The sequence below is a fragment of the Sceloporus undulatus genome, chromosome 2 (genome assembly GCF_019175285.1).
Source record: "Sceloporus undulatus isolate JIND9_A2432 ecotype Alabama chromosome 2, SceUnd_v1.1, whole genome shotgun sequence".
NCBI classification, from domain to species: Eukaryota; Metazoa; Chordata; class Lepidosauria; order Squamata; family Phrynosomatidae; genus Sceloporus; species Sceloporus undulatus.
The window spans coordinates 230,193,503-230,265,591 of record NC_056523.1 but is presented as its reverse complement, the minus strand read 5'-3'; the positions used below and the strand labels follow the sequence as shown (position 1 = coordinate 230,265,591).

The 72,089-nt window shown below is 40.9% G+C and overlaps 3 protein-coding genes across 3 annotated transcripts in view; 1 reads left to right on the top strand and 2 right to left on the bottom strand.

Moving 5' to 3' along the window:
• Positions 1 to 30,496: 30,496 nt before the first annotated feature.
• TMEM52B (transmembrane protein 52B) lies at positions 30,497 to 39,823 on the bottom strand. Its single transcript, XM_042455235.1, has 5 exons — positions 39,644 to 39,823; positions 39,289 to 39,332; positions 34,742 to 34,780; positions 33,088 to 33,260; positions 30,497 to 31,084 (listed from the first exon to the last, which is right to left on the bottom strand). The coding sequence occupies exons 1-5, from the start codon at positions 39,695 to 39,697 to the stop codon at positions 30,837 to 30,839; spliced, it is 558 nt and encodes a 185-aa protein (XP_042311169.1). The 5' UTR covers positions 39,698 to 39,823; the 3' UTR covers positions 30,497 to 30,836.
• Positions 39,824 to 52,276: 12,453 nt separating this feature from the next.
• On the top strand, positions 52,277 to 63,282 carry OLR1 (oxidized low density lipoprotein receptor 1). The gene is made up of 6 exons (XM_042448349.1): positions 52,277 to 52,629; positions 53,704 to 53,802; positions 58,548 to 58,697; positions 58,982 to 59,133; positions 59,898 to 60,010; positions 62,111 to 63,282. The coding sequence occupies exons 1-6, from the start codon at positions 52,533 to 52,535 to the stop codon at positions 62,253 to 62,255; spliced, it is 756 nt and encodes a 251-aa protein (XP_042304283.1). The 5' UTR covers positions 52,277 to 52,532; the 3' UTR covers positions 62,256 to 63,282.
• Positions 63,283 to 65,694: 2,412 nt separating this feature from the next.
• The window catches only part of LOC121920609 (C-type lectin domain family 10 member A-like), an 8,073-nt gene continuing 1,678 nt past the window's right edge, over positions 65,695 to 72,089 (bottom strand). The window contains exons 2-4 of the mRNA XM_042447740.1: positions 70,912 to 71,063; positions 66,923 to 67,035; positions 65,695 to 66,136 (exon numbers count right to left, since the gene is read on the bottom strand). Of these exons, the coding sequence (XP_042303674.1) occupies positions 66,007 to 66,136; positions 66,923 to 67,035; positions 70,912 to 71,063 (395 nt within the window). The 3' untranslated portion in view covers positions 65,695 to 66,006. The remainder of the gene's footprint in view (positions 66,137 to 66,922; positions 67,036 to 70,911; positions 71,064 to 72,089) is intronic.

Below are 72,089 nucleotides of genomic sequence, written 5' to 3'. Positions count from 1 at the left end.
TATCTCTTTACGTATTCTGTATGAAATTCCCTTATTCTGTCTTTTTGCTCCACTATCCTTAAGTTGAGCACTGTTTGCCTTTTTCTGATAAGACTGAGGCAAAGAAGGTTGTTGAGTAATTCTGCCTTTTGTCTGTCCCGTATAGCATTTTGCCATCTTCCCATGCAGTGGCCCTACCCATTTCCTCTCTTCTTCCTTTTGATGCGGACATATCCATAAAAGCCCCTTTTTATTGTTTTTAGCCTCTCTAGCAAGCCTGAGTTCATCCTGTGCTTTAGCTTTAATGACTTTACCCCTACATGGCTTGTTATTTGTTTGAAAATTCCTCTTTGGTGATTTCCCCATTTCTTCTTATACATGTTCTGTTTAAAGTTAGCTCAGTTGAGTTCTTATAGTCACTCCATCCTGGTTTCCTTGAGGCATCCCCCATTTTTCTTCCTCACTGACACTGACTGAAACTGTGTCTTCAGTATCTCCCTTTTAAGATAACTCTATCCGTCTTGAACTCCTTCTTTTTTAGTATTCTGACCATGAATCACCCCCAGTATTTCTCTAAGTTTACTACAATCAGCTTTCCTAAAGTCTAGGATGCGTGTTTGACTATGCCTGGCTTCTCCTTTCCATTGTATAAACAAACTCCAGGAGAACATGATCACTCCCACCTAAAGATCCCACCACTTGCACTCCATTAACCAAGTCATCCCGTTCGTTAGGATCAGATCCAAATAGCTGATTCCCCTTGTTGCTCTTTCACCTTTTGGACAATGAAATTATCTTTGCAGGCAAGTGAGGAATTTGCTAGACCTTGAGGATTTGGTGGAGTTTGACTTCCCAGCACATATCAGGATTAATTGTAGTCACCCATCACTACTACATCTCTCCTTTCTGAGTGTGGGTCATCTGTTCTAGAAAAGGCATCATCCAATTACTCAGTCTAATTGGGGGCTGCCAGTAGACTCCCACCAGAACCATCCTGTTGTTTCCTCCTTTAATTTTTATCCAGTGCTCTCCATCTGGCTTCCAGGATTGATGTCCTGGATCTCTTCACTGGTGTAAATGCCTCTAGTGCTATTCCTCTCCTTCCTGTTTGGGCCTATTTCTCTTAATAAGGTTATAACCTCTATTCCACATTCCCATCATGAGACTCATGCCCACCAGGTTTCAGTGATGCCTATAATCATATTTGCTTTTTGTGTACTCGGACTTCGAGTTCAGATAAATCGGTGTGTGATCCGAATCAATGGATAAATTCGACATCAGATTATGGTTTACACTACACTTGTCCTGATCGCATTTTCTGTCTTTTTATGGCATCAAAGTAACCCACTTGGGATTCGCTTTCACAAATTAATCGATTCAAAATGATTCGGCTCCAGCCGGCTGAAGGGCAAATTTGAATCGATTCCGATCCGCTTCTGGTTCACACTTGTGTTGAATCGATTTGGTGAAAAAGATGCAGAAAAATATCAGCGTCAAAAAGACATGGGTTAAATGGGTCTGATACATGGCTACCCTCACTGAATTGCTTCAGTGAAATGATTTAAGTGGGAACCAGGGTATTTGGATCAGTTCAAACCGAGGTGTGATCCCATTTAAAAGGAAGTGAGAATGAGGCCCAAGATTGTTGTGTTCAATGGGAAGAAGGGAGAGAAGCAACCAGGACAAAAAAAAATACCTGAAATAGCAGTGTTGTCAGTTTTTTTTATTTTGCAATAGGTATATAGGATATGTATGTGTTTGTGGTTGTGGTTGTTCAAGTATCTATGCCATTCCAACATTGTTGTGTTCAGTGGGAACAAGGGAATGAAAATAACAGTGTGGTTATTTTTTTTCTTTGCAATAGTTATAGAGAATGTGTGTGTGTGTGTGTGTGGTTGTGGTTGCTTAAATACTCATGCCCTTCCAACATTGTTGTGTTCAATGGGAAGAAGGGAGAGAAGCAACCTGGAAGAAAAACCCTAAAATAGCAGTGTGGTTGTTTTTGTGTGTTTTTTCTCTCTCTTTGCAATAGATATTGAGGATGTGTGTGTGTAGTTGTGGTTGTTTAAATATCCATGCCCTTCCAAGATTGTTGTTTTCAATGGGAATAAGGGAGGGAAGCAACCAAAGAGAAAAAGAACCCTCCAAAATAGCAATTATTATTATTATTATTATTTGCAATAGATATACAGGATGTGTGTATGTGTTTGTGGTTCTTTAAATATCCATTTTAAGTATCTTTAAGTATCCAAAGGGAAATCAACATGTACTTTACAGACTATAGGAAAAAGCCTTTGACTGAGGGGCCATCCAGACTACCTTTTACCCCGGATCAGAACCCGAATTAACCACAGGAAGTTCATATTGGCCCAGATCCTTTCACAAGTGAAATTGAGGCTTTCACACCCGTTCAGGGGCAAATGTCCCTTAGCGCGGGTCTTTTGAAAGCAGAGTAAAAGCTGTATCTTTTTGGGGGGGAACGGGTCCAGCAAATATGAACTTGGCCCCGATCAGGATCAGATCAAGTTCAGGGGAGGGATTTAGGTCAGAGGGAGGGCAGAGGGCAGAACTGGAGAAAGGGTGCCAAGAGAATTGGGGTGACGGAGGAGGAGCAGGAGGAAAAGGAAGGATCCTTGGAGAAAGGGTGCCAAGGGCAATTGGGGAAACGGAGCAGGAGGAGGAGAAGGAAGGAGCTGGAGGAAAGGTCAAGTTCAGGGGAGAGATTTAGGTTGGAGGGAGAACAAAGAACGGAACAAGCCTCCCTCTTGCACCAGGCAACTTCCTCTCTCTCTTTTTATTTATTTTTGACAGACTATGTGCATGCTTTTTGCTACAGGTAGATACATATATAGATAGAATGTGGCTGCTTGTGCTATATCTCCCTTTCATTTGCTTGCTCCCAGCACGCACTTTGCAAGAGGCTTTTTTTCAAATGCTACAATGTGAATGTTACAAATGTTTCTCTTTCAATTTGGCAAGTTGATACAGAATGCTTTTGCTACTGTATGTGTCTGTAAGGGATTCTGGGGTGGCTGAGAGAAAGCAAGAGGATGCAGAGATGCCATTTGAGATGATTATTATTGTATGTGTATGAGGCATTCTGGGGTCGCAAGGAGGGAGGATGCAGAGATGGCATTAGATTGCATTTTGGGGTTGAAAACGGAGGCAGGGGTAAATCCATAATCTGTAGTGACCCAAATACACACACACACACACACAAACACACACACACACACACACACACCTGGAGGTTTTTAAATTTGACAAAATATGCGCATACTGCCGCCTGTTTTTTTTAAAAGGAGGGAAAGCACACTTCCGGTTGCCCAATTGCTGTAGGAAACGTCACCTTGACAAAAGCGGAACTGAATTTGATTGACAGCAAAGGTGCCTTCATTTTAAACTGGTTCTGCAAATGCGAACTCTCCGCAAGAGCTGCAATGGCATTCAGGGTTAAATTACCCTGATTAAAGGTAAATTTTTAGTGAGCACTTGCTTCCGGAGAGCTTCGGGAACGGGGGGAGGATCTGAATCTGCCCAGTTCCATCCAGGGCAAATAGGTGAGTGACAATGGGGCCTGACTTGGTCATGAAAGGCTATGGGATGCTTCTAAGGACATGGGAGTGCCAATACATTTCATGGTTGTGATGAGAAATCTGAACTCAGGACAAGAGACAGCTGTCAGGAAAAAATATGGAGAAACAGAATGGTTCCCAATTGGCAGAGTGATCAGGAAAGGCTGCATCCTTTCCCCCCTATCTGACCCATATGCAGAAAATATCACACAAAGACCAGATTCAGGAGAAGAAGGGGTGAAGATAAAGGAGGAAGGAATATCAACAATCTAAGATATGCAGGTGACACCATACCACCAGCTGGAAACATCAGTGACTAGGAACAATTACTATGGAAGGTCAAGGAAGGTAGTGCAAAGGCAGGCTTATTGCTCAACATAAAGAAAACAAAAATAATGACCAGGGAGGACCTACATAAATTCAACCTGAACAATGAGGAAATCAAAATAGTAAAAGATTTCTTGTAACTGGGATCAAATATTGCCCAGAATGGAGACTGCAGTCAAGAGATAAGAAGAAGACTAGGAATGCAAAGGGTAGCCATGAAAGAGCTAGAGAAGATCTTAAAGACTGAGCACCAAACTTATAATCATCCAAGCATCACCATGTATGGATGCAAGAGATAGATAGGAAAGAAAGACATAAAGAAAATCAGTTCATTTGAGTTGTGGTGCTGGAGAAGAGTGTGGCGGATACGGTGGGTGGCCAAAAAGACAAACAATTGGGCTCTAGAACAAATCAAGTCTGAACTCTCCCTGGAAGCCACTATTATTCAAAGGCAATGGGATGTAGTTGTTGTTGTTGTTGTTGTTGTTGTTGTTGTTTCTGACTTATGGTGACCCTAAGGCAAACCTTTCATGGGACTTCCTTGACAAGATTTGTTCAGGAGAGGTTTGTCTTAGTGTGATTTGCAATATATGGAATATATTATATATGCAGTGGGCCCTTGGTATCCACTTGGGTTTGGTTCCAGGACCTCCCATGGATACCAAAATCCGTGGATACCCAAATCCCATTAAATATAATGGCGCAGTAAGGTGGTGTCCCTTGCATAAAATGGTAAAAATAAGGTTTGCTTTTGAGAATTTTTATATTTTAAAAATATTTTCAAACCATGATACTCAAATCCATAGATTAAAAAAAATCCAGTGATATGGAGGACTGACTGTATACACAGACATACACACACCCCCAAAGGTGGACTACCTGAAGTGACCCCATGGCCTCCCAGCTCAGGGTGACCTTGAGAGTTTTGAGGGGCTGATGTTAGAATAGCATTATTTCTGTTTCTCAGAGTTGTTCCTGACTCCTTCCCCTTGCTCTGGGTGACCATATACCATATGTCCTAACCCCAAAAGAGAACAAGGCCCTGCAAAATGCAGGATCTTTCAGAAAAATGGAGGACATGACCAAAGAAAAGCTCAAAATACTCATAAATATAAATGTGCGCCTCTTAGCTCCTAAAGACACTGCGGAAATGATTCAGTTTAGGGCTGCTTTAACTGCCCTGGCTCAGTGCTAGGGAATCCTGGGGATTGTAGTTTTTTGTGGCACCAGAGTTCTCTAAATGTATCACAAAATTGCAGCTCCCTGAATTCCCTAGCATCTCAAACTGGATTAAGATTTTTGCAGTGGGGTTTGGAAACTTAATCATGGTGAGGATGGAGGATCTTTGGGAATCCCTGCTGGAGATAATGTAGAAACGGAGGATGGTGTCCCTGGCTTCCCTGAGACCTCTTTCCCAGCTTCCCTGGCTGCGGAGAGACCAAAAATGGAGGAAGAAGGTCATTGAGCCGGGAAGCTTGGGAAGCAGGTCGCCGAGCAGAAGAAGTGCACAGGGAAGCCGACAGGGGATGCACAAGGCCAAGAAGAAGCTGGTGGCCCAGGTAAGGAGAGGCCAGGGAGGCCAGTGACAGGGGACATGGCTGGGGCCCTTGCAGCTGCCCCCAGCTGTCACAGCCAAATGGATTCAAATCTACCATGATGGTTCTCACTTGCGCCAGGGTTCAGATTTGAATCCGCATGGTTCCCACTGGGCTGAATCGATTTATTTCCCAAATAAATCAATTCAGCCCAAAAAACATCCCATTTTACCAGCATCTTTTTGATGGTGGTTAAATGGGTAAAAATGGGTAAAAACCATGCCCCCTCCTTTTCAAATCATTTCAGTGATTCGAACTGAGTGGGAACCATGGTGGTTTGAACCAGATCATTTAAAATCTTGATCCGGTTTAAACCATAGTGGGAACAAGGCCATAGACACTGGGGGGTTCTGGGAGAATTATGGGCAGCACCCTCAACAACACCAGGTGCCTAATTAATCAGTCTCCCATTTAACAGCCACTGAGATTGGTGTTTGTTCATCACTCAGCAAAGGACAGGGGTGTCCTTCAGCACCTTCAGCCACTGTCACTTCCTGCTGGGGAGCAGAAACCCCTACTACTTCAGCCTCTGGCTCCTGGGACCTTCATTATTAGGAGCAGCAGATACCTGGAAAACTGCCTCTTCCTCTTCATCTGATGTATACAGGGGTGAGCAATGACAGCCTTGAACTTCAAAAAAGATGTCCAAGTACCTCACCAAACTACAGACCTCAGGATATTGAAGGGCAGAGCCATTGCATTTGAACAGATTTCATACTGGTAGAATGGTACAGTATGGATACAGTAAGGGCAGCCCTACCTACTATTATTCAGAGATGGTTGTTTCATGTGGCAGAAGACTGGAGGGAGGCTAAAGAGTGTCAAAAGGAAAGCTGTACACACAACGAGTACAGTTTTGCTGACCTGTTTACTCCAGGTGTGGTAGATAGTATCATCACCACTGAGAAGAAAAGGTCCAACTGCCAGTCTAGTTGGCTTTTGTATCTGGAAGGAGAGGAGGCATTTTTCTGTCATTCCTCTCTGGCGGAAAAAGCTCTTGGTCTAGCTCTTTAAACCAAATGTCTATATATTTACAACTGCACCCATTCTGTATAGGGAGGATGCATGTTAACATCTGCTACAAAGAGGAGGGCAAGTGGGAGGGAAGCCAAACCCTCACCAACTTATCCTGATGCATGTCCCTTCTTTAAACCCTTTCTATTGGTTTCCTTACTTCACTGTCCGATTTGCACTACAGAAACCAGTTGAAAAAGGACTAGTCATGAGTTGAAGAGAGAGAAGAGAGGATTGGAGTATGCTCCCCCATGTATGATTGCACATTGTTAAAGACTAACAAGATTATTACATGGGGCTTCTAAATCATGATTACAGTCAGAAAAAAAGTGGCTTTGATTATACTTATCACACGATGCCTCTGACCCATAGCTGCTATATTCCTGAAACGCAGTGAGTGAATCTCTTTTCATTGACAGGGAAATCTGTCAATGATCTCCCAGTCACACTAGTCCCTGGGTACAAAATGAGATGCACTCAGTGCCAGGGCAGTTGTGATATTGGCAGTCAAGTGGGTTCAAGGTCCCTTCCACTCCCTCTGCTTCACTATTCCCAAAGAGGCTGACTGCCTTTATTTATTTGCTGTATTTTAATTAAACTTCAATTGTAGCAGCAGAGCTCTGGAACTGCACGAAACAGTTAAAATAAGAATAAAATAACCAGGCATGCTGGGTAGGGAGGGAGGCAGTGAAATGCTATTATGGGGGAGTCAGGAAGAGAGTTTAATGGTGGTGGCAGCCCTCATCACGCATTTGCAAAGACATGAGATACTGGCTGCTCTGCAACTTGTATGTTACATTTATATTGTATGTTATATATGCTGTTAAACCACTTTGATCAATGGAAAAGTGATATATAAATAAAATATTATTATTATTATTATTATTATTATTATTATTATTACAATTTTTATAAAAACTGATGCAATTAGTGTGAGAGTGTGGCTTGTGTTATAATGTCCTCAGTCCTCGTCCAAAGCAAAAAAAATTCAACCCACTCAAACAATCCACTCGCTTATGAAAGAAACACTCTCAAAACTAGACCAGTGTAAATTTGGTTTATATTTACAGGCTGGAAAGATCCTATTAGGTTTTGGCATACAGTACTGCCTTTCCTAATGATGCATTGTCCTCCATACCCCCACCTCACTCCCTGCTATGTGGATGTGGTGAATATGAGGGAGCCTAGTTTGCCTCCTACACCATTACAATGTGATGATTATAAAGAAACCTAGGCGGGTTACAAACCGCCATAAAATACGTATTGACTACGTATTAGGGTTAGGAAGGGGCAGTGCTTCCGCACCCCCCTAACCCTAGTACGTAGTCAATACGTATAATATGACGGCGGCCGTTCCACACGGCTGCCAACATATTGACGTAGTGGACGCTGTGCATCTGCACGTCGTGCGGCGCTTATGACGCCGCGAGTGCGCCATTGGTGCCTCACGGCATCATAACCGCACCGCAGGAAGAAGCTCCATTTTGGAGTTTCTTTTTTGCTCAGCAAGGGAGTTTGGCTGCTGTGGCTCCCTTGCGGAGCAAACAGCAGCACTGGCAGACCGCCGCAAAGCGGCGGTCTGTAATGCTCCCTAGTTTCCTCCCACCCCCCTTTTTACCCCACTTGGATCTGATTGTGATTGTGATGCAACCTGTGATGTTTCTAGTATGATGCACTCATGATTCCTTTTAGTGGTGAGTCAAACTCAGGAGTCAAAGAGGGAGAGGAATTTCATAGTTTAGTTCCTCTGATGGAAGAAAAAACTGAATGTACAACATAGGAAAGAAGAAAAGATAAATAAGGTACATTATATAATAATATGTAATCTAAAAACATATAGCAAAAAGCTTATTTTCCTGCTAAGACTTCAAAACGTCAGCTTTCTAGACAACCTTCCCATATTTCTCATTTATTTACTTCATTTTAGAGAAAAGGAAAGAAAAGTGTGGCCAAAGTTTGGATGGCCCTGCCACTCACACCAGTCAAAGAACTTGGGATAAATTATATGAAGGATATATGGAATACCAGTAAATAATTAGCACTCCATCCCCTCTACACACAAAATATATGGTAAGGTTGGCAATTGAAAGGTAAGAAACAACCTTCCATTCTAGAACAGTGAGACGGACAGTCTGAAAAGAGATGGGAACACAGCAGTTCAGCAGATGACATGAGGTATTTCAGTATTTCTAGTTCCCAAAATCTATCCCCAACTTTGCCTAGATTTCAAGCCTCTGACCAGCTTCAAAACCCAGCAAACATGAAATAAAATTCTGATATAAGGTAAAGAATAAGACATGCTTCCAGAAGAGCAAAGTGAAAAGCCTCTCAGCTGAACTTCATCAACATGATGGTAAACCTGTAAGGGGTACGTTTCTGAAAGGGGGAAAATCATATTCTCAAAAATATTTAAGATGGTTAAATACAGTTAAAGGTTTATTTCTTAATTTTGTATATAATCTTTTTGCACACTTGAAAGGGAAGTTTCCCGTTTTAAAAGAACTCTCAATCAGTCCATTTTGGTAGGGGTAAATTGATCCATTTTGTACATTGTGACAGTGAGTGGAAGAAAGCAACCCAGCAGTTGACAGATTTCATGGTGACCAAAATCTATTCCTTACTTTGCCTGGTTTACTAAGGCCTGTTACAGACTGCCAAAATAAACCTGCTTCGGGTCTCTTATTTAAATGATGCATGGGTCCTAAGAGTCCGGAGGTCGCGCCAAAGCCACACTCCATTCCTAAGCACTGGAGTGCAGCTTTTGGTGCAGCTTCTGGATTCTTAGGGTGCATGCATCATTTAAACAGCATACCTCCAAAGAGACCCAAAGCAGCTTTATTTTGGCAGTCTGTAACAGGCCTATCTATCACAGTTGTACATTTTCAGGAAGACTGGAAGAAAGGAAACAGGAGCTGAGGTAAACTCTTCATTACTTCCAATCGCTAAGGTCTGTCATTTTATTTCTTTGTCTGGCTCTCTCAACCATATTTTGTCAGTACTGACTGCAGTAGTTAACTATTATTTCCCCATTCAGCAAGCTAACGCTTTGGTGCAGGAAAGAATGAGACAAATTGAAGCAATATTACTTTAGGAATAGCCTGGAAAAGTAAAGGTTAGGTTGTCATTTTTAAAAAAAATTAACATCCATTCAATAAGTCATTTAGTAGAAAGAAAGCAGATAATTGGTCATTGTTCTTTTCTGGGTACATGTTCTCTTCAAACTTTGATGTTTAACATTTGTTTGATCATATGCGAACTTCTTTCCAGCTTTGAATTTTTTTGTACAAGTTAAGTTCTTTAAAGCAAGTGAGTTGAAAATGATTTTAAAAAGTAAACAATGAATAATAAGGGGAAAAATTGCATGTGATGTAAAGAATAACAGTTGTAATGATTCAAGAAGAAAGAAGTGTGAAAATGTCACAGGTAAACGTCAGCAATGTCAAGGTAGGTCCTCAGATGGTTTCCAACATTCTTCTGATACTTCCTTAGTGACCTCTTTGCAGATTTGAAAGGGATTAACCTTGTGAAGAGATCTGCAGTTGACCCATTATTTGACGATGGGTGACAAGAATCATTACATTAATCATTTGGCAAGATCAAGAAAGCAAATCATAACAAAAAGTCTCATGAGGCAAGAAATATTACTTCTTATATTGCTGTTTCTTCAAAGAGAATAAATTAAAAAGCATTGTTTGATTGCCAAAACCAAAGTTTTCCTTACTTTTCCTGGAGGTTTTTCTCCTTGCTCTTTTCAATAATGTTATTTAGATTTTTTCCCCCTTTCAGCAGGTTAGAAGGGCATATTGAACATTAAAGGAACTTTGCACATAACCTTCTCTGTAGGAACTGGCTAGAAAATCTTTAAAATTCATATTTAATGATGGGCCAAGAAGGCCACCAACTTCAGTGCAAAAAACAACACAAGCATCATAGTAGATACTTAAAAGGTAAGTCCTTGGTTGACTTCTGATTTCTTTTGCAAATTTGAAAGGAATTTGGGAAATTAAAGTGAAATGTGCTCCATTCGTTCTGCATTCAGTATGAGTTACTCTGCTTCTAGTCTGAGTGGAAAAGAGAAGTTGAATAGAATCCAGAAAAATCAATCCAGCTTTATATTGAAACAAACTGGGGAAAGTATATTTAGTAATTTAACATTACGTATATTTTGATTACAGAGGCCATCCGGAGTGAGACAAACTGGAGACAGATGAGTGGTAAGGAATTAATTCCTCTAGGCAATCCATCTCTTAGTCCACTTACTAAATGTGTAGGTTATAGCATAATGTGTTAAGCAAGAGGGAAAGTCACTTTAGAAATGCCCTAAACTCAATGGCATATGTTTTTTCAAAAGAAAAGAGCATGCATGCTACTTTTAATGTTAATCTGGAACTCCTTAGCAATTTGAGAAATGGAGTAAAAATGTCAGATAGTGATGAATGCAGAAGATAAAACTCCAGATGGATCACAAAGAAAGGAAAGCAGAATCAGCCATGACTAGTGAAGAAACAGCCCAAAAGATTAAATATGTAAAGGATCCTTCCTTACTAACTGCTGGTTATGAAGAAATTATCCGGATCTTCAAGGAGTCAATGCTCATGTTTGTTCAGGAAATCAGCTCAGTCCCTAGCTGAGGAAGAAGAAACAGCATCAGCAAACACAAGTTTATGAATAAGGAATGTTCTTCATGCATTTAGGTTGTTTCTTTCTGTGGAAGAGAGCAAGAGAGCCTGCAGGGCTGGCCTTTGCGCTACAGTATAACAATGGGAGAAATGGAAGGAGGGAAGAGGGAATACCAGTGGGGCGCATGCGCATGGCTCTTGCTCATGGCATGCCCAGGCTAGCGCTGACTGCCACTTTTGGAGTCGGGAAGGAATTTTCCTCCAGGGCGGATTGGCCTGAGATCCTGGAGGTTTTTCGCCTTCCCCTGGGCACTGAGCAGGAGTCACTTGCCAGGATAGTTGGCACATTTAAATCCATTTTAAAAAGTCATGCTAAAGATAATAAAAATACTAAATCCAACATAAACAGAAATAAGAGCTAATAAAAGAAAAATAAATTTATTGATAAAAAACCTACTTCTTGTCTCCTTTGCCTTTTTCACTGATCTGTTAAGCACACTGCTATTACCTGCTGTTGCATGGATTCTGGGACAACATGGCTTTCTGTGCCAGCTAGCTTATATATTAGGGCTTATATATTAGAAATCTTGATCATGTCTGCCTTGTAGTTTAGGCAATATCATCACAAGGCTGCACCAGGTGACACCCTAAATGGGGCTGACACCACTTCTCCTCTGGTTTTGGGCAGCATTGGGCTGTGCCATTTGCCTATGTCCCTTTAAAAGTCTGAAGAGATGGATTGAATGAGTGAGTGAGTGGGGAGAGGCTCCATGGGGGGAGAGGAGAGACCCACCCCCAGGGTTATTTTATTTTAATTTAATTTTTTTAATTTATTCTTTTAAAGGTTTCTTTAAAAACATCTCTTCTTACCAAATTTTGACTTTAACCACATGGAACTATTTACACATTTAGGCTGTGTATATGATACTGCCATTTTAAGATATCATTTTAATTTTGTTAATTGTTTATACCACAACAATTGCCATTCCAGTGATATATGGGAATTGTGGTTTATAGCAACAGAAACAGTAATAGCATTTACATTTCTATACCACTTCATAGTGAACTCAGCACTCTCTAAGCAGTTTACAATTTGTAAGCAAACTGGCCCAAGCAAACTTGGTACTCATTTTAGAGACCAATGAAAGGATCGAAGACTGAGTCAACCTTGGAGCCCTGGGATCAAACTCACAACGTTATGGCTGCAGCACCAGCATATAACCACTGCATCGCCAGGGCTTTCTGCCGTCTGCCTTCTGCATTCTCCTTCTCCAAACTGATTTATGAGTAGCATTAGTACAAAAAGCATTCCTAAGGATTCTCAATGGTGTGGTATGTGAGGAGGTCAGCACCATGAGTTACCTACCACACTGGGTGATGCCAACCTGAGTGACATTGCTTTGTTTATGTTTTACATTCTGAATTGAAATGTTGGTGAAATAAACCTCTCCATCACATTGGATTTTCAGTGTTAGGGATGCACTTGCTTAGATGCAGATTGCAACTGACCAATCAAGTCAAGGTATTAAGCTCCCAAGTTGAAATATGAAGAACATTGCATTTTAAAAAATGACACAACTCTTCTGCCTTTCTACAGCAGGGGTAGGCAACCTTTTTGAGCCGGGGGCCGGGTTGCTGTCCCTCAGACAACTGGGGGGGCCGAAGCCAAAAAATAAATAGTTAAATAATTTTAAAAAAATTTAAATAAATAAATAAACCAGGACAAATGTAGCACAAAATTTTCAAATGGTGGACACTTTTTTTAAAAAAAAGTGGAGGACACGCAAAAAATTTTGCTGATTTTTTAAAAAATGTTAATATAAATGCATGTTTCTGAGGTTTCTATAGACAATTGCCCCCCTTGCCCCTGCGTGCGAGAGGCCAAAGGCCCCGGCGGCAATCGGCGGCAGGACCGGGCTGGGGCCGGCCCCAAGGCCTCGCCGGGCCGCATCCGGCCCGCGGGCCGCAGGTTGCCTACCCCTGTTCTACAGCCATATGCACACTGTCTATTGGAGTTTGGTATGCCATCATATCACCTGTTAACATTAGGTGCAAAGTATTTAATCTGCACATAGTTAAAAGGGTCTTAAGGCAGTATGGGCCTTAAGGAAAAGAAAAGGCTAAATAAGAGGGCAGTCTTCCAGAATAAATGGTGAAATTCTTATAAAAAGATTTGGGGGTGCCCAGAACTCTTGTTAGAAATTTATGTTGTATTGAGTCAAAAACTGACACGTCCGAGTGGATCCACACTGCAACCCTATATAACAACTGGGGCAATTGTTTGCTCTTCTAGAGCTCAAGGCATAGCAACCAGCAGAATGTGCTGTGTACTGAAAAATAGCATTAGCTGTTATATCAGCTGCGGCTACAAGTGCATTGACCAGCATACAGAGTCCTTAAATGTTAACCTAGGTATTTATAATGACTAACTTGCCATTGATATTTCTGCCTTCTCCTTCCAAACACCATGGTTTTAGGGTTTTTTTTTAATAATTAACCTCTAGAAATTCTTTTTCGTAATGTTCTCCTAGAGCCCTCAAAAGCCTATGCAAGTCCACCTGTGCATAAAAAAGAAGGATGGCATCATCAGTATATAATAAGATGGGGATATATTTATCCTTCAAATAATAGGAGAAAAATATTGCATTTAATAGAAAAGAAATTACATCATTAATATAGAAATTAAATAAAAGAGGGGTGACAAACACCCTTATTGACAGGAATGGTACAGGAATGGCATCTGAGAAACTGCCATTTGTGCTTGTCAGAGAGTTAATACATAAAAGAAAAGAAAGAAATCTTGCACCATACATTCCCTTTTTAGGCAAGTTACTTTTAGGCAAGCCTCTACTGTTATTCTAGGTTCACAGATTCTTCAGTAAAATGGATTATCTGGATTTGTTTCAAAGTGCTTTTAGGTCTGCATTTGGGATGGAAATTACTTTGATCATTCTGATAGACCACCTACATCAGGATCATGATAGGACTGTTTGTTTGTTTGTTCAACTTATGCCCTGCCTTTCTTCTAAAATGGGATTCAAGGCAACTCCAAGGTTACATTCCTGTTGGTCCTTTGGACTTCTCAGTGGAGTTTACTGTCATTTACATTTATACCTGTCAAAATTCAGCAAAGGCACTGTTTAGAGATGATTTTAATCATTCTTGCAAAGTCAGTTTCAAAATATGGAGCTATTTAGACCTTGGCCCTTTGGCCTGTGACATCCCACTAGGTTCCACTTTTGTCTCCTATGCTCTTTATTATCCCATGAAACATCTGAACATGGAGATTTGAGGTGCATTGGACATGAGTGTTCAGGTGAAACACAACTCTGTTGATCCATCTGATTGTAGAGAAGGTGTTGATGCCTTAACCAATAATAAGATGGATGCGGTTTAACAAACAAGAGCTTAACTATAAAGATTAACTAATACAAATGTTCTTGATTGTGCACGAACTTCTCCAGATAAAGCATTTCAGTCTGTCCAAGACGAGACAACGTGGATATTCTCTTTGAAGATAAAGATCACAAACCAGACTTTGCTTGGTTCCTGAATAACCATATAGCAGACCATGGCCAAGGTGCCTTGCCCATCTTAGTCAATCATGCCAATTATCTCTGCTTTGGGATAGATTCAGACCTAGCACTGTGACACATTGTCTTTACATCAAAATTGGACTGCAGAAGACTTCATCCTATATAATCCTGGGATCTGTACTCTGGTGGGAGGCCTAGAATTCTCTGCCAAAGAGTAACAGTGTTCTCCTATTTTCCTATGCTCCAGCCAGCAAGTGTCCAAGTAGGGGATTATTTTACAAGAACAGTAAATCAGTCAATTCAATCCAGAGATGTGTCCAGAGGAGTCAAGGTTTTCTGCAGGACAAGTGAGATGCAGTGCAATTCAGTATTCAGTATAAGCTCCTGCTGTCGATGTTTAAAGCCCTCCATGGCCTGGCCCCTCCTTACTTATCAGACCTTATTTCTCCTCACCTTCCCACTAGGGCCCTCCGTTCTGGTAGTCAAGGTCTGCTGTCCCAGCCCAGGATTTCCTCTTCCCTATCTAGAATTCGCTCCTTTTCATTCGCTGCCCCTCACTCCTGGAACCTTCTTCCCCCACAAGCAAGAGCCATCACTTCTTTAACCAGCTTCAAAACGGAGTTGAAGACCATCCTGTTCAGAGAAGCGTTCCCAGGCATTGCATAATTGTCACTTGCTATTTGATGTTCTTTTGGTGCCTGTTTTAGCGAACCATTTCCTGTATTGCTATGTACTTTATATGTATTATCCTACTAGAGTGGCAGGCTAGCTCCAACAGGCCTCCCTGGAAGAAGATTAACCATCCATTATGAAGCCAAGCCCTCGCTCCAGTCCATCTGCCTTGGTCCAGGCCTTGGAGGTAGAGAGGAACTGCTGGACCTCATCCCCTTCCCCACCACCTTTCCCTTCTCCTTTTGTGTCATGTCTTTTTAGATTGTAAGCCTGAGGGCAGGGAACCATCAAATTAAAAAGATTGTATGTACAGTGCTGTGTAAATTTACAGTGCTTTATAAATAAAGGTTAACAACAACAACAACAACAACAACAACAACAACAACAACAACTGGCCCAGAAAAATGCCAGATTGGGGCCATGGCATGATGTTGCCACAGCCCTGATCCAGCACTCAAAGGGGCGGTAGCAGGCCACTCCTTCAGGGTGATCTGTTTCGCCCCATTGTGGCACCTTTGCTTTCTGATGGTTCAATGTACACAAAGTTTCTTTCATTCACAAAATTATTTTAAAATGTTGTATAAGTTTTATTTCAGGCTACGTGTATATAGGTACATATGAAACATAAATGTTTTTAGCCTTGGATTACATTCCAAAGATCACAGAATTATAGAATTGTAGAGTTGGAAGAGACCACAAGGGTCATCTAATCCAACACCCTGAAATGCAAGAAGACATGTGTAACTTGCCCAAGGTCTCCCAGGAGGTTACATGGTTCAGCAGGGATTCAAATCCTGGTCTCTAGAGTCACAGTCCAACCCTCAAACCACTCTACCAGGCTCAAACCACTATACTAAACCACTATACCACAGTCCAACACTCAAACCACTCTACAAGGCTCAAACCACTATACTGAACCACTATACCACAGTCCAATACTCAAACCACTATATTAGACTCAAACCACTATACCAGACTATATCACACTCAAGCCACTATGCCATGCTGGCTCACCAAGGTAATTCAAAACCAAGATAATTTGTTCTCTGCAAGACCAGGATGATCAGATGTCCTCATCACAAAGGAGGGCAAGGAAGACAAAAGGTAGGACATTCAAGACATATGGGGGGACATTACCAAGTAAAAGCTAAAACCTTTTGAGGATGGAGCAAGCTAGTTTTCTGCTGCTCCAGAGACTAGGACACCAAACAATGGATTCAATCTACAGGAAAAGAAGTTCCACCTGAACATTAGGAAGAAACAGTAAGTGCTGTTTGACGGTGGAAGATGCTTCCTTGGATTGTGGGGGAGTCACCTTCTTGGGAGGTTTTTAAACAGAAGCTGAATGGCCATCTGTCAGGGGTGCTTTGATTATGTCTTCCAGCATGGCAGAAGGTGGTTGGACTGGATGACCCTTCTGGTCTCTTCCAACTCTATGATTCAATTATTCATCCACAGGGTCACCATGAATTGGGGCTGGCTTGAGGGCAGTTAACAACAACAAAGCCCCTCTGTTATGGAGGCCTTTGCTGCCACTGAATTGGTGGTACAGCAACAGTACAAAGTCCTATATTTGTAGTTTCATTCTGCATTCCTTCTGCAACTCCATTGCATGCCCATTTCTATCACAAAATTCCTGGTTTTTGGAATGGACTTTGCTGAAATGGTCTTTAAATTGTTAGTTATGCTTTGCCCGTTCAAACAACAAGAAGCAAACATTTTCAGCACAGGGTGAAGGTCTAATAAATCTTTATTTTTGTTGGGTGATCCTGCTCATGTTGTTTGGAAGATAGCAATTATCTTTACCATAGATATGATTAGTTGTTGCTTCCTGCTTCTTGAATAACTTAAGATGCAGGTAAGAGGCAGGTGATACACTCTAATAGCCATCCTGTGTAATAAATTATTACTGATTCATCGTGTTAGTCTTGCCTCCTTTTGCCTTGGTCACCAATGTGGAATTCACACCTACCCTTGGAGGAAAAGGCTGGTACACACTGGAATCATGGCAATCTTACCCTTAAACCAAATAGAAATTTTATGTTTACAAAATAACTGCCTGCATGCCTGCTTTATAATTTTTTTCCAAATGCTCAGCATAATCCTCTTTTCTTCCCAGATGCAACTGAATTTCCATTACAGAATGGGTAGGGAAACATAGGCCCTGGGGCCAAATCAGGCTGTCTTGTGGTCTTAGTCTAGCTCTTACTGACCATGAGAAAGCTTTAAAGTAAAATATGGTCGCATTATTTGCCTCACTCTTTTTCACCCACCCTCTACTGGAATGGGGTCCTAGAAAATCTCTCTGAAACTGAAGTGGGCCTTTGGGCTAAAGAACCTTGCCATTCTCCCATTACAGGAGTGATGGGGGACAGGGACGTAGCCAAGGGGGGGATCTTGGGGTCCAGACCCCCCTCTCCCTTCCATTAGAAAAACGAATGGTGTGTGCTGCTGCGCCGCGCCCAAGCCCCGTTATAATGGTGGAACTTAGTCTGGACCCCCCCCTTCCTAAAATCCTGGCTACGTCCCTGTGGGGGAAGTAGACACATTGGGCTACATGTGACTCTTAGGACGCATGCATAATTTAAACAACATACTTCCAAAGTGACCTGAAGCAGCTTTATTTTGGCCTGTCTGTACAGGCTCAACTTCCTTCCTGAATTATGGTGCCCAGAAGTGAGGCCTGATCAAAGATGAATAGAATGGCACTATTACTTAGCTTTAGCCTTTTTAGCTGTTGCATCACATTGCTGGCTCATCTTCAGCCTGTGATCCACTAAGACTCCTAGATCCCTTTTGTATTTACTGCCCTCAAGCCAGTAGCATTGTGAGCCCCACATTGTACTAGCTTGTTTGAAAGAGTATTACACAGTCACAGAATCAAAGAGTTGGAATGGGCCTCATGGGCCATTGAGTCCAATCCCATGCTCAGTACAAGATCTCCACTCCAGTATCTCGGGGGACTTTGTCAAAGGCCTTACTGAAATCAAGATAGGCTGTATTCACAGCGCTCACTACTATCGGTAAATTACTCTGGCATGACTTATTTTTGGGAAATGCACATTGACTTTTAATCACAACATTCCTTTCTAAGTGCTTACAAGCTGTCTATTTCATGATCTTCTCAAGGATCTTTCTTGGTATTGATGACAGTTGACTGGATGGTAACTGTTTGAGTCCTCCCCCCCCCTTTTCAAGATGGGGACAACATTTGCCCTCCTCCAGTCTACTGGGACCTCTCCTGTTCTCCAGGAATTCTCAAAGATTATTGTGAGTAGTTCTGATATCACCTCTACCAGTTCTTTTAATACTCTTGGAAGTAGTTCATTTGGCCCTGGAGACCTGAATTCAATTAGAGTAGCTAGGATTTCCTATATTATCTCTTTAACTCTTTACCTATTATGTGCTGCATTTCCTGTACTGCATCATCTTCATTTTCTCCAAGCTGAGCAGGTTTTTTTTAAAGGAGAAAGTGGAGGTAAAGAAGGTGTTGACTAGTTCTGCCTTTTCTGCATGTCCTCTTAGCAGCTTTCTATTTCTCCACACAGTGGCCCTACCACTTCCTTGTTCTTCCTTTTGCTATGGACATAGGCCTGATACAGATGGCCAAAAGTGCTGTGCTGGGGCCAATTTAAGGGGTCATTAGGGCTGGGCATCCATATGTGCCCAGCCCTAATAGTGGCGCCCGTATACCATCTTGCCGCAGCCCGCCCACATGGGGCACACAATGAGGACGTGCGTGCTCACCAGAAGCAGCGATGTTAGGGCGAGCGAGCGCCATTATAGCACCACAAAAAAGAAGCCACTGTAAGCAGCTTCTTTCAGGCAGCACATCATAGCTGTGCCGTTTGGTGGCTGTGGTAATGATGGAGACAGCACAGGGCTGCCCATCTATCGAGCCCCATACCCCCAAACCCTTTTATTGTTCTTAATCTCTCTAGCAAGCATGAGTTCATTCCATGCTTTACGTTTTGTGACTTTACCCCCACACATGCTAGCTATTTGTTTGAATTCCTCTTTAGTGGTTTCCCCCTTTTCTTTTACGTTTCTTACACATGTCCCTTTTAAATCTTATTCTTGCCTAAGAAAAAACCTATGAAGTTAATGGGTTTGCCATAAGTCAGCAGGTGACTTGAAGACACATGCACACACACAGAGAGACATGCACACACATTTGTGTATAGACTCTCAAAGGAAAATTGAAAAATGCACCAGGAATTAGATAAATCTATTGAAGGTGGAACATGGCTGACATCTAGTGTCTATGTGTTGTCCATGCTAATGCAAATTATATTGTCTGAACTGTTCTTTTCAAGAGAGGGCAAGGAATGGTTGTTTGTATGAAACTCAAAAAGTCTGTTTCTAGTTTTGGCCCTTAATCCATAATTTACACATTCAGAGATCCAGTGTCTCTGCAGGTGACTAAATGCAATTTTTCCAAGAAGCACTTAGTCAATGGGGAGAGGTATGCCCAGCTTTGACTAATATGAACAGGATTTGAATTGTGCAAGCTGAAAAACAAGGATCTACAAAAGCCAGCAAAGCATATTTACTCCTTAGAAATTACATTACATTATAAGCAATATGCAAGAACGAGTTGTCATAACAGATTAATAACTGGAGGGGAAACAGAATAAAGCAGAGATTAGGAGTAATTACTTGCAAGTACTCAATTACCAAGTGATTAATTTTGTCATTTTCCATGGCTCACTGGGGAAAAAACAGGGTTTTAAAAAATGGATTGTAGATTTTTGATGTTTTTATTTTACTTTTTGCTGTTGGATTTACTTTTCTGATTTTATTGAGTATTGCTTTGAAGTTTTTTAAAAAGGAAAATAAGTACAAAAATGTTATTTCATAAATAAGCATATTATTCTACATTGTCAATGAAGAGTAACACCATTTCCTTTGTAGTGTAACTATGACTTTTAGTTACTGTTATAATTACTTGGGGAGGATGGCCTCCCTTAATGGTGGGAGTATTGCGTAGTTCACTGGCTGGTTGATGCTGTGCCTTCTCTTCTCTTCTCTTCTCTTCTCTTCTAATTGGCATGTCAAGAGTAAAGCAGAAAAGAGAGACACTGAAATTACTTTCTTTTCTATTTCTTCCAAATTTCCAGTAAATTCTTTAGGTAGGGATTTTCCAATCAAGAAGAGACATATTTGAACTTAGAAGGAAAATTGAATCCTATATTAATAGCAAGAGCAAGAGCAAGCACATTTCTATACTGTTTATCAGTGAACTAAGCATTCCCTAAGCAGTTTACTCTGGAGGAGCAAAGCGGATTGCTCCCATTCTTAACCTGTGATATTGATGCGATCAGGGGGAAGATTAACGGGAATATTGGGGAGTGGAGAGTAACAGGAGTTTCCGTTAATACCAAGTGATGGGCCTATTACTCTTTATGGACAAGAGAAGAATGGGATAAACTTGTGGGGGTTTGATAATCTTCCCCTCGATTGCGCAAATAACACGAGCTAAGGACTGGAGCAATCCACTTTGCTCCCATCTGATAATCTCCAATGTGTAAGCTAATTGCCCTCAACAATCTGGGTACTCATTTTACCAACCCACAAAAGGATGGAAGGCTGAGTGGACTTTGAAGCCCTCCTCTAGGGTCAAACTTACAACGTTGTGGCTGCAGTACCAGCATTGAACCACTGCGTCACCAGGGCTCCTATTGATAGCCAGTTTTCACAAAATCTTCATCCATTATTCCAATGTCTTGTCTTATCTGACAGGCTGCATAATAAAGATGCAAAATGGGAATTCCCAATCCACCTTCTTTTAGTTTTCTATACAATGTTACCTTTGTAACGTGATTTTTAAAAACTGTTATTGATAAAGACGTCTTTGCCATTGTTGTAATAATATAGGCCTGTTACAGACTGCCCAAATAAAGCTGCTTCGGGTCTCTTTGGAGGTATGCTGTTTAAATGATGCATGCATTCTAAGAATCTGGAAGCTGCACCAAAGCCGCACTCCAGCGCTTAGGAATGGAGTGTGGCTTTGGCGCAACCTCCGGACTCTTAGGACCCAGGCATCATTTAAACAGCATACCTCCAAAGAGACCCGAAGCAGCTTTATTTTGGCAGTCTGTAACAGGCCATAGATAACTTCTGTTTCTTTCATAGTTGTAGTTTATGTTGTACTTAATGTATTAATAGCTTAAAATTAAGATAAGTAAGGTTTTTGTTTTTGTTTAGTATACTACAGTGATGACATTTAAGTATTTCAACTGTGCCATTTTAACTGGTATCTGTACTTTATACTCCAACCTCTCCCTGTCTAAATATGAAAAGCTGAGGCATAATATTTGACTTGTCCTGGTTAATCTTTACACTAGAGACCAATATTCCGTAATAGCCTCCATTATAGTGGAATACCTACCATTGGGTTTACTACATGTCACAATGAGATCCTTGGCAAATAGATTTAGTAAACATTGATGGCCTTGCGAACATGCCTGTTTGGTATGTCTGAACATTTGAAACATGAAGAAATCAAGGCCATTATTTCCTATAATTGCATGGTGATTACTATACAGTGTTTTAAGTGCTGATAGAAAACCTAGGTCCAAAACACACTGCAGAAATAATCCAGTTCAAGACCACTTTAACTGCCCTGGCTCAGGGCTAGGGAATTCTAGGAACTGTAGTTTTGTGAGACATTTAGCTTTCTCTGTCAGAGATATCTCTGGTGCCACAACAAACTACAGTTCCCAGGTTTCCCTAGCACTGAGCCAGGGAAGTTAAAGCGGTCTCAAACTGGATTATTTCTGCAGTGTGTTCTGGCCCATACTTTCAACTCCATTCTTTTACCCAGTTTGTGAAGAAAGGCCCACTCTGAACAATCAAAGGCTTTAAATTGCATCAAAGAAAAACTATTGCAAAGTTTGATGAAAGAAAACTTTGGTGAAAGTTAGATTTAAAAAATGCAGCACAACATTTTGAAAGGCTAGGAATTATTTATCTCATTTATAAAGAAGAAAAAAGTAATATATCTGTTTTGGGGAAAATGAATATGCTTGTGGGATTTGAACACTGAGCTGTATTTAGCCTACTATGGCCCGGGACAGACCTTCGAGAAATGGCGGCCTGCCAGCGGCCTAGTTTCCTCCGCAGGGACGGTGCAGCCCCCAAAAGGTGTGCCATCACTGTGGAGGAAAAAGAACCTGGAAAAACCTGGTTCTTTTTCTGGCGCCGCAATGATGTCACGAATGCGCCAATGGCGCACTCACGATGTAAGCCCTGTGCGGCAACATGCAGACACTGTCTTGCCTGCAACAAGTTCCTCTGAATATAGGGCCCAAACAAAACTGTTTTGGGTCACTTTGGAGGTATGCTGTTTAAATGATGCATGCATCCTAAGAGACCAGAAGCTGTGCCAAAGCCATGCTCTAGAACTGGACACAATATTCCAGGTGAATTTCCCTTTTCTTCCTTCCCATCCTTTCCCACTTGTGTGTGCATGTGTGTTAGCTGCTCTGGGAACAGGGGCTGTAGCTACAGGAAGAGCAAAAGGAGGACATTGCTCCCCAAATAAGAATTTTGCCACCGCTAAATGAAATGTTCCTTCACTTCTCAAATTTGCAGCCTTGCAGCAATTTAAAACCAGTGGTTTAGCTCTCTAGGGTGTCACCTAGTGTGGAGGGTATCAAGCAGGAAGGGCATGTGTGTGCCCCTCCTGCTGTTTCATCACCAGGCTTCCTCCCCAGGTAGAAAGACTGGTAATGGAGCAGCCAAAAAGGAAACACATTTGCTATTCCTATACCAAAGAGGAAAGAGGACCTAACCGGAGGTCACCCTTCCTCTTGGTTGTCACCCAGCGCAATCCACATCCACTGCATCTTCCCAATGACGCCACTGCTGAAAACTTTAGTTGAACATTTAGAAATAATGTCTAGGCATCCAAAGAAACAAGATCAATAAAATTACCAAACGAATGTGAACCCAGCGAACAATAAAGTTCTAGGTGTGATCAGTTTTCACTGTCCCATTCTCTGAAATGCTAGAAATTTAGGGAAGGAAAACCTCATCTGTGGGGCAGAATCCTTCCTGGGGAACAATGCCCACATTTTACCTCCTCTGTATGTATGCCACTGTAAACCTTTTTGGCTAAAGAGTTAGAGGAGGTATAAATGCTTCTAATAAATGAAACTTTTTCAAAGGGAACTTTCCAACCCCTGGAATGGTATCATTTGTAACCCCAGTTTGCAAGAAATATATGTAAGTAACAACTAGGGTTACAAATGATGCCATTCCATAATTCATATGTAAGTAATATATGTCAAGAACAGCTGGGGTTCAAGGGCATGTCCATATCTTTGCGGCATTTTATGCCAGCTTAATCAAATAAAATATGTTTAAATATTTTATAATTGCCACAGTCCAACATGGGAAATCCATGAGCAGAGGCACTTCCCTGGGCAGCAGTGAACATAGCTGAAGCCCCTGTAGACACAGGTAGAGTAGCTCTGCAGCATGACCTACAAATTGCACGCAGCATGAATGACCGCTCTTAGAAGGAGAGCTCATTCAAGTTTATTTACTCAAAAGTAAACCCTACTGCTTTCAGTGAAATTTACTACCCAGAATGTAAGGGTAGGGCTGGATCCCAATTTGCAGTCCACCATTCAGATTTTACCCATCACCTGAGGCATGGAAAAAGAGCCATGTGACTCAAACAATTCATTATATACCGCAAGACGTGAAATATTCAATGAGTAACTCACTGCTTAATTAAATTAAACCCAGATACTCTTGCCCCTTCCCAATACACAAATACTTTAATAGTCTGCTTCAAATAAACACCACTCCAACATTGAGTGTTAAATTATCAATAGCAGTACTTAAGGGATTAAAAACTCAAGGACAGGAAGATTATATTGTGTGTGTGTGTTGCTTTTCTTCAAGTTTTTTCTCTCCAACTTATGGTGACCCTAATGTGAACCTATCATACGGTTTTTTTGGTAAGATTTGGTCCGAGGAGGTTTGCCATTGCCTTTCCCTGAAGCTGAGAGAGTGTGACTTGCTCAAGGTCATCCAGTGGGTTTCATGGCCAAAATGGAAATTGAACTCTGGTCTCCAGAGGTGTAGTCCAATGCTCAAACCACTACATCAGGGAGACTCTATAGCACCAGCTAAGTGAGAACAAAATGACACACTGAAGCACAGCACAGTAAAAGCTGGTCAGTGATTGAAGACTGTGAGAGGAAATTAACTGCAAACATTTGAATGTTGCTTCCCCTTTCAACAAGAAAAGTTTTCAGAGTAATGTTTAGCTTAACCTGATTTTGCAGTTTTGCTATATATACAGTTTTTGTGCGTTGCTATAAGTGTGTTCTAGGAAGAAAAGGCAATATATCCAAATGTTTGTTTGTTTATGTTTGTATCCCACCTTTTAATCCAAAGCATTCCAGTCTGTGTATATAATCTGCCCCCTTCTTTAGCTTCACAATAAAAATGTGAAGAGAGGGAGGGAGACTGACAGACCCAATGTCACCCACTGAGGTTCTTGGTTGTCTTGGGTATTGGAAGCTAGGTTTCCAAAACTTTTCTAAAATAAAATTAACCAGTTAGAAGATTAGAAGCCCTTAAAACACCATATGCATTAAGGTTGCATGCTGGAATTTTCTGGATCTGAAACTAGGTCCTCCTGGTCTAAACTGCAATGCCACACTAGCTTTCTAAAATGAAGTTAACCAGTTAGATTATTAGAAGCCCATAAAACACCGTATGTGTTAAGCTTGCATGCTGGAATTTTCTGGGTTTGTGCCCCAGACCTATGCCTTGAATGATAACAGGAAAAGATGTCATAAATAATCCTTCATCCAGCTTGTGACCTTCAAATGTTTTTTACTACAACTCCTATAATCCCCAGTCAGCAGGACCAATAGAAAGAAATTATGGGAGCTGTAGTCCTAAACATCTGGAAGGCATTTGAATTGTATTGACAAAGGTTGCCAAACCTTTTGGTTAACCAAAATCAGATTTTCTGGTGCTGAAGATTACAGAGCTAGTACAGACCCTACCCTCAGCCTAATTAGTTTGCAAATGCTTTTAAAAGGATAAGGAGTGACATGATAGCCATGTCTAAATACCTGGAGGGATGTCATATCATAATAAAATAATAATAATAATAAAAATTATTTATATCCCACCCCTCTACAAAATGCAATTGGGGTGGCTTACAAAGATTAAAACATATACAATCCAAAACCCTCAATTCCCTCCCCCTAAAATACAATTAAACAATGTAAGAATTAAAACACACTTAAAAACAATACAATAAACAATAAGCCGTGACTGTGGTGAGGTAAGAGTTCAGCAGTTAGACTTTCCTTCTGGTGGCCGGGGAACTATTCAGGAAAGGCCTGCCAGAAGAGATCCGTCTTTATAGCTTTTTTAAAGCTGTTTAGGATGATAATTTGACGGATCTCAACCGGCAGGCCATTCCGCAATCTGGGCGCGACAGCTGAGAAAGTCCTTCGGGAGGTCGAGGACAGCCTTGTTTTATAAAGCTGTAGCAAATTCCTCCCTGAGGATCTAAGTGTGTGGGGATGATTATATGGAAGGAGACGGTCCCAAAGATAGGTTGGACCCAAGCCATTTAGGGTTTTAAAGGTGATAACCAACATCTTGTACTGGTCCCGGAAACTAATGGGCAGCCGGTGAAGTGATTTTAAGATCGGTGTTACGTGGTCTCTTCTGGATGTACCAGAGACCAGTCTGGCTGCCATGTTTTAAACTAATTGAAGTTTCCAGACCAAGCACAAGGGTAGCCCCATGTAGAGTACATTACAGAAATCAAGGCGTGTGGTTACCAGTGCGTCTCAGGGTCCCTGATTTCCAGGAAAGGGTGCAGCTGGCATATCAGTCAAAGCTGATAATAGGCACTCCTTACCTGGTTTGTCATGTGAAGCGATGGACCTAGGAGCACCCCAGAGTGCAAACACAGTCCTTAGAGGAGAGTGTGACTCTTTCTAGGACTAGTGGTTGTATCCCACCTGGGTTCCGAGCCGATACGTCCGTTTTGACTGGCTTCAGCTTCAATTTATTTTCCCTCATCCAATCCATTCAAAACAGTCATTGAGAGGAGAGACACCATCTAAAATCAAAGCTGAAGACCGAGACATGGAGAAATATATCTGGGTGTCATCAGCATACTGATAACACCCCGCCCCGTGCCTCTGGATAATCTCTCCCAGCGGCTTCATGTGTATGTTAAAAAGCATCGGTGACAGGATGGCACCTTGAGGGACACCACATATCAAAGGGGGAGCAAATCTATTTTCTGCAACTCCAGAGACTAGGATATGGAGCAGTGGATTGGAGATTCCAACTTAATATTAGGAGGAACTTGCTGACAGTAAGAGCTGTTTGACAGTGGAACACACTCCCTGAAAAGTGGTGGAGTCTCCTCTTTGAAACAGAGGCTAGTTGGGGTGCTTTGGATGTGTATACTTGCATGGTAGAAGAGAGGTTGGACTGGATGACCCTTGAGGTCTCTGCCAACTCTATGATTCTATTATTCTATGCAGAAAAGAAACATGAAATCACGATTCTATGGTTCTATTAAATTTTTTAAAAAGTAGTATTTGTTTTGGGTAACACAAAAGTTCACACCAGCAGGAAAAGGAGCCTTTTAATAATAATATTAATACAGTATTAAAATGAATTTTATATAGACTAGAAAACCAATAGTTTCAGTTCAACTTATGCAATAGTGAAACAAAATCAGAAGACATCCTGTTACTACTGCTACTACTACTACTATGCCTTCTCCCATCTGATTGTTTTGCACACACAAAATGTTGAATGGAGATACAAACAAGTGCAGGAAGATTATCTGAACATTGTTTCATGATACTTGACTGCAGGGACAGGCAATTTAGTGCATAGGGATGTATAGAATACGTGCCAGTTTTCTCATCTTCTGTCAGAAAGGTGTCTCTGCCTCTCTCTCTGAGCCCATCAAGACATCTAACAAGAAAATGGAGAACTGCAGCAAGATTGGTGGGATGGTAGGTTACGGTAATCTGGGACTTTAAAAAATCATTTTTACAAAAGCCTGTTTTGCACAAAATCTTGGTTTCCTTAAAACACACTGTTTGTTGTGTAAACAGTGCAAATTAATTCTTTGTGCAAGTTTTTTCCTCTCTATTATTATTATTATTTGCAAAACATCTCAGAGTACAAAAATAATTTGAAAGGCAAAAAAGAACCTTGACATGAAACATGTGAGCTTACCTCTTCCTTTTGCTTTTTGTCATACCTGGGCTCAAACCACTAAAATGTTCCTCATAAGCTACACACTGCAGCACAAACAGTAGTTTCCACAGCAGTTCTCCCTAAATAACTTCCTCCCCGACATGTCCATTTTCCATCTTCACATGCAAAGCAGTGAGCAGTCCAAAAGACAGTAATTGTTCATGTGTCCTGTAGGAATTTGAAGGAACTCATCCTTAATGTAGTTATGGAGCCAGGAGTTCTAGTTACAAGTATACCTTTCAGTGTCAATCCAAAGAACTCTTAATTCTAGCCTAGCAATATGAGACCTGGCATGGAAACTGAAATTGTTAAAAATTTCCCACAACTTGAATCTATCATTGATCAAAATGAGGATTGGAGTAAAAACAGAGATTGAAGACTAGGATTTGGAAGGGCAGCTATGAAAGAATGAGGCAAAATCTGAAAGTGTGAAGATATAGAACTGAATACAGTCTGCCCTTGACAGCCAGAAATTCAACTATCCACAGCTTGAAAATATTTTTTAAAAGTATAAATTCCCAAAATCAAACCTTGTTTTTGCTATTTTATATAAGGGACAACTTTTTACTATACCACTGTAGTTAATGGGACTTGACCGCCACAGAGTTTGGTACCCATCGGGGTGGGTGGGTTCTGGAACCAAACCGCAGTGGGTACCAATAGCTGACTGTACCAAAGTTAGTATCATTGCTATTGTATTTCTCATCACAATGTATGGATGTGAGAAATGGATAGTGAAGAAATCTCATAGAAAGAAAATAAACTCAATTGCCATTTGGTGCTGGAGAAGAGTGCTGAGATTCCTGTGGATGCCTAAAAAGACAAACAGATGGATCCTAGAGCAGATCAAGCCTGAAATCGCCCTGGAAACTAACATGACTAAACTGAGACGGTCGTAGGAGTTTATCCACTAGAGGCATTTCTCTTAATTTCGAATGAAAAGAAAGTGGGGCCAGAACGCATTCATGTAAAGTCGCTAGTTTAGCGAAATTACACGAATGCTCATTGCATTCAAACTGGCTCCCCATTGCCCAAAAATAGCATGCCATTGCCCGAATTTGTGTGTGGCGGTCTATGGTGCAATAACATGAAACCCCATGATTGCGTTCAGCTTGCCATTGGATTATACTTCCAATTTCCCTTGTCTAATAAACTCCCTACTTTGGAAACATCATGAAAAGATATGACTCAATAAAAAAGACAATAATTTGTGGAAAGGTAGAAGGTAGTTGAAAGAGAGGAAGACCACATACCAGATGGATAGACTCAATCAAGGAGGCCATGGTCCTGAGTCTGCAGGATCTGAGCAGAGCAACCGAGGACAGTGGGACTTGGAGGTGTCTCATTCACAGGGTTGCCATAAACTGAGATTGACTCAAAGGCAGTTAACAACATAAACTACTCACCTGAACAATTAAATTTAGGAAAGCTTGGGGACAAGTAGGTATGACTTCCTGTGTAGAAAGCACCTGTAGATCAAGCACCTCTAGACTGCACTGAGGCTTGCCGCACATGCAGTTCCTAGGCAGGATCACAAACTCACCAGAAACAGGTGTGTTCTGGATCAGATCTGGAAATTTTTCTGCCCCACCCAAAACTTGGAATCTGAACTCACATTCTGTCTAGAGTGGAAACTGGCTCTATTTCTAGGCAGTAGTGTTATCTACTTGAACTTATCCTTCAGATTTCCAGTAATACCTCTCAGGGCTTGGAATGTTGATTTAAACAGTAATTGTTCCCATTACTCATTACAGTGATTAAGGAATGATTTGTTGCTGTTACTCATTGCAAGGTTTTAAAAATAATTCATTAGGTTGAACTGGTTAGATTTTGTTACTTCTCATTATTTATAAGGAAATGATGTAAAACATGCCAAGTTCTAGTCAAAAAGCCTCTAAAATGCTTAAATCCATGCTTAAAGTATCTAGAAAACTAGTCATTCTCATTTGTAAGGTTGCTTTTGATATGTGACTTAGGGCCCGAACAGACTGGCCAAAATAAAGCTGCTTTGGGTCACTTTAGAGGTATGCTGTTTAAATGACACATGCATCTTAAGAGGCCCAAAGATGCGCCAAAGCTGTGCTCAAATCCTTAGGAAGGAGCGTGGTTTTGGCACGGCTTCCAGTCTCTTAGGAAGCATACATCATTTAAACAGCATACCTCCAAAGTGACCTGAAGCAGATTTATTTTGGCCTATCTGTTTGGGACCTAAGTTGCCTCTTTGTTACTCCTTACCATAGGTAACTTTTTACAGGCATTACTCATGACTCATAAATTCCAAGCACTGGCACACAAGACAATTTGCAGAGATTAACTTAATTTAAGCCTTGCTCCTAAGCATGGCAGGGGGTTGGACTGGACGGCCCTTGCGGTCTCTTCCAACTCTATGATTCTGTGATTCTAAGAAGCAAAACAATTTTACGAACCCATTTACTAAAATACTACCAGTAAATTATGGGCTCAGATTTTTATGAACATGAGTCCACTAGGACATATGCAAGTGTAACCATCAATGAGAAAGAGTGGTTGTTGGCATCCTGGTGGTTGGTCCCAAATGGAGTAAAGCTAGTCAGTCAATTGTTGAATAGTGAGCCAAAATGTATGTAAATCCCAATGATTCGGTGAAGCTCTCTTCAGAGCTAACAACAGAATTTAGACCAATGACAGGAAAAGGTTGTGATGAAACCTCCTGCAAGGCCTTCAGAACAAGGATGATGCATCTTTCTCTCAGGGACAGAGAAAAAGCATACAAATTTCAGAACTGCTGTATAAAATTTCTGCTTTTGTCACTTGTTGTATTGCCACATTGTGATGAGCATGCACATAGCATTTTCCATGATTTTTTACTCACACTATATAATTGGAGAATTATCGTCTTCAAAATTGTATGACACTATATTTAGCTATTGGATGTGAACAATCTAAAAAAGATTCATCCCAAAGGTTGCCATTGTACATTCCACGATGTCTCTTTCAGACCCGGTGACCAGGCATCCTCTTTTTCCAAGGCACATCCTACAGTTCAGACTTCTGTCCAGGAGGAATTCCAAAATGTCCTCCATTTTGAGCATGGCCAAGAAGCATGGATTTATATGTGTGTTTTTAGCTTTTATTTTATAAAGTCCTCCATTTTTACTTAAATGTCCTACATTTTGTGTTGCTTTGTACTCTTTTGCAGTTATGACATCTAGTCACCCTGCCCTCAAGTTATAACCCTTTGCAGTTCTTCTTGATGGAGCCTTGGCTTCATGGATGTGAGACAGTATATGTTCCATTTCCTTTCTCATCAACCATCTGCTTCTCCTCTGACACTGGCTGCAGCTCAGGTGCACTTTCTCTGCTTTTAGCCACAGTGAACCTACTCATCTGGATAGCCTCTTCATAAACGGGAGGTGTTTCTGTTCCAGCAGAGGGAGGCACTGCTTGCACAGCACTGTGGGCATGAGCCACGGCTAGTATTCTCTTAGCAGCTGGGCCAAACACCGAATGGAGGGCTGAAAGTGGGGAGAAACAACAGAAGCATTAAAGGCAGCTTTCTGAACCACAAAGAGCAGTCATGATTCATCGAACAATCATCCCAACTTGGATTGTTTTGAATTGCACAGTCAATATATCACTCAGTTGGACAATTGTACAAGATTGCTCTTCAAGGTTTGAAAATATATATGTGTATGTATTGTCATCTGCAAATCACACATGTTACAAATACCTAAAATAGCTAACCAAATCCATTCCAAAGTATAAAGTAAAGTCAGCCCTCTATATTTTGTCCTTGGATTCAAGCATCCACAGCTGGAAAATATTCAAAAATATATAAATTCCAAAAGGCAAACCTTGATTTTGCCATTTTGTGTAAGAGACACCATTCTACTACGCCATGTATTTAAAGGGACTTGAGCATCCACAGATTTTGGGATCCACAAGGAGTCCCGGAGCCAAACTCCAGCAGATACCAAGGGCCTACTGTAATAACTTTATAATGTGAAGCAAGCAAAGCCACTTTCCGATACCTATTAACCATCTGTAAAACCAGTGTCAGATGGTGGCTTCCATGTCAGTGTGGTGATGAATCATTCTGAGTTTTATTCCAAACTGCAAAGGAGCTACCCATGTACTGATCCTTATCCGCAAAATAGGTTTAGCATCTTTTATAGATTTTTTTAAAGCAGTGTTTCTCATACCAGCCATTATTTTTTTTTTTCCAGTATGCCCTGCACTGGCACCAAATTTGTGACCACTGGGTACAATGGTTTCCTTCTTTTCTATAAACTTGCCAGGGACGAGCCACCACTGGGTTGGGTACAGGCAATGGTCCAGGGACCCCCACTTTGAGTAGCCCTACCTTAAAGTCCAGATTAAAACCCAGAGCTGATTCACTGTGCCAGTGACTTGGAAGTCCCCAGCTGATACAAGGGAAACCCTTCAGAAAGGGTCTGAGTTACATTCTCTCTGCTTTGGACATTCCACCAAAAATGGTTTGGGATGTTACAGTTAGCACTGAAAAAGGATCTATAAATAATTTTTAGTTCCTTGTTCTTCTGCTTCTCCTTCTGAAAAGGTTTCTTGTGGGAGTGGGGCCATGAACACACATTTGGAGCTCATAGATGTGCCCATGAGAAAAGAATGGAAACTGCTTCTGGAAAACTGGAAGTCAAGTTACATTTCTCTTCCATGAGATGAAATGTCACCAACCATGGGTTAAAAAAAAATGCTATGCCATACCATTGTTGACTTTGACTACATCCAAACTGTAGAAATAATCTACAAATACAATCTACAAAATACAAATACAATCTACAAAATAATGTGTCCATCAGGTTGTTTAGCGCCTAAAGCCTGCAAAATTATTTTGGCCAAACAGTAGAAAACTAACTCTAGCAGAAAACTGCTTAATCTCTCAAACCTGATGTCTAAGGGGAAATATATATATATATACACACACACACACACACACACAACATACTAAAGAACAAAGAGCCTTATTGCATTAAAAACAGGGCAGGCAAATGGAGAGATGTGTGTTCATCTGTCTTCACATGACATCAGAGTACTTTACTTCTCTTCCAGTTGTACAAGAATGGGAGAGGGTCATAAAAGTGTAGTAAAAGTGGCCCTTTTGCCAAGCTGGAAAAATGTATTTGGCAAAAGGAGTGTTTTTACCACCTTCTCCCATGCTTTTGCAACTGGAAGATAATGAAAGTGCTTTGATATCATGCAAAGACAGAGAGATAAATGTGTCTCTCTCATTTTGCCTGCTGGGTTTGTTCTTAATGTGATAAGGGTCTAAAATTTGTTACTGCTCCATAACACGCCAAATTTGATGCCCAAGAAAGTGGTTCTTCTACTCTACCAAATGGTAGGGCTGGCTCTGCATACAAAAATTTCTTGTTGGGAAGTTTCCCAGTGGACCAACCTCCGCTACCACATCTTGGCCCTTTCTGTGTTGTTTCCTCCCTTCTCTATGATTCTTCAGGCCCAACAGTGTCGTGCCACTCACATGTGATGGTGCTTTGAATGGTGCTGCTGTCATGATCAAATGCAATGACTGTGACCTCATAGGGTGGGGGGCTGGTGTCTTCTCTTGCAGGTTGGCAGTTAAGACAGCAACACTTCACACAAAGGCAGACTAGGCCACAGAAGAGGAGGAGTCCACCAACTGCAACTACAAGCCTAGAAAATAAGCAGATAAAGGTTGGAGCAAACCTGCCACTGCACATGTTTCTTGCTATGAAGGCTGCTGCCGCACTACACAATCAATGCAGTTTGACACCACTTTAAGGGTTATGAGTCCATCCTATGGAACCCTGGGATTTGTAATTTATTCGGGCATCAGAGCACACTAACAGAGCAGACTAAATAAAGGGTGAACAGACGTCCTCCTTTTCCATGATATATCCTACATTCCAACTTTCTGTCCAGGAGGAATTTCAAAATGTCTTCCATTTTGAGACTAAGACTAAGAAGCACAGATTTACATTTATATTAACATTTTTAACTTCTATTTTGTAATGTGCTACATTTTTGCAGCGCCTTGTCCTTCTTCAAACCCTAGGGTTGGAAGAGACCACAAGGGCCATCCAATCCAATCCACTGCCATGCAAGAACTCAAAGTCAAAGCACCCACAGATTCTCAGTTCATCTCAGGAAATAGGCTTAAGTCTAGAAAGGCTCATGCAATAATTATAATTATGAAATCTGTTCACCCTGACTAAAGAGATTATTACACGTGTATTTTCGCCTGATCCAGGCATAGAATGGGTACATACTTGAACAGGTGAAAACGGATCTTATCGCATGCCTTTTTGCCTAACTCAGCCACATCACATACCCAATCCGGAGTCCTGGTGTAATATGTGAAGGGCAGGAAAGTATTGTAGGCTCCATCTTCTGTATTTTGAACTTCTGGTAAGATCACATTGCACCATAAATGCAAAATAATAATGTAATAGTGTAATAATGTATCAACTCCAAAAGCAAACTGGATGCACCTATGTACAGAATGACTGCCAAAGCAATTTTTCCCTATTAAATATGCACTTTGGGGTATGCCCTATGGAGGACATATCAAGTGGTCCTGTATTATCTGGAAAAATAAGTGTCAGTGCAGTTTGGTGGAGATGAAAACAACTTCAGGATGCTTTTCTTCAGTGTACCATGTAGTACTCTTCCTTTTCTTACTTTCCTCAAGAAGATGAACCTTATTTGTGGTTAAAGTACTTTCATGTACTTTATGAAGAAGCCTAAATTTGATTTCTTTTGCTGCTCGATATTGTGTATGGAGTGGGGCAGAGTGGGCTGGTGAGCTATTCAAACTTCTACCTAGAGCATCAGATGCTTTGCTTGAGATATGCACTATAATCTCTGATATTTTCCAAGAATTATGGTGCTCTGAGAGATATCATCATTGCTGCTACACTGAAAAAGGCCCAAACTGGTATCCCATGCATTCTTGAATACAGTGTTTAATGGGAAGAGAATAGCACTCTGCACATGCCTAGAAGTATTTAATTATTGTATCATATATTGTAAGACTGAACCCTCATTGTCTAAGATACAGATCCTATGAGAAGACTAGAGTTATGGACATATTCAACCAACACAAGCATCACAAATGAAAGTTAAACATTCAAATCCCTCCCACAAACACTTACCAGATATACCAGAGATGGACCCAGTTTACATTTGCACAACTTGGAGGGGAAAAGGAAGTTGAGAAAAGGTTAGTGTCAAATATAAATGAGCTGCTTCTGCATTCATGAGATAATATGATTTTTCTTCACTTTACTCTAGATTTGACAACAGTCACCAAGGTGTTTATCCTGACTTCACTGAAAGGACTTTTGCATTTGAATAGATACTGAAGTCCTATGAATTGTGTTATTTATTTATTTCATGACTTCCTACCTTTTTTTCCAGCAAAATGACAAATAGCAAACTAGTTCCCAAACTGATTTATTAATAAAGCCTATCAGTAACACCAGATATGTGGTAACATAACTTTGATGGCCTGTAATGATTTCGGAGCCCTGACTCGCTCAGCTCACAGGCTATCTTAGGCTCAAGGGTCTGTCAAAATGAAATATAGGCTGCATATGAACTGAAGAAACAATCAAGTTTCACATCACTTAATCTGCCATGGCTCAATGCTTTGGAATTCTGGGAATTGTAGTTTTTTGTGGCACCAGAGTTTTGCTCTGCTCTGTTCTCACGTTTTTTGCCCAACTCAGCCCCATCACTTTGCCCTATACATTGCTTTGCTCTACTAAAGGGAATGCTGTGGATATAGTATATCTTGATTTCAGTAAGGCCTTTAACAAAGTTACTCACGGCATTCTTGCAAACAAGCTTGTAAAATGTGGGCTAGACAAAGTAACTGTTACATGGATTTGTAATGGATGACTGACCAAACCCAAAGGGTGCTCAACAATGGCTCCTTTTCATCTTGGAGAGAAGTGACCAGTGGGGTCCCACAGGGCTCTGTCCTGGGCCCAATGCTATTCAATATCTTTATAAATGACTTGGATGACAGAATTGGGGGTATAGTTATCAAATCTGCAGATGACGCCAAATTAGGAGGCATAGCTAATACTCCAGAGGACAGGATCAAAATTTTAAAAGACCTAAATGGACTAGAAAGCTGGGCCAAAGCTAACAAAATGAAATTCAAGACGGAGAAATGTAAGATGCTACACTTAGGGCAGAAAAATGAAATGCACAGATATAGGATGGGTGACACTTGGCTGAATGAAACTATGTGTGAAAAGGATCTAGGAGTCCAAGTAGACCACAAATTGAACATGAGTCAACAGTGTAATGCGGCAGCTAACAAGGCCAGTGCAATTACAGGGGCCATTCAGACTACCTTTTTCCTCGGTTCAGAAACCAGATTAAAACTGGGAAGTTCATATTGGCCCCAATTCTTTAACACCCGAATTTGGGGTTTGCACATCCATTGAGGGGCAAATGCCCCTAGGTGTGGGTCTTTTGAAAGCGGAGTTTTACCTGTATCTTTTGAGAAAAAACGGGTTCCAGCAAATGTGAATTTGGCCCCTGGTCATGTTTGGGTCAATTTCAGGGGGGGGTAGGTCAGAGGGAGGGCAGAGGGTGGAACATGCCTCCCCTTCATCGGGGTGAAGGAGGAAGAGGAGGAGGAGGAAGGAGCAGGAGGAAGGGTGCCATGGAAGACAGGATTGGGGCAAAGGAGGAGAAGAAGGAGGAAGAAGGTTGCCATGGAGGGCAGGATCAGGATGAAAGAGGAGGAAAGGTGCCATGGAGGGCAGGATCAGGGTGAAGCAGGAGGAAGGGTGCCATGGAGGGCAGGATCAGGGCGAAAGAGAAGGAGGAGGAAGGGTCATGTTCAGGGGAGGGATTAGGTCAGAGGGAGGGCGGAGGGCGGAGGGCGGAGGGCAGAGCATGCCTCCCTCTCGCAGGCAGCTTTCTCTCTCTCTCTCTCTCTCTCTCTCTCTCTCTCTCTCTCTCTCTCAGAATTCTTATTTTTGACAGACTATGCAAATAGTTCTACAGGTTTTTATATGTACATATTGATATAATGTGTCTGTTTGTGCTACATTTACCTTTCTGATTGCTGCCAGCACGGCACCTCACTTTGCAAGAGGCTTTTTAAAATTATTTTTTGTGTGTAATATGTGAATGCTACAATGCGAATGTTACAAATGTTTCCCTTTCAATTTGGCAAATTGATACAATATGTGAATGCTTTTGCTACATATGTAAAGGCATTCTGGGGGCGCAGTCAGAGGGAAAGCAAAGCAAGAGGATGCAGAGATGGCATTCTGGGGTGAGGAATTATGATTATTATTATTATTATTGTGACAGGAAGAGGATGGCATGGGGGGAGGCAAGGGCTTCAGAGGTAGCATTGGGCTGGAAGCGAAGGGGAGGCTAGAGGCTGGCATGTGGAAACCCATGACTTTGGGGGAGTCACACTCTCTCAGCCTCAGGGGAAAGGCAATGCCAATCTCCTCGGAACCAATCTTGGCAAGAAAATCCCAGGATGTCATTTTAGGGTTGCCATAATCTGTAATGACCCAAATACACACAACACACACACACACCTGGAGGTTTTTAAATTTGACAAGTTGACAGAATATGTGCACACTGCCGCCAGTTTTTTTTTAAAAAAGGAGGGGGAAAGCACTCATTCGGTTGGCCAATGGTTGTAGGCTATGTCACTTTTGACGAAAGCGGAAGTGAATTTGATTGACAACAGAGGAGGCTCCATTTTAAACCGGTACCGCAAATGTAAACTTCAGAGGGGTAAATTGCCCCAATCAAGGTAAAGGGTAGTACGAACTTCTTTCCAGGCAGATTCGATGTGGGAGGATTCGGATCTGCCCAGTTCTACTCAGGGAAAATGGGCGAGTGGGAATGGGACCTACGGCTGCATCAATAGAAGTATAGTGTCTAGATCAAGAGAAGTAATAGTGCCACTATATTCTGCTTTGGTCAGGCTCCACCTGGAATACTGTGTCCAGTTCTGGGCACTACAATTCAAAAAGGACATTGAGAAACTGGAGCGTGTCCAAAGGAGGGTGACTAAAATGGTGAAGGGTCTGGAAACCATGCCCTATGAGGAACGATATATACCAGGCCTACTTGATTAACTAAACCCAGTCAGTATGTTATGCATCCCTTAAGCATATAGGTGAATATGATAACAAACTATCACAATTCTTCCAGAAATTCCAGACCTTTATAGGGCTGTTCATGGTTTCCTCTAACATGCATGTCATCAAGATGCTGGAGACACCAACAGATACATCTGGTATATGTAAACTAACTCCAAAGAAATGTAATCAGGTTTTGATAGAGATTTTTGATAATGGGTTAATGGGAAATAATTTTTGTCAAGGCTCCTCACTGAGGTAATTTTATACTGAAAAGCCTGAATCTTCTTCATTAAACCCAATTAGAGCAAATAGTTGAATTTCTTCTTGAATATTGAGTCAGCCCGTCAGCTCTCTTATGTATGTAATAATTTACATTCCTCTTGTGCAGGAGAAGCTTGGTGCTATGAAGTGCCCTAGAAAATGTGACTGCTCAGCCATGGAGAGGGGAGTAGTATGAAGACCTTAATGAATAATGCCCCACATCCTGAATCTTCCCTACAGGAGACAAACCTGGTTAAAAAAGCATAGGCCTGTTACAGACTGCCAAAATAAAGCTGCTTCGGGTATCTTTGGAGGTATGCTGTTTAAATGATGCATGGGTCCTAAGAGTCCGGAGGTCGCGCCAAAGCCACACTCCATTCCTAAGCACTGAGTGCAGCTTTGGTGCAGCTTCCGGATTCTTAGGATGCATGCATCATTTAAACTGCATACCTCCAAAGAGACCCAAAGCAGCTTTATTTTGGCAGTCTGTAACAGGCCATAGGCATTAGAACCAGTGTGACTTAGTTCTCTTTGCCACTGGCTCCCACCGGCTGCACTTCCTCGAATGCCTTGGGAATGTCATGGACTATCATGCGGTTATACTGTATCACCGTGAAGGCATTCCAGAGAAATCTCTGCACCCCAGTCTTTTGGGAAGGGACTTCATTTGTCCACAAATTCAATCACTGATGGGGGGGGGGATAAATAAAAAGTTCAGTCCATTTCTAAATGTTCAGCTGGGATGACCAGGCATCCTCCTTTTCCAGGACATGTTCAACATTTCAAACTTCTGTCAAGGAGGAATTCCAAAATGTCCTTCATTTTGAAGAGGACTAAGAAACATGAATTTATATTTTATGAGTGTCTTTAGCTTTTATTTTGTAATGTCCTACATTTTCCTGAATGTTCTACATTTTGCAGTTCCTTGTCTTCCTGCCATCTCTCTCAGTATTTTGTAGCCTCACTCATCCGTCTGATTTTTTTTTAATGTATTGTTTTAATGATAAAAGCATTTAATAATGTTTTAGGGGAGTGAGGGGATAATTGGGAGTATTGGGTACTGTTACGTCTTTGTTTTAATTGTAAGCCATCTTGATTGTCTCCTTGACAGGGAGGTGGAGTAAAAATAAAGCTATTATTATTATTATTATTATTATTATTATTATTATTCCTCTGCAGTTAGGACATCTGGTCACCTGTGCTCAACATAACTGAGTCAACTGATCAAATAAGATGTGTGTTTCCCTCCTCAAATAAGTTATAAGAAGTAATACAATATCTTTATATATATATATACATATACTCACTGGTCAGCATTTGTACAGCTTTCCTGCATTTGCACTTGAGGAACCTTTGAAGATAAAAGGAGGTTGCTCTGGTTTTATCCTTTTATTTTCCAACTTTACCCCCCTCCCTTCACCCACTGCCAAATCTTTGCATTTCCCTTTTCCAATGGATATAACACCCCCACAATCACCATCAAAAAGTAGTCAGATATTTCAATTGCCTTTCCTCTCCTTCCTCGGCACAATGGGGACATTCTTCATATAGTTTATACTATTATACACTGCAATCCTTCTTACAATTCTCATTTCTTGCTGGCTTTCTATTTTGTTAATACTTCTTGCCTGTTCATACTAGTGAGGATCCAATGTGTCTTACCTGAGATAAGCACATCAAAGCAGAAATAGCCACTCCTTTGGTATACTTTCCCATTAGTAGATATGTTGCTTCTTCTGTTCTCTAAAGCCAAAACCTCCTTCCTAATGCATGTTCACCATGCATGGTCTTCAGGCAAGGGTAACGGACTGAGGCATTGTCTCAGGATGCCACGAAGGACAGTTTCTCCTCACTCTTCTTTCTTTCCTATTGCATAAACTTTATCCACTTCTCACGCTTGTTCTCTTTTGCTTTTTCAGTCCTTTTGTTCCTAAAAATGGTCTATCAGGCTTTCTCTGGTAATATAATCTTGACACATTGACAGTGTATAAATGCAGTCTTATCTTATTTATCCCAGAAACCCAGTGCAGAAGCCCATTGAAACTGGATCTAAAAGGTAGGGCCCAACCTCTCTTGTGTGTTGCTACTTTTCTCCTGATCTTCTCTCCAAGAGTCTGGTTTTAGAAGATGGTCTCAGTGAGCCATACTTAGGATAAGAGATCTACTCCTGTTTTCTCCTGCGCCTTTTCACAAACTCCTTCAAGGACAGAAGGGGATATTTTAAGAATCACCCCAGAAGTATTTCCCTCTCTTCCAATAACCACATGGGCTTCCTTTGCTCCAGAGCTCTAGTGAGGCTTCATAAATCTCTTAAGCAACTGCATCTATTTTCTGTGATTGGTTCCCACCTAGATCTCTCCACCCTTTCTCTTTAATGGAGGTTGTTTTTCTGCTTTCAAAGTATGCTTATTTTCCCTCAAGCTGTTACGTTAAGTAGTCCCTTTCAACAACCTGTTGTTTTGCTCTTTATAACCATCCTAGATTGTTAACGGCATTCCTGCCCTATCCAGTGTGCCTATATATAGGTGTTGAGTCTGTATGTATTCACATGTTAATACAGTTTCTGCGAAAGAGAAGACATTTCCTAATAACCAGTAAGTTAAACGTCAGCCACTTAACAAGCATAAAATCAGTTTTGGCCTCAACAGTCCTTCTCCTGTAATGTTCATGTCTCTGAAAGGCTGGCTAGTGTTGGATCTCAAAGGGCATGTTATCCTTTGCTACAGCCATGTTGTCTCGGCAATTAAGCTGGTGAATCATTACTTTGCTATAGCTTTCAGAGGCAGAGAGCAGAACAAATGGATTCTTGAAAACTGCATATCCACCATGCAGCTAGAAGTTGGACACAGGTTTTAAAGTAGAGATGAAAGGATAGAAATAGTCCAGTCAGGGTTGAAGTGCCATTGAGAACTGCATGCTGATACAGTCAACACATTTTGTGCACCCAGAAATAGTCTCTGATATGGGCTACTCTGGGAGCTCATGGACGTAATATATTGATAGCCAAACTGAACATGGTATTGTTTTGCACACCCCTCATTTTTCTGAAGAGTGATAGGTTTCACTGGATTTACCTAGGTTTGATTCTCTTTGCAAGGAGGCGTACTGTCGTTGTGTGCTTTCAAGTCGTATCTAACATAGGAACCCTAAGATGAACCTATCATGCAGTTTTCTTGGCAAGATTTGTTCAACGGGGGTTGCCTTTGCCCTTTTTCTGAAAATGAGAGAGTATGACTTGGCCAAGGTCATCCAATGAGTTTTCATGGCCAAGCAGGGATTTGAACCCAAACCACTACACCACATTGCCTTTCTTTGAAAGAGGCTAATGGAAGCTAATTAGAATGTTATAATATCTGCATTAATTTCCAAATCTTCAGGTGAAGCATAAGTGGAGGCATGTTGTAAACACTGCTTTTTGTTGTTGTATGCCTTCAAGTCGCTTCCAATTTACGATGACCCTAAGGTGATCCTATTGGGGGGGCTTTTTGGCAAGCTTCTTCAGAGGTAGGTTGCTGTTGCCATCCTCTGAGGCTGAGAGAGTGTGATTTGCCCTAAGTCACTGAGTGGGTTTCTATGGCTGAGCGGGGATGCAAACCCTGGTCTCCAGAGTCCTAATCCAACATTCAAACCTCAACATAACGCTGGATCCCCTGCAAACATTTCAACAGCCAGCCAAAGTCCACAGCACCCAGCATCTCACATTAGATCCATAGGCAGACATCCAGTACCCTAAAATCTATTTACAGAGCCCAACTCAACTTTGTGTTTTCCTCTGTCTGCTTCCAAAAGCAATGTTCTCTTCATATAGGCACGCATACCGGTGCCACTTTAGAAGGGGGAAATGTGGATGAATCATCTGGATGAATCATCTCCTTCCATCATCAGCTAGTCTACTTGGACCATTTTTGTTGCCATGGAGATACATCACCTGAATATTGATGATCTTGGGAAAGTCAGTAACCTTTTGTCAAGTCTGTGATTTGGGAAGGTATTGCTTCAGGGCAATTCACACAGAGGAACTTCATTTACCGAAATATGACTGAAATTTTGCTGAGAGGACATGGTTTGGGAGTGAACCAGGTCCCCCCCCCCATTTCACAATGTTATACTGTATAGGTTTTATATGTTTTATTGCAAATTGCCTAGGGAAGCTTTTTGGAAAGGCTATATATATATATTAAATATACATATAATAAACAAAATTTACTGTACAATATTACATGAATACTATTCTGAATATTTAGGTTCCTTCCACCATGCAATGAAGAAATATTTATTTATTTACTTATTTAATTTCTATGTCACCTTTCTTCCTTGAAAGGGACCCAAGGCGGCTTGCAAATAAAAATTCGAACAAACATATTGCAATAAAACAGTTAAAAACATCAGCTAAAAAGAACATGAAATGACAAACAATAGAACCACAATACCCACTTCATATAACAAATACCCTGTATAAAAGCTATCCCATGATCACACATTAAAAACCTGCCTCATGACAATCCCATGAATTAGATGTCTCAAAGCCCTCCTACCCTGTCTGCTCAGGTCCAGTAGGCTCAGGCTCATGGTCTCTCTGGTTGAATCTATCCATCTGGCATGCAACCTTCCTCTCTTTCTGCTGCCCTCTACTTTCCACAGCATCATTGTCTTTTCTAATGAGTCACTGAGGAGGGAGCAAGCTTGTTTTCTGCTGCTCCAGAGAACAGGACCCGGAACAATGGATGCAAGCTACAGGAAAAGAGATTCCACCTCAACATTAGGAAGAACTTCCTGACAGTAAGGGCTGTTTGACAGAGGAACAAACTCCCTCGGAGTGTAGTGGAGTCTCCTTCCTTGGAGGTCTTTAAACACAGGCTGGATGGCCATCTGTTGGGGATGATTTGATTTGGATTTCCTGTATGGCAGGGGGTTGGACTGGATGGCCCTTGCGGTCTCTTCCAACTCTATGATTCTATGATTCTATGATTCTATGATTCTATGCCTTCTCATGATGTGGCCAAAATACAACAGCCTCAATTTATTCATCTTGGCTTCCAAGGAGATTTCAGGCTTGATCTGTTCAAGGGCCCATTTGTTCATCCTTTTGGCTGTCCATGGTATCCTCAGAACTCCAACACCACATCTCAAATAAATTGATTTTCTTCTTATCCACTTTCTTCATTGTCCAGTTCTCGCATTCATACATGGTGATGGCAATTACAATGGCTTGTACAATTCTAACTTTAGTGTTCAGTTGTGTATCTTTACACTTTAGGATCTTGTCTAGTTGTTTCATAGCTGCCCTCCCCATTCCTAATCTTCTTCAGATTTCTTGCCTGCAGTCTCCATTCTGATCAGTGTTTGATCTAAGTTGGTGTTGCTTGCTGAGAGAAGCAATGGAAATCATTCTGTTACTTGTGTCCCTTTTTTGTATACTGCAAAGTGCTTAGGGTGGTGAATCAGTCACAAACGCTATTTCCTCTTTCAGCATGGAAACAGAGAGGATGGAAAGAATTTTGAACCTATAAGCATCATTTGTTCTTTCTAAACTGCACAATAATAGATTTTATATTATTGGACATGCAATAGCAATGGAAAAGACTGCTTTGAATTCTTTAGCAAAGTCTTTATGACTCTTATTCCAGGCTTTGCAACAAAATAATATGCATACTGTACTCAAAATTGTGCAGCTTTGCTAATTTTTGTTGCTGTTGTTATGTACCTCCAAGTAATTTTTGACTTACGGTGACCCTAAGGTGCACCTATCATGGGGTTTTCTTGGCAAGATTTTTTTCAGAGGAGACTTTCCATGGCCTTCCCCCAAGGATGAGAGAGTGTGACTTGCCCAAGGTCACCCACTGGGTTTTTATGCCCTAGATGGAAATCAAACCCGGGTCTCCAGAGTTGTGGCCCAGCACTCAACTTTCTCTTCAATTTTGGACATAATTATGCCCCAAAAACCTAACTGCACAAAATTCAGTGTAGCTTAACTTTCAGACTCTGGGATAAAGAAAGCATTTTGAAAATTGCTTTTGAAGATCTGTGGAAGAGTGGGATATAAATGATCTAACAAAATAAAGAATAAATAAAGGCATTCTGAGTCCTTGGAATGGAATGCTTAGGCTCACCAACCATTTGAGAAAGCAACTGTGAGTCTTGGACAAAGCAGGTTATCAGTCAAATAGGGAGGAATCTCACCCCCAAAAGTTGGTGTAAACCCTCTCCCTGCTCAGACCATGAGTGAGCAGGGAATGTTGAATATATGGAGATAGAGCCTCCTATCTATCTAGGTCTGTTCACACATTGTGTACCACTGGAAGCCATATTAATTTGCAAAAAAGTATCTAGAAAAGGCTGTTGGCTGAGAATGGTTTAACTGTTCTCTGCAGTTTTTATACAGAAAACAGTCCAGAAGAACATGCTCAAGTGATTGCTGGGTTTCCACTCCACATAGACATATTAGCTCATTAACTGGGATCTTATTAAATTGTCCTCCTAATATGCTGATAATAGCACATGCTTTTCTGCTTTTAGGAATAGTTAATGAATACAGATATGAAGCTGTAAAAATCCTGCAGCCTGAGGGTTTACTGTAAAATGATGAAGAGCAAGAGCCCTTCCTGTCAATCTCATCCATTGCAAGTCTAGGTTAATTAATCTTTGGACCAGACAAACTTGTGTTTTTTGCACTCCATAGTTCCCCAGAACCCCAACAACAATAACAACACCAAGCTGGAAATCTTTCCCCACATCATCTTCATCCAGCAACTACTAAAAATGTCTAAAAATATTTTTAAAAGGTAATTTCTGGATGCAGTTTAAAATGTAATCTGTGGAGTGTATCACATTGGCTTTGCTCCTGTGATAGATGTGGGATGTAACTTTAAGAAGGCAGATTTTATTGCATTTCCCAGTTGCCAGAGTACACAGCCTGTATGCAAGATGGGCTTCTTGAGGCTCCTCCCACATCTTTTCAAGAATGGGATTTTCCCGTTCTTGAAAAGATGTGGCAAAAGCCCTGGTTGCAAACAGGCTACATACTCCCCAGCGACAGGGAACTGCAATAAAATCCACCTTCTTAAAATTACATCCTGTGTCTATTGTGGGAGCAAAGCCAATGCAGTAAACTCCATAGAGAAAAGTCAAAGTTTGAGATCATGCCTTGGCTAAGTTCCTTCAATAAAGCTCTCCCAACTGTAGTCGCACTATCTGTTCAATTTCTAAAAGCTCAGACTTGGGGACTCGAAACAAATCTTTCACATTTGTCAGTACCAGCTGGAAGTGGGAGAATCAGTACGGAATCACACTAAAACTGCAATACTGGAAGGAGGTTGGTGGGCTTTCCTGTTCTTTGCCCTCACATTGGCTGTTCAGTCAAAATCTCTGACTTCACGGTGTGTAGGGGAAAACATACAGCTATCTCTTTATAATGTTCAAAGTGTGTGTGCGCGTGTGCATGTGTATGCGAAGACAGTGACAGAGATTCAGTTCAGACTATGCAAACCAGCCAAATACCATGAGAAGGCATGGGATGGTTTTAGTTTTGCCTAAAAAGAAAAGGGTCCCCACTCCATTTGAAGCACAGCTTGTTTGCTATCTGTAGTGGGTATTTTATTGCAGAGAAAATGGCAGCTCCAGGAATGGAAAGATTATTTTAAGCAGGAAAATAACATGGTGTGTGTGTGTGTGTGTGTGTTCTCCCCAAATGTCTTCGACATGCTCAACAGTCCCAGTCTGATTCAGTCTCACGCACTTTCAATTATATTTTATTTTTGAACTGCCACAAATCCATTATGCTCTCTCAAGTAGTGTTCATAAGAGAGCACAATCCACAGCTGAAAAAAGTTAATTTGCTGGATTACAAATTTCAGAAACCCCATTTAGCATACCCAGGGCAATTCTGGGAGCTGTCATACAAAAAAGTATGAATGCCATGTTCTGGCAGTTTTAAGGGTGTCAAGAAAAGGAGACTTTGTTCACCCTCTTTTCTGCTGGGTCTAACTTTAGTCTCTTGTCAACGGTGCCTCTGATGGGTTTTTCCCTGTGTTGCCATCCAGAATGGACAAGATGACAAAAGAAAACTCACAGTCCTGTGGAAGAAGGTATCTATGACCTGTTACAGACTGCCAAAATAAAGCTGCTTTGGGTCTCTTTGGAGGTGTGCTATTTAAATGATGCATGGGTCCTAAGAGTCTGGAGGTTGCGCCAAAGCCACACTCCATTCCTAAGCACTGAGTGCAGCTTTGGTGCAGCTTCCGGATTCTTAGGATGCATGCATCATTTAAACAGCATACCTCCAAAGAGACCCCAAGCAGCTTTATTTTGGCAGTATGTAACAGGCCATAGTTTCCTGTTGCCTGAGAGGGTTGTTGTTGTTGTTGCTGCTGCTGCTGTATGCCTTCAAATCATTTCTGTCTTATGATGACCTAAGGTGAAGCTATCATGGAGTTTTCATAGCAAGATTTGCTCAGAGGTTTGCCATTGCCATCCTCTGAGGCTGAGAGCATGTGACTTGCTCAAAGTCACCAGTGGGTTTCATGGCCATGCTAGAAATTGAACCCTGGTCTCCAGAATCATAGTCCAATGCTCAAACCACTACAAGGTTTACTACTCTACAGTTCTGAAAGAGAGGCCATTTTTTCTCAATTTTTAATTGAGTTTAAGCATTGGAAAAATAAAGAGCTCAATGTTTAAATAAGCATGCAATTGTATAATTGTAATTTTTCTTGCTTTTTGTTCCTTTCCAAATTTTGTATTTAGTTCTAGGTCACTGACTGCAATGTTGTTGTCATTGTCTTAAACTTTTTTCTCAGGGCTGTAGTAAGGATTAAAAGGCAGAAAGAGTTTTCAGCACAAAGAGAACTTCACACATCACTTATTTGGAGGAGCTGCAAAAAAAAGTAATAAAGTTGAGCTGCTCATTCTTGCTGACTGTAGCCTTAACTTTTTGGTTATCAATCTATCTTTTTGATCAAACTTGACAACAGTAGCTGTCTTCTCAGTAGCTGTCAAATGGAAATTGCCAATCTGTGTGTGGGTTTCCTCAGCTGTGGGGCTTTGGGTTTGGAAATGCTGCAGCACTAGAGAGACGATTACATTTCTTCATTCTTGTGGAAATGATCCCTGTCAGAATCCAAATAATGCCACTCAAATGCCACGAAAAACCCACAAAAAAACCAAAACAATGCCACTCAACTTTTCCAAGTTATCTTTTCCAACCGACATATCTCAGTAAATATTCTACACATTGTACCTGACTCAGAAAAGTGCTACTCACTAACATTCATTATTCTCCTTCCCTCTTCTCAGCTGCCAGTTTCTGCTCTGTACTAGGGATGGTCCAGGATGACATTTTTCAGTTTCATCCACATTTTTTCAATCCCCCATGTCTTTTAAAATCTGAATTATTTACACACATCTGTACAGAATTTGGCCTGTCTATACACAGTATGTGATGTAGGAATTTGGGTAAAGTCCTCAAAAGTGAAATAAAATTGTACTGCATGAGTAGCTGAATTTGTACTAGCAATTTGTAATTCAACATGGAGAATAATTCTAGCATGGAGAATAAGGTACATCCGCCCTCCGCATACACGGAAGATCCGTTCCGAACTCCTCCCTGTATGGGGAAAAGAGCATATGCTCAAGCTCCATAGAAATTAATGAGGCATGTGCTCGCGGTGGCACAAGTACATGCCCATTATTTCTGCTGGGGCTTGCCTTCCCATAAGCTCAAAGCTGTGGAAGGAAAGCCCACCTATAAGGAGGGCTTACTGTATTGTAACTATTGGCCATATGAGATTACAGTTCAGCATTCAGCTTAATACAGTGCGTCCTCGCCTTACGTGGGGGATCCGTTCCGGATCCCTCCGCGTAAGGTGAATTCCGCCTATGCTCGAGCCCCATTGGAAACAATGGGGCTCGTACGCAGTGGCGTGGCGGCGTGGGCGCCCATTCAATTGAATGGGACGTGCCGCCCCTTCCACCCTGCATGCCCCCCGTGGCTTGAGCGCATACACTCAAGTCCGCGTATGTCAAGACAGCATATGGCAAGGTTCCACTGTATACAGATTTGAACCCTTAATTTTAAGAGTTAAGAACTCAGAACAGTGAGCCTGAATGAATCTGTAAATTCTGATTTCACTCCACATCTTCTCTTCCAAAATGTCATGTTTTTCCCATTCCAGTTATTAAGAAATTGGTGCATTTTGGTAAGCCCTGAATCTGATCTGAGCTACAGTTAAGATGTCAGATCTGGCTACAATGACACATGCCTTGATTACATCCAATTTGGATAACTGTAATGCACTCTACATGGGGCTGCCTTTGGAAATGGAACAGAAACGTATAAATATAACAACAGCTTCAGCAAATTCAAAATGCCGTAGCCAAAATGTTGCTGACTCAGGAATAGCAATGGCATTGCTGCTTATCAGTGAACTCAGCACTCTCTCAGCAATCTGTAAGTCAATTGCCCCTAACAAACTGGGTGCCCATTTTACTGACCTACGAAAGTCAGCCTTGAGTTCAATGGGGTGTTCAATTGAGTTCAATTGGGAAATTAATTTAGCTCAATAGGAAGCAGCAAAAAACTCTTCAGTAATGAAAAGTCAGGATCTTGGCCTGTGTATATTTGTTCCAAACCCAGAGAACTCCAGAGGGAGGTTCTAAATCAGTTTAGTTTATTTTTCATTTAAAAACAAACAAACATACAAACAAACAAAGAGACTACACATTCACAAGCACATTCTCTCACTCACACATAGAAGAACTCACAATGCAAAGATAGTAGGTAATAGCAAGTTGCAACGTGGCTAAGAGGTAATACTATACAGATCTGGAAGTATAGATCCAATTGCAGGGTTACCAGAATGAGGATGGCTCAGTAGCCACTGTAACACAGGAGATGACTGGCTACTGAGGTGCAAAGCTGAAATCAAACAGAGGTTCCGTCTGGCTTCAAACTACACAAGTGTGCTACTGTATTTATAGCAAAAAATGGGTCCTGAGGGCAGTGTTTCAGGAGTTAAATGGTTTTTCCAAGTGTTACATGGCTTTCCCAGAGGAGAAGAATGGGATGAAATGTGCAAGAGCATCTGGACAATCAATGTGAATGCCCTCAGACAGAAAGAGTTTCATCCCAGAAGGAAACTCCCTTTGTCTGTTGTATGCAGACAATTTCCAAGTCCAGCTCTCCATCCTCACTCATCTCAGTGAAGGGACTATGCTGATTTCTAGCTTGAGCAATCCCGGCTAAGTGCCTTCAGTTTCTGCCATGCTGAGCCATCTGGATATCTTAAGATGGTATGGCTGTTTTTATGTGCTGGCGATCCCCCTAGTGGTCAACCACTGGCAACCTCCCTTCTGATATTAATTTGAAATGGGGTGATTGAGGGCTGAATCCTGGGGTAACAAGTCCATGCTCTAAGGTCTCCTGGAGAAGGCTTTCTCTTGTTTCTGCCACCATCCCAGGCACATCTGGTGAAGACATGAGAGAGAGCTTTCTCGGTGGCTGCTCCCAAGTTGTGGAACTCCCTTCCCTGGGAGGTCCAGTTGGCCCCCTCCCTGCTATCTTTCTGCCTGAAGGTAAAGATCTTTTAAGGATGCATTTGGTGGCAGCAACAGAATTTTTAATGGAGAGAGACACTGTGTTTTTATTTTATTATGTTTAAAATATATTCTTAATCCTGTTTTAGCTTCTCTGTTTAATTTGTGTATGTGTGTTTTAAAATCAAGGTTAGCTTAATTATATTTTAACTTCTGTATTGAGAGGTGTTTTTTTAAAATGTTCTGCTTTTTAAGATGTTGTACGCTGTCTTGGTGACAAAAATAGAGTCAGCCCTAAATGCAACTGTTCGATGACCTGTGCGCAGGGACAAGAAGAACTATTATAACAATCAGTGCAAGTCAATCAATGGCAAGTTGACTAGACTAGTTTTTAAAAAATGCTTTTGTAAGGCTGTATCCATTGTGTGTATGTGTTTGAACTAATTCACCAAGATCCAAATGCTGTGATTTATATAGTAGATAATCTTCTATTCCCAAACCATTTGAATATGAAATTGGATCTTCACTAATTGTCTTTCAAAACTGCTGGATGTGCCCCATTTCAACTTTTTTTTTGGATGAGGACAGCCAATATGTTTTTCCATTCATGCATGTGTTAAGAGACAGCTCTTGGTGGACCAGCCATTTCTAAACTAGTACAGCTGGGTTGACACATGAATGTTTATCATCCAATGACTCCAGCATGAGCACTGTTTAAAAAACTGTATAACCTAGCAAAATCTAAACTGTAGAAAAATGCACAACCTCACCCCTCCTTATCTTACAGATCTTATCTCTTTTTACCAGTCTGTTAGAAATCTGCACTTTGGGAATTCTGGGCTTCTCACCCAGGCAAAGGTTTCTGCCTCCTTGGCTTCATGGCCAGGACCTTGATCAGGAATCCTGGTGGTGCAGTGGTTAAACGTCTGTACTGCAGTCACTCACTCACAAACCATAAGGTTGCGAGTTCAATACTTACCCAGGAGGTCAAGCTTGACTCAGCCTGGCATCCTTCCGAGGTCGCTAAAATGAGTACCCAGATTGTTGGGGGCAATTAGATTCCACTTTGTAAACCGCTTAGGGAGTGCTTAAGTGCACTGAGAAGCGGTATAGAAATGTACTTGCTATTGCTATTCATCCATTTTCTCTTGCCACCTGGAATTACCTTCCTGTAAACTTGCAGATTGTTTCTTCCCTTGCTGTTTCTAAATCCAAATTGAAAATTTTTTTTGTTTTCTATAACTTTTGGAATTTGAGGTTGCTTTATATCTTTAGTATACTAAGACGCATTACAGACGGGCCCTTCCGGCGCCCCTGTCACATGCTAGGGGTTGGCCGAGGACCTAGCGTCCACACCGGCCTCACCCCTAGCACGTGACGGGCGCGTAATAATGGCGGCGCCCTATATACACGGGCGCCGCCATTATTACGTGCCGGACGCATAGCGTCCACACGTCGCGCCCCAGATATGACGCCACAAGTGTGCGCCTCACGCCTCGTGGCGTCACATCTGGGGCACAAGAAGAAGCGCCATTTCGGCGCTTCTTTTTAGCTGTGCCAGGAAGCCTCGCGATCTGGCTGCTGGGGCTTCTCGGCACAGCTAATGACGGCGCAGGGAGAGTGCCGCTTTTCTGTGCTCTGTAGCACGCCTAAGTATCTATACTGACTATTTTGTTTTATTCTTCTTTGGGTGTGCGTGTTTTAATTGTATTTTAGTATTGTATTATAATATTTTATATGACTGGAATAGTTATAAATATTTTATTCTGTAACTGTTTGTCATGTGCATGGATGGCACTGTATAAATAAACAATCATCATCATCATTTTTAAAATAGGATTGCTCCAGTCCCCCACCCAGCATGGCCTTAGGGATTCACGGATTTGTACTTCGACAAAACAAATTATCCACATTCTGAACATGGAATGAAATGTACTCAAGCAGGTGAAAGGGTCATTACAGGGCTCACCTCACTGACAGCACTTTCAGCCTTTCAATATAACCTTGAATGTACTACTTTTCAGGGGATAAGTTTATGTATTCAAATGTCACTTATGAAGTTCAAAAGAATCATATATGATTTGCCAATGTTATGGGGATTGTCATTGTCACATGTGACATATATATAATCCTATATCTATATCTATACCTATATATGTATGCTTCTGTATACACACATGCACACGCACACACACACACACACCCCCCCCCCCCCTCTCTCTCTCTCTATATATATATATATATGGGCTTTCAGCTTGTTGTGCTCTCTTTATTCTTCTTTGAATCAAATTGAAAGTATAAGATAGATGGAAAGAAAAACTGAATGTATTCTGTGCAGTTGAAGGCTGGAATGTTAAAATGGAACTTTGCTTAAATGTTCTAATTTACTTGCTCATATCATACCTCCCTTGCTCACTAAACCCCATCCTACTGTTTTTACTTCTCTGCCAATCCCTTTAATTCTTTATTCCAGCATTTAAGGTACAAGAATCCAGATGAGAGCAAGTGCGGTGTAGTGGTTTGAGTGCTGGACTACAACTCCAATCAGGGTTCGATTCCTCACTCAAGCATCAAAACCCACTGGGTCACCTTGGGGAAGTCACATGCTCTCAGCCTCAGGGGAAGGCAATGGCAAACCCCCTCCAAAGACTTTTCCCAAGAAAAATCTATGATAGGTTCACCTTAGGGTCATTATAAGTCAAAAATGGCTTTGAGGCATACAACAACAACAACAACAACAACAACAAGAATCCAATACCAGTTCTTGGTTCCCCTGCCCAACTCTTTGTACATGAATGGGTGTGTGATGAGACATCTTGTAGTGTTAATCCGTATTTAAAGCCCTCCTCTAATTCTGCATAGTGGAACACACACACAGTCTTTGCCTTCACTCTTTCTTTATCTCCAGTCTTTGAGAGGATATGAGTGTCTCATACAGATCACAGACCTTGCATCTGCATCATTCTCTCATGACTATAAAACACCAGTCTGGCTCAATCCCTGGTGAGTTTACTTAGAAATCATGCTAGAGATGGCTGAAGAAGTGACTTATGCTGACCTGACGTTCATTACACTGGCGAAGAACAAGAATGAGGACTTCCAGCAAACCAAAAGCAAAGGTAATGAATGTGTGGCAAGTTGTCAAATGCAGCTGTTTTGACACAGATCTGATACGTCTGAAGTTTTATCTGCGTGTGATTTGTAGGTCTATTTTCACACCTGGAAGTTTTTCTCTTTTGGATAGAGCATTCTAGGGTCCTTTCACTCTGATTCCACATTAAGTGCCACGCCGCAAGTATATGAAATTTTCGGATTTTGGGGAGGACTTGCACACATTTTCTTCTCTCCCCCTCGTTCTTCACTTTCTCCCTCCTAGGCCAACATTATTTCCTCAGCCCACCCTCTATGCCAGTACAAAACTGTGCAATTTTTCAAGCTGAAAGGCCATGTTCAATTCACTAGCAGAGTTTTCTTTTAATTTTAAAAATCATTAGGGGGATGTTCTAGACAGTTACTTTGAAAAACGTAAGCCACCATCATTGCATCTATATACTTTAAAATTATGTTTCAATATTAGTATTATTTAATTATTATTTTTAACTTTTGCAATTAATGTGTTAGTTCTGTCTTTTTAAATTATTTAAGCTGCCTTGAACCCCATTTTGGGAGAGCGGCAGGATATAAATCCACAATTAAATAAATAAATAAAATGTAATTTGTCAAAGTATTTTAGTTTTTTGTTTGTTTGTTTTTTTAGTTTTTAGGCTTTTTCAAACCAGTCCCAAAAAAAGGGAAGCATCTCATGACTTACATTTACTTCAGCCAGACCAAATAAGTGACTGTGCAACTGATTTTTTTTTAATGGATGATTAATGATTTATGTATTTTTTACTGTATTTAAGAACCTCAGTGGTTCCTCCTTAAGGTGGTCTTATCCACTTATGTATGGTCCAAATCAATATTTTTTTTATACCAAAGCTAGAATTTAGTCATTTTTATTGTTATTATCTTAAGACAGTGGTGGCGAACTTATGGCACACGTGCCAGAGGTGGCACTCAGAGCCTTCTCTGTGGGCACACATGCTGTCGCCCCAGCACAGAGTTTGCCAGAGTTCATTACTAGAAAGCCAGAGGGATGTGGCACTTTGCAATAAATAAGTGGGGTCCAATTTATATTTCTTGCTTTAATTCAGCATCTTCCACAGTAAAGCACCATTGGCGATCTGTAGCAGTCTCTCTTGGGATATTATGCTTGGTTCTGCTTGGAGCAGCTGGGACTATGGGATTCAAAGGTAAGTATCCAATGACCCTAAGGAAGTGAGCAAAAATGGTTGCATGGCTTCCTCTAGGGTTTTTTTATAACAACAGCAGCAGCAACAATAGCAACAAATATCATATATTTTACCCAGTCTGGGATTCAAGAAGGCTTGTTGTTGTTCTTGTTGTTGTTTTTGTTAATAATAATAATAATAATAATAATAATAATAATAATAATTTGTTTTCTTTATATACCGCTATTCTAAAGATCATAGCGGTGAACAGCAAGTAAGCTAATTTGCCCCCCACAGTCTGGGTACTCATTTTAGTGGCCTCGGAAGGATGCAAGCCTGAGTCGAGCTTGTTGTTGTTGTTAATTGATCTTGAGTCAACCCTGAGTCATGGCAACCCTGTAGATGAGACAGCTCCAAGACCTCTGTCCTCCACCTCTCTGCTCAGGCCCTGCAAATTCATGCCTGTGACCTCTCCTATTGAGTCTATCCATCTGATGTGTGCTCTTCCTTTCTTTCTACTGCCTTCTATCTTTCCCAGCCTCATTGTGTTTTCTAATGGCTGCTCATGATGTAACCAAAGTCTAACAGCTTCAGTTTCATCATCTTGGTTTCCAGGAAGATTTCCATCTTGGTCTGATCAAGGACCCATTTGTTTGACTTTTTGGCTGTCCTATGGTAACCTCAGCACTCTTCTCCAGCACCACATCTCAAATGAACTGATTTTCTTCCTATCTGCTTTCTTCACTGTCCAGCTCTCACATCTGTACAAAGTGATGGGGAATACAATGGTTTGAATGATTCTAATTTTAGTGCTTAGTTGCATGTCTTGACTCCTTAGAATTTTTTCCAATTCTTTCATAGCTGTTCTCCCCATTCCTGGTTTTCTATTCCTTAGCTGCAGTTGCCATCCTTATCAATGTATGATCCTAGCTAAGGCAAAACAAACATCATTAAAAATTCATAGCACAAAAATTAAAAAGTAATTCAACCACCATATAATTAAAACCATTTAAAATGCTGCTACGGAAGATTATGCCCAAGTTTTACCTACAGTCTAACACTCTGAACTTTAAAGATGCGGTTTGTAGTGATGAAAATATCATGGAAGCAGAGGTCTATATTTTGGAGAGCTTAAATCTGGGGGGGGGGGAGCCCAAAGTGGATTCCCTGTCCTGCTCACAGCAGAGCTACAAACTAGTAGCAATTTCATCACCTTTTATTTTATGTTTATTTTGGATTACTGTATATACACATGTCTAAATCTAGAAATTTTATTCAAAAAATTGACCCCCAAAAGCTGGGCCAACTTATCTATGGGTCAATGTAAGTACTATATTTTAACTCATTCCCATCTCTGAGTAGAGTTACAAAAGGTAAGAGCTTAGTCCATCCCAGGAGCACCCAAAAAAGTACCAACCCCCTCTACTCTTTCCAGCACGATGCCATTTCTGGCCTTTTTGAATGTTTGGGTGGGAAAATGGCAATGGTGGTACCTCTGAATAAAGATATGAATATACATTTATGTATGAAGACAATAAACTTCATGCTTTACATCCTTTGCTACATGCCCCTAAGTTTTATCCTCATCTTATCCATGAGTCATATCAACATTCATAATTTTGGTCCCAAAACCTGCCCTCAACTTATACATGAGGTCAACTTATAGTCAAGTATATACGGCATGCTTTTAACCAGTTGGAATGGGAATAGAAAATCTGTTAATTCTGAAAAGGAAGCAACAGTAGTCAAGAGCAAGGTTGTTTTTAGCTTTTGGACCTGAAGGTCTCCTTCATTCTAATTTTGGGAATCCATTTCCAGTCTAGGCTGAGAGCTTAGGTTGCCCAATGCAGGAACAATATCTTATCAATCAACCAGTACTCCAGAATATAAGAATAAAGTTGCCTTATAACAGATATATGGAGCACGGTGTTATCAGTACGCTGATGACACCCAGATCTACCTCTCCATGTCTCCGACTGATACAGTGACTAAGGATGGCATCTCTCCTCTGGACGCCTGCCTGGGGTCAGTAATGGGCTGGATGAGGGAAAACAAACTCGTGATAGGTACCCCAAGTCCAGACAGGGAAATTTGTCATCCTATCCTTGATGGGGTTACGCTCCCCCTAAAGGATAAAGTCCGCAGTTTGGGAGTACTCCTGGACTCATCTCTGCAGTTATCATCTCAAGTAGATGCGATGGCCAGGAGTGCTTGGTACCAGCTTCGGCTGATACGCCAGCTATGTCCCTGTCTGGACCGAAAGGACCTTGAAACAGTAGTACACGCACTGGTAACCTCTCGCTTGGATTTCTGTAATGCACTCTACATGGGGCTACCTTTGTACCAGGTTCGGAAGCTTCAACTGGTCCAAAATGCTGCAGCCAGATTGGTCGTGGGAACGTCAAGATCCGACCATATAACACCTGTACTAAAATCTCTCCACTGGCTGCCAATTAGCTTCCGGGCGCAATACAAAGTGTTGGTCATTACCTATAAAGCCCTATATGGCTTGGGCCCGAGTTACTTGAAGGAACGCCTCTCCCTACATAATCCGCCCCACACTCTCAGAACAACGGGGAAATATTTGCTCGAATACCCCAGAGTGAGATTGACATCAACTCACCAGAGAGCCTACAAGGCAATAGCTCCACCCCATTGGAATGCACTCCCGGAAGAGATCAGACTCAGCCCCACATCAAAGCCTTTAAAAAGGCACTGAAAACCGATCTTTTTCAGTTAGCATATCCTTCTAACTCGATATAGAGATATTACACCCCAATAAGACCAGGATGCCTAGCCAAAACTGATAGCGTGACTGTTTGGTATATTGTTTTTAAGGTTTTTAATCTGTATAAAATTTTTGATGTTTTGTACAGTATTGTAATATGTTACAGCTATGATATGTGAACCGCTTTGATCTAGAGGAAAGGCGGTATACAAATAAAAAGATTATTATTATTATTATTATTATTATTATTATTATTATTATTATATTAAAATAAACAGGTTCAGCCATGTTAATCAGTGGGTGACCTTGGCCAGGTCACATGTTCTCAGCCTTAGAGGATGGCAGTGGCAAACCCCCTCTGAAGAAATTTGCCAAGAAAACCTGAGGGTCACCATAAGTTGGGAAAAAATAAAGGCACACAACAACAACATAAACAGGCTGCAATTTTCAAGTGTGTCCATTTCGTGTTTCCTCTTTTTTTCTCTTTATACTTCAGGCTTCATGTATCTCCCCACTTCATTGACTTCCCTCTTGGGACAAGGACTCATACCATGATAATTTGTCACATCACATCATCTCACATTTTCAGCAGCCCTAGTGGCTCCCCACAGAATTCTGGAAAGCTGCACCCCCATTATCACCATATGTTCCCGACCTCTTGCAAAATAGTGGGCTCAACTAGTTATTTTCATTGAGAGGAAAGTTTAGAACTTGGAAAAAACTTGCTCCTGTTATTTGTTATTAGTAACCTGTAGCTTCCAAGTTTTTGGAAAGCTCCTGTTAGGTCCAATATCTTCAGGAAACATTTCTCTATCTCCTCATGTCCTCTTTCATTTTTCAAATTTCCCTCTCACCATCTTGTCTCGTCATCTCTCATCTCATCAAAGTAAGGCCTTTGACAAGGTTCCCCATGAAGCAAACAAGCTTGTAAAATGTGGACTAGGCAAGGCAACTCTTATATGAATTTGTAATTGGTTGACCAGCCGAACAAAAAGGGTGTTCAACAATGGCTTCTTTTCATCCTGGAGAGAAGTGACCAGTGGGGTCCCACAGGGCTCTGTCCTGGGCCCAGTGCTATTCAATATCTTTATCAATGACTTGGATGAAAGAATAGAGGGCATGCTTATCAAATTTGCAGATGACACCAAAGTAGGAGGAGTAGCCAATACCCCAGAGGACAGGATCAAGATTCAAAATGACCTCAATAGATTAGAAAGGCAGGCCAAAGCTAACAAAATGAATTTCAGCATGGAGAAATGCAAGATACTGCACTTAGGCCGAAAAAATGAAATGCATAGATATAGGATGGGGGACTTAAGGAGACTACGTGTGAGGGTGGCTAAAATGGTGAAGGGTCTGGAAACCATGCCCTATGAGGAACGACTGGATATGTTTAGCATGGAGAAGGGATGGTTAAGAGGTGATATAATAGTTCTGTTTAAGTATTTGAAGGGATGTCATATTGAGGATGGAGCAAGCTTGTTTTCTGCTGCTCCAGAGAACAGGACCCGGAACAATGGATGGAAGCGACAGGTAAAGAGATTCCACCAAACATTAGGAGGAACTTCCTGATAGTAAGAGCTGTTCAACAGTAGAATACATTCCCTTGAAATGTGGTGGGGTCTCCTTCTTTAAAGGTTTTTAAATAGAGGCTGGATGGTCATCCCCATTTGTTGGGGGTGTGTGCTTTGATTGTGAGTTCTTGCATGTCAGGGGGTTGGACCGTATGGCCCTGTGGTCTCTTCCAACTCTATGGTTCTATGATTCTGTGATCATCACCAGTCTCTTTTTTCTCCTCCATCCCTCCTAGTCTGTCAGGAGGTAAAAGAGAAGGAGGGGAGTCAAGCAGGGTTTGTATGTATTTTCTTGGGAGCAGTTGCAGAGGATTGAAATGCTTTCATGTTGCTAACTTTTGCTGCCTGGGCATGCAAGTCACCTTGGTAGCCTTCAGAAATTAGATGCACTGTTGTATTCTTGTGAGGCTCAGCAAGCAGCTGCTCTATGGGGAAGTTCATTTTAACTTTGTTGTGGTTTGAAGCTATGCAGGCATCCCAGAAAATGAGCAGTCAGAATGACAACCTGACCCTGCAGAAGGAGATGCTAGAAAACCTTCTCACAAAGCTGGATGTTCTCCAGGCCAAGAATCAAAACCTTTCAGAGACTCTCCAGCAACTGTCAAACCACAGAGGTAACCAACAATGGAACTTGGGTTTAAGGTATAATTGTATGAGCATTACTGCACTCTATAAAATAAAATCAGAACAAGTAAGATAGTTGTGCATTAGCTGGCTGAACCTATCTAAATACACACTCTCAACCAAATCTCAACCAAATGAGTTAATGCCAGTAGATATGTTTTGGCCAACTCTGTTCTCTCGTGCTCTCCCATGAAACTTGCAAGAGAGTTGCGACGACTGCTGTTGCTGTGTTTGGAGAAATGTCCACAGTCTTTCATTTCATTTTATTTCACAGGTCGCCAATGCAGTCCTTGCCCAGAAAAGTGGCTGCAGCGTGGAGAGAATTGCTATTTCCTTTCAGCCAAGTGGAACACATGGGAAGAAAGCAAAACTCAGTGCATTACACTTAACTCCAGGCTTCTTAAAATAGAGACTAAGGAAGAGCTGGTAAAGACTGTATATCTCCCTCCCCCCCCCACAATACACAAATGAACAGTTAAAGTGGAATCATAGTGCTATAATTGTTTAGGTTAAATGGTGGTTAAATGCCTGTACTACAGCCATTCACTTACAAACCATAAGGTTGTGAGTTCAATACCAGCCCAGGGGCTCAAGCTTGACTCAGGTTTCCATCCTTCTGAGGTCGCTAAAATGAGTACCCAGATTGTTGGGGGCAATTAGCTTACACTTTGTAAACCACTCAAGGGATGCACTGATAAGCGGTATAGAAATGTACATACTACTTGCTACTACAGTATGAAAGGGCCTTGATTATATAAATTGCTGAGCAGCACTGTGCAGATTCTAAAGATGGGCATAATTACTCACCAAAAGCAGTGTGGATGCAAAAGGTAAACATGACTTGCATAGTTTCTCTAAGATATTTCATAGACATTGACCATGCTAATGATTAGTGCAGCTTATACTGCCCTGCAGAGATATTTACACAGTTCTAACTTTTCCATATTTTTTTCTGTGTTATTACCTGGAATTGGAATCAAATTAATTGACATTTTCACCAGATGTATGTAAGGTGCTCAACAGTGTGAAGGTAAAAGATATTGTGACACAAAACTAAACAAAAATAATGTGGTCCTAGTTGCTTTTTATGAGAACGGATGAAGATGTTTGTATCCTTCTATTTGCCAGTTATGTCTCCCTCCCCTGCCTCCTAGAAATGTGATTTGGGCTCTTCTTGTGTTTCCATCCAGGAGTTCATACTTGAGTCAGCCCAGTCCTACAATTCTTATTGGATCGGTTTATTCCGCAGCAGAGCTGGTGGGCCTTGGATATGGGAGGACAACAGTACCTTCATTACTGACTTGTAAGTTCTTTGTACTTGAAAAAAGCAATTCAGAAGCACTAAATGAACTTTTAATAATTCTGATTTTTACTATGACTTTGATGCTTCTAGTAGTGACATCACTACAGTGGGCATCACCCAATGCAGTAATTTATGGTGTCACCCACCCACCCATCCCGGACCTTCTCCTATACCACACCATACAAAATCCTTAGTTATGTTTTTTGTACTATAATTATAATTCCCACATATCACTGAATGTAATGATAACAGTTGCGACTTATTTATTTATTTCATTTTTATGCCACCTTTCTCCCGGAAAGGGACCCAAGGCAGCTCACAAGTTAAAAACATTTTTTTAAAAAACGTTACAGTGAAAATTTTAAAAACAGTTAAAATCATCTATTTAAAACAGTATAAAATTAACATTAAAAACATACAAAAATTAAAACATAACTAAAACACACCCCCCCCCCATATAAAACTACCCTGTCATGATTTTTATGTTAAAAAGCCTGCCTTAATTAAAATGGTTTTTGCTTTCCGGCGAAAGGCAAACAGGGAGGGGACAGCTTAGCCTCCCATGGAAGGAGGTTCCAGAGGTTGGAAGCAGCCACCAAGAAGGCTATCTCTTGACCTCACCAAGCAAGCCTGGGATGGTGGTGGGATTGAGAGAAAGCCTTTCCCTGAATATCACAGGGCTGTAACAGGTTTGTAAAAACAACCAGCAAAATTAAAAGTATGCCTTTATATTACAATATTATACACATGACCAAAATGTATTTACATGTACATATAGTGGGACCTCATCATCTCCGGGCTTATCATCTGTGGATTTCAACATCCACAGACATTGTCCCAAGTCTTGGCATGTACATGCAGCCGTGACAGTGGCTGCATGCACAGCGTGGCATCATTATACACAATGGGACATGAGGCCCTGTGTTTTTTTATATCCGTGTGGGGATCTAGAATGGATTCCCCACAGGTATGAAGGTCTGAATGTAGTTTCATGTGTTTAAAGTGAAAATTTGATAAGATGTGATGGTTTAAAGAAAATATTAAATGAATTTAATTTTTAAAAAGGGAGGAGAAAGGACCTCTTCTTTCTTCTCCCACTGAGCCTTGCCCCACTCACACCGTCACTTCAGCATTTTAAAGGGATGCAAGTGAACTTCACAGCCCATAACTGCCAAGGGGCAGATGTTTGGGGAGCAGTGGTATCACCCCACTTACGGTGCCATCTGGTGTGGTCTGCACACTCTGTACACCCTTAGTGACTTCCCTGGCTTCTAGCCTCTTTAGCTGTCATGGGCAACACTTGTGGCCCACCAGATGTTCCCATCAGTCCCCATAGTGAGGAGACATAGTGAATTTCGTTCCAAGAACAACTGAAAGCCATACATTCTCCATGCTTTATCAGCATACAATATGAAAGATAAAATTACTGGGAATTCCCTATCCCTCTATGACATGCAGCATTTTAAAACATTAGAAAAAATTACCTGCAGAAGTGGGTCTTTGTAATTTATTATTACATAAAATGTTATAAAGTGATTGCCAGATGTTGCATCCATGAACATAATCTAATTTTACACAATTTTAGGCACTTGTTGGAACACAGTTGCCTTCAAATTTTGCCAAGTGGCAGCTCCCAGCATCCCTCATCACAAACTATGATGACTAAGGATGCTGAGGGTTGCTGTTCAGCAACATTTTCAGCCCATATTATTCTGTATGCCAGGTTGTATGTGGGCATGGTGCTTGAGAGATCTGTTTGGGCCTTTAATCCAGCTCTCTGGCCCATTCGGATGCCTGAATGTTGTCTTCTATAAACTATTCCTGTTGAAGTGCCAATGAAATTAATAAGAATTATATGAGCCATATTTTGAAAAATTATTCCATGTTCCAGCATGATGACCTCATGTGTTGGGTGGGTTGATGGGCTTTGTATTCCAAAACAGGGAATCAGGTTGGGGCAAGCTACTGATGATAATGTCAAAACTTACCCCAGTTCAACAGGGTTAGATGACCTTGAAAGTGCTTTTTTCCCTCTCAATATGGATCTGAAATTCTAATGCAACGTATTTAGTATATACTAATAATAACTTTCTCTTGTAGGTTTAACATTCCTGATACTGGATCCAGCAATTATCCCATCTGTGTATCTATTCAGGGTGGGAATCTAATTGCTTCAGATTGTCTGGGATACCGGTTTTGCATCTGTGAGAAAATGGCAAACCAACCTAAACCTGGCCATAAGTAAGATGATAACCTCAGCCACAATGCTCTTCATTGATTCCAGTCTGGGGACTTTGATCAGAAATAGTGTTTGTATGTATGCACATGTAATTATACCTGTGTGTGCACACACATACATAGAAAGAGATGCGTGTGTGTTATATATAGTTCCTTACATTCATTGAATGAATACATGAACGGGGCCAATAATCTGTGCTAATAATTTGTGTTAATAATAATTAAAAAAACCAGATGGAACCTGATAAAACAGTTCAAGAGTATTTGTCAAATATAAAGGATATAACTAATGAGCTGAGGAATATAAAATTGACATTGGATGAGCAATTAATCAATCCATCCATTTTTAATGGGTTATCAAAAAAGGTTGACACTTTGGTGATGACTTTGAAAGCTCAATTTCAGAAAATGCAATAAGATATGCAATCATATGCAATTAGATATGATGTCATAGATGTGCAAATATGTAATCGATACTGATCAGTCAAAAATGCCGAGTTACAAGATTATAAGCCAGCAGTGAGCAATAAATTTAACAGAAAGTCACTCATTGTCAGAACAGTAAATGGTGGTGAATTCACAGGAAGCTTAATAAATGACTTCATAAGAAAGCAAGGCATTAAACATGAGACAACTGTCCCTTATTTCCCAGAACAGAATGGAGTGGCAGAAAGGAAAAGTCACACTCTAACTGAAATGGCAAGATGCTCAATTCTAGATTCAAGACTACCAATAAGACTTTGGGGAGAGGCAGCAGTAACAGAGACCTACCTGCAAGACTGATTACCGACTTAAACTAAAAAGGGTCATACCTTTTGAGTTATGGAATAGACAGAAGCTAAATGTGGGACATCTGAGAGTGTTCAGGTCCAAGACCTATGTATATAACCCAAAAGAGAAAAGAAGCAACTTTGACAACAAAAAAGAAGTCAGTATATTTGTGGGATATGCACCAGGAAATAAAGACTACAGATGCCCAAATTATGAAAAGAGGGTCATAGCAAGAGTAGTGTACTTTGATGAGAGTGAGAGAGAGAGAGAGAGAGAGAGAGAGAGAGAGAGACCAAGCACAGAAGTAGTGATAGATGGCAAAATCTCTACTCCAGTTCCTGATGATAGAGTAAGAACCCAGCGTAACACTGAAGATTACCAATAAAACAGTCAAAGCACCTAACACATAAAAAGGGAGTGCAGAAGTGCAACTCAGATATTAACACAGACCTAATACAGGAAAACCACCCAAACATCTTTCTTACCTTGCAAAACTGGAAGAAGCACCAGGTGGCACTATATGGGCTGAATTAGATAAAATTCCAGTAGATGAAAGAGACAAATGGAGAAAAGCTGCAGCAGGAGTAATTTGGTTTCTATGCAAGAACAAAACTTGGACCTTTACAGAACTTCCACAGGAAAAGAATACTGTAGGATGTAAGTTGGACTTCAACATCAAACATGACACACAAGAAGAAATTCAGAGATACAAAGTTATATTATTTGTCATAGTCTTCTCCAAACAAGAGTTGGGAGAAGACTATGATCAGACCTTTGTACCAGTTGTAAAACACACTACCATAAGAATGCTCTTATGCATTACAGTAGAAAAAAGGTTGTACACTCAGTTGTACATATCCACAGATTTTGCATCCATGGATTCAACCAACTGTTACATGGATTTGTAACTGGTTGACCGGCCGAACCCAAAGGGTGCTCAACAATGGCTCCTTTTCATCCTGGAGAGAAGTGACCAGTGGGGTCCCACAGGGCTCTGTCCTGGGCCCAGTGCTGTTCAACATCTTTATCAATGACTTGGAGGACAAAATTGGGGGCATACTCATCAAATTTGCAGATGACACCAAATTAGAAGGAGTAGCTCAGAGGACAGGATCAAAATTCAAAGTGACCTGAATAGACTAGAAAGCTGGGCCAAAGCTAACAAAATGAAATTCAACACGGAGAAATGTAAGGTACTGCACTTAGGGCAGAAAAATGAAATGCATAGATGTAGGATGGTGGACACCTGGTTGAATGAAACTACATGTGAAAAGGATCTGGGAGTCCAAGAAGACCACAAGTTGAACATGAGTCAACAGTGCGATGTGGCAGCTAAAAAGGCCAATGCAATTTTAGGCTGCATCAATAAAAGTATAGTGTCTAGAGCAAGAGAAGTAATAGTGCCACTCTATTCTGCTTTGGTCAGACCCCACCTGGAATATTGTGTCCAGTCTGGTCACCACAATTTTAAAAGGATATTGAGAAACTGGAGCGTGTCCAAAGGAGGGTGACTAAAATGGTGAAGAGTCCGGAAACCATGCCCTATGAGGAATGACTTAGAGAGCTGGGGATGTTTAGCCTGGAGAAGAGAAAGTTAAGAGGTGATATGATAGCCCTGTTTAAATATTTGAAGGGATGTCATATTGAGGAGGGAGCAAGCTTGTTTTCTGCTGCTCCAGAGAACAAGACCAGGAACAATGGATCCAAGCTGCAGGAAAAGAGATTCCAGCTCAACATTAGGAGGAACTTCCTGAGAGTAAGGGCTGTCCAACAGTGGAACACACTCCTTCCTCTGAGTCTAGTGGAGTCTCCTTCCTTGGAGGTCTTTAAGCAGAGGCTGGATGGCCATCTGTCGGGGATGCTTTGACTGAGAGTTCCTGGTTGGACTGGACGGCCCTTGTGGTCTCTTCCAACTCTACAATTCTATGATTCTATGACTTGAAAATATTTACAAAAAAGTTGCAAAAAGCAAACATTGAATTTACCATTTTATATCAGAGACACAATTTAACTATGCCACTGTATATAATGGGACTTGAGCATCCATGAATTTTGGTATCCATGAGGGGTTCTGGAACCAATCCTAGTAGATTCCAGGGGCCCACTGTTTGTTGAACATTTAGACATAAAGATTGCCTTTCTTCATGGAGAATTAGGAGATGACATTTACATGGAGCAACCTCCTTGATTTGAAGTTAAAAAAATAATAATCATAAAATCATTTATGGATTAAAACAAGCTGCTAGAACATGGAATAAGAAATAGAATAAGATACTCCTTGAGAAGGGATTCATCCCAGGAAAGGCTGATAGAAGCCTGTACTGTAATCAAGATACAAAAACAGCAAGCGGCTATTTATTATGACCTATATTGATGATCTGATTGTTTGTTGTGAGGAAAGGGAAGGCAGTGGGAAAGTCATAGATCATTTATGCAAGGAAGTGAAACAACTAGGAGACATCTTGGAATACAGACTGAAAGAGAATATAATTGAGGTTATTTTCTTAACTGAGTAATTTTCCCGTCTTAGAGTGTACTTCTTATAATAAAGCTTTTAGTTTGTTTCTTCAAGCCATTGGTGGCTTTGCTCCTTAATCAGGATCCACCAGGATCTCTAAAGGCTGGACAAACTCTCTATCACAATGTAATTAGAAAGGAAATAAAAGCTACTTTTTTGGAGTCTTATTATTTGTGCATGTATACTATTTACAGGGGGCTTCTATGCCCCAAGGCCCTCAAAGTGATATCCAACATTAAAGATCAGCAGTACAATTTTGACTTCAGTACTGCTCATTTTTCTTGGACTAAGCCTTGCCAAACAAAGAGTATTAGACTTCCGAACAAGCAGGCAGACCATCAAGCTGTTAAGTGACAACAAATACATTGTCCAAATAGATGCAAGTTCAGTGGGCCCTTCCTTACTGTTATTAATCAGCAATAACACGTGAATAAGGGAACACTATGCTTGCAGATGTGACTTCTCCTTCTTAGGCCAGTTCAATGCCTGCCTTTTCACATATCCACTGATATTTTTTATCACATGTTTGAACGTACATGGCCCCATTGCCATAGAGATAGGCACATTCTTCTGTGTTTTCAATGTTCCAGACCTTAAGCCTAGGGAGAAAGAACAAGGTTTATCTAATAAGGTTTTGCATACGTAATAATTACTCTGCAAAAACATTTTTTATTGTTTAATACAACAACCAAGTGAACCAAAGCCTATTGAAAACACAAGTAAAAATTTTGAACCTTGTTGATGATGGAGTTACTTGCACAGAATTGTAAGGGCTGTGCCAGGAGGGCTCTGCAATGGAACCCTGTGAAATAGTGCTGCAGGAATGCTTGGGAGCCTATATGGGCACAGACTTGTGGCCTTCTCTCTTTGCCGGTTGTAGAACAGGATTTTTTAATCAGTTAGTGTAGATGAAGTGGTTTGCAAATTTCTGGGAGCTAGGAAGTGGAGGGAAACCACCAGAATTTAATGGTTTCACCAAACAGCCATCCAAGTGACTCACTATGTGGACAGGCCTTTCTTGTATACACAAAAATCCAGTCTACATAGTGAGACACATAGCCAGCTATGTCAATACAATTCTGATGGCTTCTCTCCACTTCCTTTTTAACACAATCTCTCAGTGGTATGGGGCCAACACTTATTCAACTAAGGCATTGTTGGGACAGGGGCCTCCCCTGTCCAGATACATTAGAATTCTTCCTCTAGTCTAGCAAATTGTCCAAACCTTTAAGTTTCATTTTCTTCAGCTGCTCATGGTTCTTTCTAACCCTAAGGCATTGCTGCTTTTTTAAATTCAGAATTCAGATATCAGAATTCAGACCATGAGAGTTCTACTGTGAGAATTAAACTGCAGATTGGTAAACTTTAAAAGGACCCAAACTTACCCTTTGGGTAGTTGTGCAATATGTGTTCCATTGGCCCAGATCCACTGGCCACCTTTATCCTTATGTATTCCAATCCAACTATATGTGTCGAGTCCATTTTTTGGAAGAGTTTTCTTCATTGTGGTTGAAGGAGGTGAGAATGGAAAGAGCAACAAAGTAAGCTTCCAATGATTTTCATGTACATAATTTCCAAAAAAAAAGGGAAACAAAATCAAAGGAAATGGCTGGAGGAAGTGGATGCCCAAAACGAGAGGAGGAAGTCAGAAAGGGAAAGGGGAACTGATAAGGACAGTGTGACACAAAGGAGGGGGCAAGTACCTCTGCAAGCAGTTAGTGGTTTACATTTAAGCAAAGTATGGGGAGAAAACATAGAATTGGTGATGACAAGAAACAAACAGAGCAGGGAAAATGAATGGAGTGGGTCAAAAGGCCTTTGCATGTTCAGAGCTCTGACCAAAGAGTACTGGTAGTAATCTGTCCACAAAAAGAAAACCACCATAATCCCCTAGTGACAACAACAAATACTAAACAGAAACAGATGTACACTATAGGATAATATGTGTTAGTGTAAAGTTACATTCGATTATAACAAGATCACAATGAAATCATATCAAAGAATTTATAGCCATATTCATCCATTATATATGACAGGAACAATTGGCATAAACCATGATATAATATAACATAGATGTAGCAATACATAGAGCTAATACTCCATAGGATCCATTGGGAAAGGTTCCCAACTGAAACACCAAGTTTTATTTTTTATTTTTTGTTCAAATATCATGGGGAAGTCCTGAGGCTTTCACATCAAAAGCTGATTTTTAGAGAGCCATAAATCCTCCACTGATGGAAAAACGTCAAGTTCCTGAATAATAAACATTCCATAAAGTGGATAAGGAGTGATGATAAGATGAATAGTTGAGTAGAGAGTAGGACAGAAGACCCCAGGGAATATAGTCTCCATTTCATCCTTGAAGATTTCATCAGCTACATCCTTATAGTAATTCAAAATGTCAACACTACTGTGACCAAGGCTCAAACAGATGTTGCCCTGCCCATTTCTGGCTCCAGTCCTATCAGTTCCCACTTATTATTATTATTATTATTATTATTATTATTATTATTATTAATTTCTTATTCACCTCTCCCCATGGATTGTGCTGGTGGACAACAACTATTAACAGATACGCCACATCAGTTAAAACACATCAGTTAAAATACATATCAATTTAAAATAATAAATAAGATATATACGTATTAAAACTATCCACATTTAAAATTCATCATTTAAAAATCACAATTTAAGATAATTTGTATAAGCCTAGAATCCTAGAATCATAAAGTTGGAAGAGACCACTAGGGCCATCCAATCCAACCCCATTCTGCCATGCAGGAACTCTCAGTCAAAGCATCCCCGTTGACAGATGGCCATCCAGCCTCTGCTTAAAGACCTCTAAGGAAGGAGACTCCACTACACTTCGAGGGAGTTTGTTCCACTTTCGAACAGCCCTTGCTGTCAGGAAGTGCCTCCTAATGTTGAGGTGGAATCTCTTTTCCTGGAGCTTGCATCCATTGTTCCGGTCCTAATCTCTGAAACAGCAGAAAACAAGCTTCCTCTGTCCTCAATATGACATCCCTTCAAGTATTTAAATAGGGCTAATATATCACCTCTTAACCTTCTCTTCTCCAGGCTAAACATCCCCAGCTCCCCAAGTCGCTCCTCATAGGGCATGGTTTCCAGGCCCTTCACCATTTTAGTCGCCCTCCTCTGGACACGCTCCAGTTTCTCAATGTCCTTTTTTGAATTGTGGTGCCCAGAACTGGACACAATATTCCAGGTGGGGCCTGACCGAAGCAGAATAGAGTGGCACTATTACTTCTCTTGATCTAAACACTATACACTGGTACCCCGGGATACGAATGCGCCGCCTTACGAAATTTCCGGGTTACGAAAAAAATCCATTAAAAAAAATTGTTCCGGGTTACGAAGGTTATTTCGGGTTACGAAAAAAATTTTGGTGCTTTTTGGCGCTTTTTCGCACGAAATCGCGGCTTTTCCCCATTGGCGCCTATGGCATTTCGGCTTGCGAATGCTTTTCGGGTTACGAAAGCGGCGGCGGAACGAATTAATTTCGTAACCCGAGGCACCAGTGTACTTTCATTGATGCAGCCTAAAATCACATTGGCCTTTTTAGCTGTCGCATTGCACTGCTGACTCATATTCAACTTGTCTACTTGGACTCCCAGATCCCTTTCACACATAGTCTCGTTCAGCCAATTGTCCCCTATCCTATATCTGTGCAATTCATTTTTCTGCCCTAAGTGCAGTACCTTACATTTTTCCATGTTGAAACAACTAATTGAACATCTAAATGAAATTTCTATAGACAAAATCAAGAGCCAGAGTGGTGTATTGGTTTGAGTGTTGAACTAGGGCTCTGGAGAGAAAGGTTTGAATCCGCACTTGGCCATGGAAACCGACTTGGTGACTCTATGTGACTCACACTCTCTCAGCCTCAGAGGGAGGCAAATACAAACCCCCTCTGAACAAATTCTGTCAAGAAATTTCCAATGTGAAGTCAAAGGCGTTCATGGCCGGCATCCATAGTTTTTTGTGGGTTTTTGGGCTGTGTGGCCATGTTCTAGAAGAGTTTCTTCCTGATGTTTCACCAGCATCTGTGGCTGGCATCTTCAGAGAATACTAGAATGGAAGTATTCTCTGAACATGCCAGCCACAGATGCTGACAAAACATCAGGAAGAAACTCTTCTAGAAAATGGCCACATAGCCCAAAAGATCCCAAAAATCTCTGTTAAGAAAACTCCAAGATAGATTTGCCTTTTGGCTTACCATAAATCAGAAATAACTTGAAGGCACACAACAAGTAAATATCAACTGTACCAAAAATATTAGATTATTTATCATGTTATTAGTTTATGTAGCAAGACTGCGTGGGCTAAATATAAGAAATGTCATGATGAAATGGCTGCAGTGGAACTTTGGAATCTGTGCAAAACATATAATTTACCATTTGCAAAGAACTATAAATGAAAAAAGTTGTTCAAACTGCCAAACTATTAGAGAATGCCAAACATAACTGTGAGAAAAAGAACATTGGGATTATCAACTGGACACAGAAAACAAAGAGAGGTAAATGACCTACAGTTAGAAGGCCAGCAGCTTAGGAAAAAGTGGGGGGAAACTAATGGTGGTGACAGAGACGTAGCCAAGGGGGAGGGTTCTTGGGGTCCGGACCCCCCTTTCCGTTAGATAAAATGAATGGTGTGTGCTGCTGCGGCACTGCACCCAAGCCCCATTATAATGGTAGCACTTAGTCTGGACCCCCCCCTCCCAAATCCTGGCTACGTCCCTGGTGGTGGGTGCTATGGTGATAGGTGCAATTCCACACAAACTGGCAAAACATCTGAATGAAATTGCTATAGACAAGATAACAACAGCAGCACTGCAAAAAGTGACATTACGTGGAGCATAAACATTATTTAATGATATTCAATTCCTGGGTAGACTCTGAATCATTGATTGTCCAAATTTCTCTCAAACCAATAATAATAATAACAACAATAATTTTGTAAAATACAATAACATTCGAAATCCACAAAAGAGTGATACTTTTATTGGCCAGCCAAAATGCACTAAATACATGTTGCAAGTTTTGGACACTCCATTGGCTTCAAATACTATTCTCACTAGCATTATTATTGTTCTCCGTGTCCTCTTTTTTCTTGATAAGGCCCCCATAGATTGGAAACATGCAGTTAAAACCTCTTTTAAACAGAGAACCAGTGAGTGAGGGAAGGCCTGACTTTCCTTGTAAAATATCTGCTTGTAAGTTTCCACCCAGCCCCTAAATGCACACATGTTCTGAGCTTTGAGTAAAAGCAGCCCACTTTTCTAAAGATTTCTCTGCAGGCAAAATTGCTGGAGACCACTTTAAAATAAGTAATAAAACAAATGAGAGAGGCTTACCAATATTTTGTCCTCATTTATGATAAGAAGAGTGGAATTCCTTGAATCACAAAACCGCTTACTTTCATGCCAAGACTTAAGGCCTCTTGAAATGTAGTAGCAGGTAACACCAATCAAATGCCAGGTGGAGGGACACAACATGCACCTTGGGTCTAGAAGAAGAGAAAAATAGGATCATTTTGTTTAACAGGAACAGTCTGCCATGTGTTTGGGACTGTGTCCTAACTCACAGTTGCAATAAACTGCATGATATATTAAATACACAGCATGTCAGTCAGTCTTTTCTTTCTTTCTTTCTTTCTTTCTTTCTTTCTTTCTTTCTTTCTTACTGTCAAGTAATTTGATATCTTTGGTATATTTGATTATCTGTACTGACTATTTTGTTTTACTCTGCATTATGTGCATGTGCGGGTGGGTTTTCAAATTATATTTTAATATTGTATTTTAGCATTTTATATTATTGGAATAGGTATAAATGTTTTATTCTGCAACTGTTTGTAAAGTGCCATGCACATGGATGGCACTATATAAATAAATGAGAAGAAAAGTAGTATTAGTAGTAATGGTAGTAGTAGTAAGCTTGGAAAGCTCTGATCTAGATAAGGACCTCTGCATGTAAGAAGAAATTTAACAAACACACATGCTCAACCTTAAATCATGTCTTTCCACAGCATGGGAACTTTATAATAAGAGTGGGTGATTCACTTGTGCCAATATAACGTCTGTGTTGTTTGTTCTTTGTTTTATAAATCCCCTATAATAATGGAATGAAGTTATGGAAATCTATTATGGAAATTTACAGCTTAAGCCCTACCCTATAGTACTCCCAATATACTTTGGGTCCCTGGCAACTTAGCTGTGAATAAAAGAAAGAACTACTAAACTAAACTGCTTGCTACATATTTTTGCCATGTAATTTTGCTCTTAAGGACTAAGGGGTAGGAGACTGAGCTATGGATCAGGAATTTCCCTGGTTTCAAACAATGTCTCTTCCAAAGACACATTGGATGGACTCTCACTCAGCCCCAGTCCTCCCAAGCACATTATGGGGAACAATATTATTCACAGAATCATAGAGTTGGAAGAGACCACAAGGACCATCCAGTCCAACCCCCTGCCATGGAGGAAATCACAATCAAATCACTCCCAACAGATATGGACGGCTGTCCAGCCTCTTT

Coding starts and splice junctions, on each gene's coding strand:
- TMEM52B (XM_042455235.1), bottom strand. CDS start 39,697: ATGGGAAAGTATACCAAAGGAGTGGCTATTTCTGCTTTGATGTGCTTA. Junction 39,333..39,643: donor CTTTGATGTGCTTATCTCAG/GTAAGACACATT, acceptor TTATCTTCAAAG/GTTCCTCAAGTGCAAATGCA. Junction 33,261..34,741: donor GTCCATCTCTGGTATATCTG/GTAAGTGTTTGT, acceptor CTTATTTTCTAG/GCTTGTAGTTGCAGTTGGTG.
- OLR1 (XM_042448349.1), top strand. CDS start 52,533: ATGCTAGAGATGGCTGAAGAAGTGACTTATGCTGACCTGACGTTCATT. Junction 59,134..59,897: donor TAGAGACTAAGGAAGAGCTG/GTAAAGACTGTA, acceptor GTTTCCATCCAG/GAGTTCATACTTGAGTCAGC. Junction 60,011..62,110: donor AGTACCTTCATTACTGACTT/GTAAGTTCTTTG, acceptor TTTCTCTTGTAG/GTTTAACATTCCTGATACTG.